The 72,089-nt window shown below is 39.7% G+C and overlaps 3 protein-coding genes across 5 annotated transcripts; all 3 read left to right on the top strand.

Moving 5' to 3' along the window:
• The first annotated feature begins 1,181 nt into the window (after positions 1-1,181).
• gnaq (guanine nucleotide binding protein (G protein), q polypeptide) lies at positions 1,182-12,989 on the top strand. The gene is made up of 7 exons (XM_079607568.1): positions 1,182-1,960; positions 3,590-3,774; positions 5,270-5,424; positions 7,648-7,776; positions 7,932-8,061; positions 10,471-10,624; positions 12,246-12,989. Exons 1-7 carry the CDS (start codon positions 1,825-1,827, stop codon positions 12,434-12,436), a joined length of 1,080 nt encoding a protein of 359 aa, XP_079463694.1. The 5' UTR covers positions 1,182-1,824; the 3' UTR covers positions 12,437-12,989.
• A 4,917-nt stretch (positions 12,990-17,906) lies between these two features.
• LOC306995722 (guanine nucleotide-binding protein subunit alpha-14-like) lies at positions 17,907-25,497 on the top strand. Of its 2 annotated transcripts, none has more exons than XM_079607567.1 (7): positions 17,907-18,125; positions 21,017-21,201; positions 21,505-21,659; positions 22,696-22,824; positions 22,901-23,030; positions 23,171-23,324; positions 24,201-25,497. In XM_079607567.1, the coding sequence occupies exons 1-7, from the start codon at positions 17,957-17,959 to the stop codon at positions 24,389-24,391; spliced, it is 1,113 nt and encodes a 370-aa protein (XP_079463693.1). In that variant the 5' UTR covers positions 17,907-17,956; the 3' UTR covers positions 24,392-25,497. The 2 variants fall into 2 exon arrangements, with proteins under 2 accessions (XP_079463693.1, XP_079463692.1); XM_079607566.1 differs by having other exon boundaries at positions 17,945-18,125; positions 21,023-21,201.
• Positions 25,498-41,249: 15,752 nt separating this feature from the next.
• On the top strand, positions 41,250-62,056 carry prune2 (prune homolog 2 with BCH domain). Of its 2 annotated transcripts, XM_079606820.1 has the most exons (12): positions 41,250-41,434; positions 42,277-42,378; positions 42,593-42,669; positions 43,409-43,609; positions 43,681-43,857; positions 45,245-45,347; positions 46,766-46,897; positions 47,028-47,114; positions 49,470-49,568; positions 50,043-50,081; positions 50,190-50,234; positions 60,178-62,056. In XM_079606820.1, the coding sequence occupies exons 3-12, from the start codon at positions 42,615-42,617 to the stop codon at positions 60,203-60,205; spliced, it is 966 nt and encodes a 321-aa protein (XP_079462946.1). In that variant the 5' UTR covers positions 41,250-41,434; positions 42,277-42,378; positions 42,593-42,614; the 3' UTR covers positions 60,206-62,056. The 2 variants fall into 2 exon arrangements, with proteins under 2 accessions (XP_079462946.1, XP_079462947.1); XM_079606821.1 differs by lacking the exon at positions 42,277-42,378 and having other exon boundaries at positions 41,295-41,434.
• The last annotated feature ends 10,033 nt before the right edge of the window (positions 62,057-72,089 follow it).

The following is a 72,089-nucleotide window of genomic DNA, read 5'->3' as shown; positions in this document are numbered from 1 at the left end:
TAAATTACTTTTGTTCAACAGATTATGTTTGTAATCATTTAGCTCCCTGTATGACAAATGTCTCATCTATTTTTTTGTTATTTTGGAATCATGAAAGGATTACTTACAAAGTATAGGTTCCTACATTCTAATATAATTTCATTAAACAATGTATTAAGATTAGTCCAGAGTTCCACATTTTCAGTTTCAAAAATTCCATATATTTCCAGACTCAAATATCCAAACCTTGTGGATTTTTTTCAGACCATATTTAACATAAATGGGTCATACATTTTCAGCATTATATTTGGTATATAGTGCAGTCATCTGTAAATACTTTTTTTAATGGGTTTTCTTGAAGTAATAAAATGCACTTACATGATGAGAAGAAACCTAATACAATTTATAACTTGCAATATTCACCTCTGATACATCAGCTTGATATTGTAATAGTTGTTTGATGTTGCACAATCACCACACAGCAAAGTAAGTCTGATTTAGATGATCATTTGCTCCTTTATCTGTTGCTGGTTCGAGTGGCATTCAAATAAACATTATTTTAGTGAAGTTCAAAAGAGATTTGCTTAAAGACAAACAGTTTTGTATAATGAAAATGTGTGCATTGAATCCATTCGGTCGTGTTTGACAATCACTAAATGATCACTAAACATTTGCCATGAAACATTCTGCTTGTAGGCTATACTACATTTATTTTATTTGAGAAATTCCTAATATTATATTTTAGAGTCTGGAAACAAATATTTTTCCATGCTCGGTTTTCTTCCCCCCCCCCCCCCATACTTTTCCAGACCTGGAAATTATTCAAATCAGATTACATTATTTTCTATACTTTTCCAAACTGCGTAGGAACCCTGAACAGGGAGTGGATGATGCTGATAAGCCTTAATGAACATTACAGGCTATTAGCAGACAAGTCCGAATCATTTTAGCGATTCGGTTGGTTCGGACGGTTCATTTTATTGAGTCGATTTCAAACATTGATTCATTTGAGTCAAACCAGAAAGTCCCTCTGATCATTTTACTCGTTACTTTTGTAGCAAAATAAATGTTAAGGTAGGCTAAATATTGCCGTTTGTGCTTGTTCATTTACATATTTAAAAAACACAAACTATCACCCGCTGGTCGGTTTACTAACAAAGTTCTACTTTTTCCACAAATGCGTGCTAATCGGTTCGTTCGAAACAATAAGAGGAGTCTGTTCAAAATAATGATTCATTCACGAATCATACATCCCTATTGCATATGGAAGAGTCGGGAGTCAAAATCGAGCCTATTCAAACTGGGCTTTAAATCAACAGGCGTGACGGATTCAATGGACTAAATTTCACAATCGCTTCAAACGCGCGGATCCTGCCCGTGTTACGAAAGTGTAGTAGCGTTCACAACGTTTGGAGACGGCATTCCAGGGAATTGTCGGCCATATTCAGCGATACCACGCCCGGTGTGGAGACTTTTACACGGGAGCAACACCATTCATGCAAATAATCCCCACCACAAGTTCATGGACAGCTTTTAACAGAGTCTAAAGAGGAACTATCACTGTATTGAAGAAAGACATTCAATACCGAACACCACATATAAAAACAACGTGCAATGGAGTTATTAAATCCAAAGGATCTGTTGCTTTTGTGAATGATATAGCTCAAACCGCTTCAGGATTTCAGTAACTGACACATTTTGAATGTGGTTTGGATTCTCTCCTCAACGCACTACAGAGGGACTCTTTCTCTTGCCTCGTCTGAACGATTTGCATTTGTGTTGGGGCTGATGTTCTTTCAATGGAATTGCTGAAAAGCTCGTAATTGTGAATTTTTGGGGAGAATCATGACGCTGGACTCCATCATGGCGTGCTGCCTCAGCGAGGAGGCGAAAGAAGCGCGGCGGATCAACGACGAGATCGAGCGACAGCTCCGCCGTGACAAGAAAGACGCTCGGCGCGAGCTCAAACTGCTCCTGCTGGGTACGGACCGGTGCTTTCGTGCGACTCTACCCAAACTTGCGTGCATGTGTCAAGGCGTAACAAATGCAAATAGTTTTATTTTTAAACTGGCATCTGAAAATAAAAAGCATTCATTCAAATACGTTTCTAACGTAACTTCAGTGTCTCCGACCACTCTACGTCTTTTTTTAGAGGAAGGTAAAGATATATTTAGAATCTTATAAGCTCGACAGGTGGGACAACTGTTGCAGGTGCGGTGGGATTTGATTGTATACACACTTGTGCTTTAGTGCTTGTAAACAAAATGTGAAATCAATACACCAACTAGGCTAATAGTTCTTTTGATTCGATTCCTTTTTATTCGCAAAACATTTACAATGGCTATTAACAATAGGCCTATTATCATCATTATTATAACAAAATTATTTTAAAGGTCCTTTAAGATTAATTTCTGAATTCCAATGGGAATAATCTTTTGAGAGGGAAGTGCTAAAATGAGAAAGTGATACAATTATTGATAATATTATTTTTTTTGTCCTTTTGTTCTCTATGCTGGAAAATTCAATTTAACAGCTTGTCTAAACTGGACATTACCTGGTCTTTAGTTGGTGTAAGTTTGCTTTCTTGGACCAGAAAGAGACCATCTACCAGTTATCATCTTAAAAGGATACAGATCTTTGTCATCATTTACTCACCCTCATGTTGTTCTAAACCTGTATGGTTCTTTCTTCTGTTGAACACAAAAGAAGATATTTGAAAGAATGTTGTAACCAAAGAGTTTGCGGCACCCATTGAATTCCATAATATTTTTTTACAGGTTTGGAAAAGCTTTTGGACAGTGAGTAATTAAGTAATAACAACAACAAAAATAAATAAATTGTGAACTATACCCTTTAAGTGGCCAAGCTGGTTTGGGACATGATTAATGGTCATCCAGCCAATGGCCAGCTAGAAACAAACTACCATGTTCCAAAACATAGCTACAATTTTTAACCTTATTGAAAACAGGCTTATTTACATACTTTAATTGATTATGTAACTATACAAACACATAATTCAGCACATGACTGCGCACATATACACATTCAAACCCACATGCCTATACGCGCCGTCACCGTTCTCACAGATTCACGTTTTTGAAGTTTACACAAAGTTAACGGTACCACTTTTAAAACCCATTTCAAAACCTTGCACTTCAAAGTTTGCGTTCTCAGGCCACCAAAACGCCGTTGTCTTGTAAATGAACAGCCAGAACGCATTAAGTTTTCAGTTGAAAACAGTTGTGTAAATGGCCCCTAAGTTAATAACTAATGATTTTTACAACGGAAATAAATAAATGTAAAACTTACTTAAGTAGACAATGACTTTCTTCTAGAGCTGCTGTACAGCCAAAACAATCTTTGTGGCATTCATTTCCTGTTGTCACTGAAAAGCTGCTTTGAAAAGATCTGAATTGTAAAAAGCTCTGATATAAATGAAGGTGACTTATCTTTACTTGACTTCATCAGGACACATTTGTCATGATGATTCAAGAAAATCTGTGTATCGCTTTCATTTATGGGAAAGAACCATTCAAACAAACCAGTTTGTTGAATGTACTGGATTTTTTCCACTGCTAACACTTTACTTTTCACATGTTACAACTTTCAGGAACTGGAGAGAGTGGGAAAAGCACCTTTATTAAACAGATGAGAATCATTCATGGCTCAGGCTATTCAGAAGAGGACAGGAGAAGCTTTACCAAGCTGGTCTACCAAAACATCTTCACATCTTTGCAGTCCATGATACGAGCAATGGAAACTCTCCAGATCCTTTACAAATACGAACAAAATAAGGTACAATAATTTGTCGTACCCATTCACTCTTTCTTTTGTGATGTGTCTGTGGATTTGTTATGCATTCGTTACCTTGGCATGGTCATAGGCCAAACTTTTAAAGGGTGGGCCAAGGCTTTCATATTGAAGGAATGTACATTATATAATGCTGTGAATGTTACAGATTGGCATTTTTTTCCATCTTCTATATGACCAGGGCTTAACATTAACACCTGCCAACCCGCCAAATGAGTGTGTATTTCAGCTAAACAGTCCTCATACTAGCCACTTTGGCGGGTTGAATTTTATATAATATACATTTTTCAGTCGTAGTCTTTAAAGAAGGCATCTGTAATAAATTAAGTGCAATCTAGTGTTGTCAAAAATATAGATTTTTCTAATACATATCGATACTGAAACTGTTCCGCAGGATACACAATACCAGCTGTGTGTTCTCGCTTTCTCATCTCTCCAACAGCGAGTTACACACAAACCCTTTACTCACTCATTTCATTTGCTCCGGATGAATATTGTTGGCGTTACAGGGCTTGAATTTCGCCATGGGATTGCTCGTATTGAGCATAATTTTAACTCATTCCCTTTATGCTCACACCCAAAGTGCGCGCACACAAGACAAGTATATTGGCTATATAAAACAGTATAATGGGTCCGTGAGTCAGGTCTTAAAGGGACAGCAGCCTAATATACCGGTCGTCAAATTATGAGATGATATTAAACATATATATATGGCCGTTTTTCCCTTTGGTATTAATGTCAAAATTGTGGCCAGTGAAAATGCTGAGTGGCTAGTAACTATGGAAAACCACTAGCCACAGTGACTGGTGAGCAAAAAAGTTAATGTCAAGCCCTGGATATGAAAATATTGTAGTGAATTGGGGAAAATGTTGCGATTTGGACTCAAATTGCATTGCCTGCATGAGAGTCATGGCTTAATGTGTCAGAGCAATTGTGCTGCTTGCCACTGCTCCAAATTCATACATTTATGTGTATAAAACTACACGCTGAAGTTCAAATTGATAAGGTGCCACTCGCATAACTTTGCCATGAAGTAGGTCAAACACTGAGTCAAATACCCTGAGAGAGATACAATCACTTTGGATAATCATGTTGCCCAGGCTTAACACAATTACCCCTCCAAGCTATGAAATTAATTATACCATTTTACTGCCTTGCAGAAATGTGCCGTCTTGCTTTTTTCCATTTGTAGATCCCCCCAAAGGCAAACCCATTTTCCATTGTGCGTAGATGAAATATTATGGAACACAGCCTCAATCAAGTTCAATCTTATTGGGTCAGGTGAAGTGAGAACTTTAGACAAATTGTACTTTAACAAATTTGAGTCTCAAGTAAAACGGGTCAATAAAGTCGTAACCAGGTTACGTATAAGTGGGCTAGGACATGACGTTTAGTGTTGCGCCCCATTGGCTGAAGCATCAGCTTCTTATCACTGGTTTAAATGCATTGCTTTGTTTTGAAATGCTTTTTATTGTCACAGGCCAATGCAAACATTGTCAGAGAAGTAGATGTAGAGAAGGTCTTCATGTTGGTCAACCCCTATGTAGATGCCATCAAGAGTTTATGGTATGACCCAGGAATTCAGGAGTGCTATGACCGGAGGAGAGAATACCAGCTCTCGGATTCCACAAAATAGTGAGTAGTTTTTTTACCTTCCATAGGAAAGAAGAATCACAAAGAGACCTCTCTAATGTCTCCGTTTTTTCTCCTACACACCAATGAGATTAAATGGGGGAACAAATGGGGCTTTAAATGAAATCTTCTGCTTCTCTGAGTATTCTTGTTAGGAAAAGGGCACAATATTCTAATGAGTGCTCAAATTTGCCTAGACACCAAAGTCTGCACTCAAAGCTCTCATCCAAACATTTCTCATCAAATTCTCCCAAGACCGAATGTTCTGAGCTCTTTACTGTTACTGTCAACATTTGTTACCAAATTGATACTTAAAGGTATAGAGCTGGTAAGTCCCGCCCCCTCCGTAAAACCCCGCTGGACCTCAAAGTTGAAAAACCGTCAATGCAAGTGAATGGGAGAAAATAATTATTTTCTGGTCCCGTTCGAATTGTGCCATGAATGTGAACATATGTTGTCTGTGAATTTTTTATATAATCTTTCGTGTGAAGAATGCTACAATTTAGCGGGTAGAAGTTTGATACGGGTAGACTTTGTGTGAGAGCACTTTGTGGACTACAACTCTTCGCTGCTTTCGACGCGTTTGAAACGTCAACACCACTAGCACAAGGCTCTAGCTCTAGCTCACGGACATGGCTGTGTCTTTGGTGCACTTCACCGCCTTCTTTCAGGGAGAGGACAAAATCGTTGAGGTTGGCGAAAACCACGGGTAAGTCAACTTTATGGGGTGACGTCACATAGGCGACATGTAGTCTTTCTCGTTATGTCTTTTCCACAACTGCTAGCCGACGAATCATACCATATACTGTCAAACTTGTAACATGAAAGATTATATAAAAAATTCACAGACTACATATGTTCACATTCATGGCACAATTCAAACGGGACCAGAAAATAATTATTTTCTCCCATTCCCTTGCATTGACGGTTTTTTAACTTTGAGGTCCAGCGGGGTTTTACGGAGGGGGCGGGACTTACCAGCTCTATAGCGGAGGATCTTTCCTAATTTTAGAAAAGACCCGCCCTCTCCAATTTTTTTAAAAATGCACATGCGCAACACTCTATTTGCTCCCGAGAGGGAACGCCTACTAGCAGTGATTTTAAATGGATTTCTCCAAATAGCATGACAAACTTTACCTGTCTAGTAGAATCTTCGCGACTGCGGCATCAGTGGGAAGTCCAACCTGTGCTTTTAGCTCACGCTAGCGTGTGAACGGCCTTACGTAAACATATCACCAGAATGATTGACACTTAGGTGGACCAATAGTATAGGCTACCCACCCGGAAAAAGAAAATCCTCCGCTATACCTTTAAAGTCCCCCTGTGGTGAAAATCAAGCTTTTAATGTTGTTTATATGTCTATGTGATGTTTTTAATATGCTTTAAGAAAAAACATGTACAAATTAAGTCAGCACCATTGCTGAGTTTTTTCTCCTTAAAACTGCAGTGAACTAAAGAGAGTCTCAAAAAACGCGGTTTGAAATCCCTGGTGTTTCTGACGTCACAATCACAAACTACCTTGTAAATAATAAAGTCAACGTGTGGATCTCTGAGCTGGTGCGAGTGAGTGGAGGCGGGTCTAAGTTGCATATATTTATAGAACCCCGTAGACTAAATTAGACAAGTTACATTCAAGCTATTTTAAGGCATGTCGATTTCTTGAATTTTTTTCTAGGAAAAAACGTTTAAAAGTTTTAAGGGATAAAACTATTGACTACAGGGGGACTCTGAAATCTCTGAGAAATATTTATCATCTGAGCTGTAGTTTGACAAACAGTGAGTAAAGTGAGTTTTTGCAGATGTAACTAATATGCTAAACCAACATTTCTGACAGTAACTGTGGAATACCATCTAAATTGTTCTGCACGTTTTATATTCCAATCTACACAAACAGTTGTTTAAAAAAGAAAAAAAGTTTTATCACTGTAGTGAAAAAAGAAAATATTTTTTAAAAATGTATTATTTTAACATTTCATTTTTTTAAATGTTCTTACAAATAAATTGAATTTTTTGAAAATACGCTACTGAGAATGGGGAATGTGCTTAATTAGCTTAAATATTTTCACAGTGCAAACAATTTCATAAAAAAATGATGCAGAATCCTTTATCCAGAATATATACTTGTTGTTGTTTGAGGTAAAATGCAACTTGGACATATTCTGCGGTATATTGCGGTAGAAAACATAGATGCCTCAGAACTGTAAAATGTTCGCTGTTTGTCTACAGTTACCTAAATTCACTAGATCGCATCGCCAACCCTTCCTACGTTCCCACCCAGCAAGATGTGCTCAGGGTGAGAGTGCCCACAACAGGCATCATTGAATACCCCTTCGACCTACACAGTGTCATATTCAGGTAAGTCTTCTCTTTACAGTTAACTCTTCTAGTCAGGTGTTCATCTAGTACTGCACTGATATAAAAATACAGCCCAGTGCTCAGATGCGTGCATGTTCCCAAACTGCTCCTAAAGCGTGTGACCTTTTAACCTCATGACTCCTCCTTCTCATCAGGATGGTGGATGTAGGGGGGCAGCGGTCAGAAAGACGGAAGTGGATCCACTGCTTTGAGAACGTCACCTCCATCATGTTCCTGGTAGCACTCAGTGAATATGACCAAGTTCTGGTAGAGTCTGACAATGAGGTAAATGAAGTACCAGCAGAGGGAGTCAAAGCTATTTTGTGTGATGGATTTTTTTTTTCCAGCACAGATGTTTAAATGATAATATAAGGTTCAGTAACATAATCTAATGTCATCTTTTTTGCATCTTTAACTTTTATATTAAATAAATCCATAGTGTTTTTATACATTCATAGATGTCTTTTTTATTGGCAGTGGCAATAGATGCTATTTACAGTATGCTATTTTCATTTTGTGTAGAATTTACACAGTGTAAACAGCAGCTATCACTATTTGTACTTAGTGTAAATATAATCTATTGCTATTTAAACAGTGTAAACAGCAGCTATCGCTATTTGTACTTAAGTACATCTATCGCAAAGAAAATAAGTACAAATAGCGATAGCAATTGTTTAAATAGCAATAGATTCTATTTACACCTAAGTGAAAATAATAGCATTTCTTAGTAATCTTCTATTTAAAGCTGCAGTCCGTCGTTTTTCCTCTTTGTCGCCATCTCTGTTAGAAATCTGCAATTGCAGTTATTCGCGGAATTATTAACTGTGCGTGGGTAGTAAATCGGCATTAAACAGCGCGGATGAACACAATGTATTGAGGCTGCCGCGTCGCTGTGGATACTGTAACGTTACTGTCATCAGCAATCTCAGAGTATACTTTTTGAAAGTGTCAACATTATAATTTTCATCGGAAAATGTCATCTGAACAAGTAAGTAACATTCACTTTTGTTCTGACCAAATTCGGGGGGTGGGGGGAAGCATTGCAGTAGGCTATCATGCTGATTAAATCTAACGATTGCTTATATCACGTCAAAACGTGAAAAATATATATTTTTTAATTCTTTGGGTTTTACAACTGGTGAATCTCCAGTTGTCACTGGTGATTGTCGCTTTAAACTTTCGGGATCCGCCATACCAAGTGCTAAGCTAAACCTCCACCTCCATCATCCACACACGCTAGCCGGGGACTCCTTCTCTATGTGTACAGAAGTGACGTAATGACGCAAAGACATGCTCGAAATTCCCGCGGAAATCCACCAGTACCACTGGAATTAAAATCATTATTACAAGCTTACCGTTTTGAATCGAGGTAAGGCAAGCAGATCGTTTTGAACACTGGCTGGTTACGTTTTTTTTCAAAAATGTCTTTTTTGATATTTTTAAACCCAAAAAAGTGCCGGACTGCAGCTTTAAACTAAGTGAAAATAGTGATATATTTTCACTGTAAAAAATAGCAGTATTTTCGTTGCACTTGCAATAAGTGTAAATAGTAGTTAGAAGATATTTATACTTATAAATAGTGGAAGATATTATTTGCACCTCGGTGTTGCTGTTACATTAAACAGTATGCAATAATAACATACGTTTAATGATTGTATTTATTACAATTATTAAATGGATGCCGACTTATTGGGACAATAAAGCTAATCCTAACCGATTAACACTTTATTATTAAACACACTTTATTTACACTTTTTTTATATATTTTATCAATTTTTATTGAAATTAAATGCCTTTCTGATATGATATGTGATGGGAAATGGGAGTAAAGGGAATTTAGCAAAAGGTGAATTTGAACCTCTGGTCAATTTGCATCGAAACCCTCTGCCATGCACCTTACCCTACACTATTGTAATTTTTCAGTTAATCTCTCCACCACGAAACGCGATTTGATTTTAACCCTTTGACACATACGGTGTGATGAGAACGTTCAGTGAGTCACTGCTAAATTCAAACATGCTGCCACTGAGCCAGAGACGGACGTGTTCAGTGCTTTTCATATATCACAACTATTCAGTGTTTTAACCACGTAATGTTTGTTTTAGGTTTCTGATATTTAAATGAAGTACTATTAAAAAAATACATTTATTGTTTATCAAATACAGTGCCTAGAATAAGTGAACACACCTATGCTAAAGTTGACTAAAAAGGGATAAAAAAAATAATCTTTTGGAAATTGATCTCAATGCCTTAATTAAAAAAATGACGAAAACTCCAACCTTTAAGGACACCCATTTTCCTTGTGAATGAATCACAATTCCATAAGATCATCCCTTGAGCGATGATCTTATGGAAAGTACACCATGCCAATCTCTAGGTATGGTGAAGGGTATGTGATGATAACGTTTTAATCAAATTTGTACCTATACTGACCGTATGAAAACTGACTTTGGCTTTCTCCGAGCTCTGGTTGAATGATGTGATCATGTAACCAGTAGAGATTGAACTAGGTTTTTTTTTTTTTTACTTTACTTTACTTTAAATGGCATGGTGGCAAACTAGCAATGCTTATTCAAGCAAGTACTATGATTTTTTTTTTCTGAAAATTTCAGAAGCAGTGAATGTTGATTGCTGGACTAAAGTAGGACTAAAATAACCACTGAAATGGCCCTGTTATGTTATTTCTCCCCACAGAATCGAATGGAGGAAAGCAAAGCATTGTTTAGGACGATAATAACATACCCCTGGTTCCAGAATTCATCAGTTATTCTCTTTCTGAACAAGAAAGACATTTTGGAAGAGAAAATAATGTTTTCACATCTTGTAGATTACTTTCCTGAATATGATGGTAAGTCTAAAAATACTTTGTTTTGTTAAATCTATTTTCTGAGAAACTAACTAATGGTCAGTTTATTTACCCTTTGTAAGTTTATGATCCATTATGTAGCTTTTAATGAGTCTTTCTGTGGTGCTTGCTAAAGCATTGCTAATACTATTGCTCATATTTTACAGCCTTGTTCAGACTGTCAGTGCAAATGTTTGTGCATATCCAATTGGAAATACGATCATATTTAGCATGGGGGAACGGCAAAAAAAATCACAGGAAATCCAATTTTTACAAATCTGTTTCAAGTTGCATTCATATGTGGGTTGAAATCCTATTCAAATCTCATATCTGGAAATCCATTGCTCTACTCTTTTCTGCCTATACGTCACTTTCTCACGCCACATAAAACATAAAGACACGGCAAACGTTGTTGCAGAAAGGAGGTTGCGCTGTGTTGTTGTCAATGTGCAGGTCACGCAGAAAACTACCGTATAATATAATGGTCAATGGAGGCATCTCTGTGGTCCAGTAATGGGATGTCTTCACTTCTTTAACTGCGTGGCAGAGATGGCAGCATGGAATTAAGCCACTTCCATTTCTTTCGCTTCTTCATTAGTAGTCCAGCGCTGCAGCTACACATTGTCATATTGTAATACAACTTTGCAAACCCCCCCATGTTGTTTTTGGCATAGTCCTACCAACGCAACGTCATTGCCATGGAAGAGAGAGAGAGAGAGAGAGAGAGAGAGAGAGAGAGAGCAATGGGACACATTAATCAGAACAGGGCTGCATTTCCCAAAAGCATCGTAAGTTAATCATAGAACAATTGCCACCAATGGTCTCTATGAACAACTCGGGCTTATGATGCTTTTGGGAAACGCAGCCTTGAACAGTTACTATACACTAGTGATGGGAGAAACAAAGCCTTTCAAAGCTGCGAATCGATTGAATCAAATGCTTCGCAAAATGATTCACTGGTGACGCCTGCTGGTCAAAAATGTAAATACAACAACTCAGGCCAAACATTAATCATAACACAAATTTCAAATGTTATATTGAAAGTGAAATCTATCAAATGGAATGAACTGATCATTAAGATTAAATATCAAGTGTCTGTATAATATGTGTTGTTTTATATATTTGTAGGGCTTTTTTTGTTCGTTCCATGGATGACTCAGCTAAACAGGCCAATAAGAGACACTTAACTAGTATTATTCATTTTAATTAAACTAATGTCTCATTAAAATGTCTACACATAGTAGTAAAATTTATCAGAGATCAGGTAAAAACCGCAGACACTTTCATAATCCACAAGATCATTGCCCCCCTCCCCACCGGTTAACCATTGAAATTTCGAAACGTTTTGAAACCGCTATGACATGACAAAGGCACACTTACTGAAATCACATGACTTTGGCAGTTTGATTAATGCTCCGAAGCAAAAGATTCGTTAAGGTTTCGAAGCCTCATGAAGCAGTGTTTCAAAAGCGCCCATCACTACGAGAAACAATCCCAATCCAATCGGATACACAATTGATCAGATTAGGACGGATAGTGTGAACATAGTCCCAAGGTAGAGGTTATTTTAAGTAAAACCTTACTGATTTTCAGTATGACCAAGTTAACCAAGATCTGTTTTCAGGAGCCCAGAGAGATGCTCAAGCCGCACGGGAATTCATCCTGAAGATGTTTGTCGACCTGAATCCAGACTGCGAAAAAATCATTTATTCCCATTTCACCTGCGCCACTGACACGGAAAACATCAGATTCGTGTTTGCTGCTGTCAAGGACACCATCTTGCAGCTCACACTGAAGGAATACAATCTAGTCTGAACAACGGCCAGTTACGGTTTTGTCATTTTTCTGGCCTGGTTAAAGGACTCATCAGTCTGCCGCTAGAGCCTGCTGTGAGCCAATAAATTCTGCTTTAATTGTGTGAGCAGTCGCTTGTCCCGTTGCTGCTCCTTGAAATTGGACATACAAGTTATTTCTATCTAAGAACCGTAAAACAAGCTGCTCACGACTTTGTCATTATTTATTTGCACCTCGCAGCTACTTCACGGGATTCAACTTGAATGTTGTTATTCCATTTTAATGAAAAATTGTATGTTATTGAACTTTTTATTACAGATGTAATGATCTCCTCTTGTTTAAGGTTTATTCTGTAGCAGGTTCTTTTTAAGTTGTACCCGTTGAGCAATTTGCTATAAATGTTATGTAGATTTCTCCGTCTTGGACATATTAAGTATTATGTGAGGCAACTGGTCATTAGAAGGCAATGAAAAGTACTTTGGTTTTGTAACACGGTAGTTTCTTTTTAAGAGTTAAGCAAGCTTAGTAGATAAGGGTCTTTTCTACCTTTCACGGCACATTTATTTAAACAAAACAGCAACAGCTAGATTACATTAACATTTACATTAAAAGTGCCAAAATTCCTCTAATGTGGTAGTTTTATGTATTGCCAAACTAATAATCATAACACAGGCAATAAGTTGCCAGTATCATTTATTTTTATACCACACCGGCTCTTTGTATTTTCTCATTGTGCTTTTCAGAAAAGATGATGACATACTGTACATGATCTTATCCATTAAGTTCATCAGTGTTCCACAACAAAGCTTGAACGATGTGCTAAGAGAGACGATTCCTGTGCAATCATCCTTATATCTTAAACCACAAATGTGCCATTCAGATTTTCTGTAGCACTTCCATACTTACATGATAAATTACCCAACAAGTGTTGTCGGTGAGCCAATGATGCTCTTACTGGTATTGTATTGACTTTACAGTGTGGTTATTGTGGTGTAGTCAAGCTTTGGTCAATATGTGCAGTTGTTTTTAAAGACAATACGGATTTGTAAAGACTATCATGTGATTAGATGCTTGTCAAACAAATGAATGTTTTGTGTTCAATCAAGAGTAAAGGACCAAATTGCTGTTGTGATCTGAAACTCTTTTTTTTTTTTTGAAGTGAAGCTGACAATTGTGTGGTTTGCATAATATGAACAATGCTGAATTTGGGTTTATCACTGGACAATTTTCTGCTTCTATACTTTTTTTTTTTGCAATAAAAGGCTGCTATTTTAGAGAGAACTGTATAATGTTTTGCTGAAAATGTATCAAAAAGTATAAAACCCCATACACACTTAAGCCACTTAAAATTGCCTGGATGTCATTGCATTAAACAAAATATGAAACCAAGTGGCATTTATTTTAAAGAACATTAGCAGAACCACACTTCCAGCATTTCACAAAAAGCATGAAAACGTATCTGTGTGGAAAGTGAAAGTCAAGCTCTTTATTCCATATCTATCTGTCAGTTCAAGAAGTTAATAAATGCTCCTGATGATTTGGAGTGTTAAAAACAGGTTACAGAATAGGCTTGCTGAAACGAGACATGGCTGTTCTCTGCTCAGATTAATGCATGCTTCTGATGGAAATTTCAGGAGACATTGGACTGAATCAAGTACATATAAGTTTAACAGTTTAATAAGTTCTGGACTAGACTGGATCTACTACATAGGCTATTAAATAGCATGTTTTTGTCCATACACTGTAAAAGAAATGTTGGTTTAACTTAAAAAAGCAAGTTAGTTGCCTTAAAATTTTGAGTTCGTTGTAATTAAAAATTTGAGTTAATACAATGAAGAAGAATGGTTTAATAAACAGAAACTCAAAATAGTATGTTATCTTCACACATTAGTTATCGAAGTTGAATAACTTCATGAAAATATTTTTTTACAGTGTACTTCATTCCATCCCAAAACGTTACATAAATGTGCTATGACACAAGACACCTCTTAATTATACAGCCTGTTCTCACAGCAGAAGTTTACATTTCACAAAGAATGTATTATTTTCTTTACAAATGCATCTTCTGCTGCTTAAAAACCAGTAAGATGATCTGAACTGAAGAACATGTAGTGCAGGAGTTAGACAATAAGGCACCCCCTTTGACAAAACTTTCAAGACAACACTTTAACAGCCACAAATATTTCTTACTATAGCCATGAAATTGCATTTTGCATAATTTCTTTTATTAAAATAGATTTTTGTCTTTATGACAATAAAGTTTTTTTCTGCGTATTTGTGACAAACAGCACAGGTTATTGGCTCACTCTTGTAGCATCTTATGAGCCTGCCTGTTTCTATCAGAAAACGTGATGACGTGATTTTGTTTCTCATATTTTCATTTGGGTGATGTAATGAGTGGAATATTCCACATGCATGGTGTTTGGACATAAATGTGTGCTGGCAGTGTGTGTACACAACCACCTAATAGTGATACAAATCCACTCACTTCTTTTTTAAAAATCCCCATAAATCATAAGTGTCTCCCATCGACCTGTTTTCAGCCATGGGGCTGGTGTGACGTCACAACAGCCACAGGCCCCGCCCACAAATGTTGACTGACACTGCCATTTTAACGTAGAACCGTCCTGATCGAGTTCACAGTGAGTTGTACACATCCGCCATTGCTGCACTGACGAGAATGTCTCCCAAGTGTTGTAGGTGTTGTGTGGCTGGATGTATTAATCCACATAGCCCTCTCTATTTACTCCCGAAATCAGTTGCAGAGGTTTGACTGTGCAAGCTGGAAGACCTGCCAAGACAGCATTACAATAGTTCATTCTGGATAGAACAAGCGCTTGGCCTGAACCTCCTAATGTTGTATAAGGCAAATCTGCAGGACTGGGCAGTTTTATCAATGTGGTCTGTGAAGCTTAACTGATCAACAATCACAACTCCAAGGTTCCTGACTGACCTTGATTGAGTTATTGATGACGAACCTATCTGAATGGAGAAGTTGTGGTGTAGTGTTGGGTTGGCCGGGACCACAAACAGCTCTGTCTTCGCAAGGTTTAGTTGAAGGTGGTGGTCATTCATCCAGCAAGAAATGTCTGTCCGGCAGTCTGAAATGCGAGCAGCTACCATCGAACATAACAAATCCTAGTTATGAGATGTAGATGTAGAAGAGAAGCAGTCCAAGCACTGACAAAGGCACCCCAGTAGCTAGATGTTGCGACTTAGACACCTCACCCCTCCACAACACGCTAACGGACCCACCTGAGAGATAAGACTTGAATCATTGGAGTGCAGTCACTGAGATTCCCTTTGTCTTTAGGATTGACAGGAGGATCTGCTAGTTAACTGTGTCAAACGCAGCAGACAGAACCAGCAGGATAAGAACTGAGGATTTGGCTCTTGCCAGTTTCAGAGCTTCAATACCCGAGAGCAGGGCAGTCTCAGTTGAGTGTCCGCTTTTGAAACCAGACTGGTTGTTATCCAGGAGGTTGTTCTGTGTAAGAAAGGCAGAGGTCTGCTTGAAAACAACTCGTTCAAGTGTTTTCGCGATGAATGGAAGAAGGGATACCGGTCTTTAATTTTCCAGATGTGCTGGATTCAGAGTGTGTTTCTTAAAGTGGGGTTACCTGAGCCATCTTAGCTGTGGGAAAGGTACCAGTGTGAAGAGATGTGTTGATGATGTGAGTGAGTGCGGGTACAACTGAGGAAGAAATGGCTTGAAGTAGATGAGTGGGAATAGGATCAAGCGGACAGGTAGTAAGGTGATTGGAAAGGATGAGCACAACACGCTAGTGACTCGCTAGCCTGTTAACGTGCCTGTCATCTTTATTTATTTATTCTCTCGCACGCTCGCGCCATCCGTGCCTGCCGTCTTTATTTATTTATTTTGTCTTGCGCCTTTTACCAATCCATCAAATAACTGTGGTAAGTATAGGATCAGTCAACAAACACGGTGAGTAGACTTCTCCTATTATCATCACTTGCACTTCGTGTCACATATAGTGCATTCTCTGTCAGCAATATAGGATTTACATGCGATATATGCAGGGAGACAGTCATGATGGAGAAGATTTCAGAACAAGAGACACACATCCAAACTTTAATTGAGAATAGTAAGAGTGCAAGGGCTTTAGATACTGCTTTGGATGGTTCCAGCTGAAGTAGAGCCCGTGCAGCAGAGCAATATGTTGCACGGAACGTGAAAATAGAGACACCAGCCACCATAGTCACATGTTTGTCGGGAACCAGAGCGCCTGACATCAAAGCTAATTTTAAAGTGCTGGCTAATGCTAATCGTAAATTTTCTAAGATTATTATTCACATCGGCACTAAGGATGTTCGACTTCGCCAGTCAGAGATCACTAAAATTAACGTTAAAGAGGTGTACAAAACAGAAGTGTCCTTGCTGGCTGAGTGGTGCTCAATTAACAACTTGTCCCTCAACATCTCCAAAACCAAGGAGATGGTTGTCGGTTTTAGGAGCAAAAATAGTAAGTCGCTCCAGCCCCTGGCCATCAAGGACAAAACACATCTTTCACATGTGGGTTTTGCGCTCTGACTCTGCGAATGAAGCCCGTCGTACTCCCTGTCATAGCAGCGGCCCCATCAGTACATAAACTGTGACAGTCCTTCCATTTCAACCTTAAATGATCCGTTTATCACTGTAAAGCCGCTTTGAAACAATCTCCATTGTTTAAAGCACTATATAAATGAAGATGACTTGACTTGACTTGACCTTTATGGAGGGAACGAAATGTGGTGTCCCTATACTGCCAAAACGCTGAAGTGCATGCTGAAATAGTCGGGACACTGTCTTGGCCCCTCAGCACAAATCTGAATGAGTGATGCACGCCCTTATGTCCGGGGGAGTAGCATGCAAATTCCACTCGCCAATTCTCATCAGCCTTTACTCAAAGTATCAGAGGTGTTTGGGGCTCCCAAGTGCAACCCCCTAGTGTCAGTCATCAACATCACGTCTCGTTCCCTCCATCAGGGAGCAAAGATAACAATAGAAACCCAGACGTTCTATGAAATCAAAATTAATAATGTTTTTGGCTAATTCCACGTTCACTCAGCTTCCATTTTAAGGTTATATGAGCATTGATACATAATAGTGCTATAGAACATTCTTAGTTTGTTTAACTTGTGTAAATGATTATATCAAATTACTTCTACCTTAGCAAGTTGTATAACACCAAACCTAAACTCTTGCTGTTTAATATTTTAAGTTGGTCAAACTAAATTTTTTTTTTTTTTTTTTTTGGAGTTTGTCTGACAAAATGGAAGTTGGATTTACTTATTTTTGTTTACAGTGAAGAAAGACATACTTTTTGTTTGTTTAAATAACTATTTAGCGAGCAGAGAGCAACTGACATTCGTGCAGAGGAAAAAGGAAACAAATGCCTTACGTGACACTACCCACCCCATCCATTGAATGAGGAAGAAACTTCACCTGTAAATTACAGTGCATCAAGCCTCTCCTGAGGTAGGCGTGTTTATAGAGTTTCTTGAAGACAGTTCTTGTAACACTGCTGAGTGAGTAGATTGATGAATGCATTAACTGCAAAGTACTGGAGGAGGTTCAAGCTGTCCAGGATGGGGGACTGCTGCATGTCAGGTGAAGACAGAGAAAGTGCCAGGATTCACCTTGAAATTGAGAGACAGCTTAAAATGGACAAAAAGGATGCAGGCCGACAACTGAAACTTTTGCTTTTAGGTATGTAGCCTACTTTCTTGGATTTTTTGTTTGTTTGTTATGTATGTAGATTTCTTTTTATTGACACCCAAAAATTTGTACTGGTCAATATTAATAATTTGAGTTGTTCAGCATCCTAATTGAATAACCTTTAAACAGTAATTTATTTAGTAAATGTTTACACAATTAAACAATGTCAGATGATTGTCATGAATTGCGTGGAAGCAAAGGCGGTAGTCGGATCTAAATGCAGCAGTAGACTTTAATCAACACAGACTTAAGGTAAACTCAGAACAGATCGAGATACTCGTGGAACGTACATACATTCAATAACTGACCAGGAACAAAAGAGCACACAGGATTGAAATACACAGAGGGGATCAGGGAACGAGACACAGCATGGGGCAAATGAGAACAACGAGCGGAACCATACAAACTAACAGGACAACACACCGAAACAAGGGACCTAATAATTAACATGACTAGGGATAACAGAATACAATTAACAAGGCAGAGAAACAAGGTACAATCTGAATGCAAAAACCAAAGACAGTGAAACCACACACCAGAAACATGACATAATAAACAACACAGTTAACAACTTTTATACAATATTTTTTACAGCTTACAAAATTCACTCTTCAGATGTTTAGATGACATATTTCCTCTAACTGGTAGTGGGTCACATGCAAATACATGCAAAAAGATGTAAATGGAAAGTCATTCATACACATCTCATACAGTATAGCATTATTTTTTTCTATTCTTAGTGAATCTGAAATGCAAGTAAGCATGTCAGGATAACAGGAACATTCTGTGAATTCCTCACGAATATAGTGATAGTGATAGTGGATCAGCTCCAGCATGTCAACAATTTTTACATGTTTTTAGAGTATACGCATTTATTCATGTGATTCAGATTCTTTTATGGTTTCCTTGGTGTGTACTTATTTTACGTTATATTTGAGTTTCATTCTGTTTCTGATCAGTTAAGTTGATACTAGTTTAATAAAAGAACAGATGAATGAGTTTATCCAGTGTTTCCTTGTTATAATTGTGATAGTAATCTGCACCCTTTCAGCAAAATTCCCATCTGTCGGACCTGTTTGACATGTAATAGATCAGTGTGTAGCGCTGTGATGTTGGCATGACTTATTTGTGGGTGGCATCATATGTGGTTTTGTGTTATCAAACTCAACAGATTGATTTGGTTTTCCGTACTATTTAGTAGTCAAGTAAAATATGCTTTTGACGGCCTCAAACAGAGACACAAAAATAAAACAATCATCGATAATCAACCACAATACTCACAATCACCCAGCAAATATACTGCAAGTCTTTTAAATGGTTTAAGTTGATGTATTGCAGTCTATAGATTATTATATTGAAAAGTTGTGTCTAAATAGTTTAACTATGGTTTCATATTAATACAAATCATATACAAATCCTTCACACCTACTCTCAGACCATTTTGATGACACAATCACAATGTTTATCCTAAGGCAAATATGCAAACTAGTAAATCCATACTAGAAGTCTTTGTCTGGTCTTTATGTGTTTCTAAAAATGAGCATGAGTGAATAGTTCCTTTTGTGTGAGAGAATTGTTGGTAAACTTGGCTGTCTGCAAAATAACAGTTATAACAGTAATATTATCAATGGATTGATCACTTAGCCTCCTCTCCCCCCAACACACACAAATATGTCATTTATTTAACATCATGTGTCCAACTAATATGACTTTCTTTCTTCTATTCAACAAAAAAGGGAGATATTTTGAAGATTGGCCAAGCTGATTTTTCACCACACACCAAATTTTAATAAGTAGAAGACAACTTTAGACAATTATTAGTGAACAATGAAGAAATATTTCCAGGGTGTTTATCTGCCTACGACCTGAGATGCTGGGAAAGGCATGTGATTTGGAAAATGGATGAATGGATTATGATCTGTAACACAAAATTCCAAACTGCTTTGGAATATTTGATTGCTTTGCCTGACCTTTGGAATATTCTGTAATAAATAAAAGGGACTCATTTTATGTTTTGTTTTGAGCTTTGTTACTTTTTTGTTTTGTTTTGTTCTGTTTGCTTTATTGTTTTGTTTTGATGTAGCCTTTTTTTTGCGCACCGTATGGTTTGTGTAAGCGAGTAGTGTGCGCTGGTCAAAATGTCTACTTTTGTGTTCCACGGAAGAAAGAAAATAAAACTGGTTTCAAATTATATGTGGGAGAAGAAAATATGAGTATGATAACTATTAGCCCTGCAGTCTTATCCTCAACATACAACACCATCAGGTTCCTCAAGAACAGGAATATTTTCTACATGAATTACATAAAAAAAAAAAAAAAAAACATCAGAGCAAAGTGGACAGTTTTTGTAGTCAAATTCAAAACTGAGATGAAAAAAGGGAGCAGCAATAAAGTGAAGTGACGTTAATGCCAAGAATGGTAACCCATACTCAGAGTTTGTCTTCTGCATTTAACCCATCCAAGTTAGTGCACACACATTAGGAGCAGTGAGTAGTGAACACACGTTTAGCCATTCACTGCAGCAATACTGCAGTAGTCCACTAGAGGTCTTTGAAGCTATGCCATTTATATTTAAGTGAATAATCTGTCATCATTTTCTCACCATAATATTGTTTGTTACACATACAGTGTTTTCTCATGGAACACAAATAGAGACACTTGGTCCAAAAGCTATTCTTTTCCATAAAATGAAACTGGATGGTGACCAGATAAAGCTGAAGAAGGTTATGACAGGATGACAGAACGGTGGTACTGTTACAGCTTTCTCTCACAAGAAACTTTTCAAGTAGCTACACAGTAACCATCTAATGCAAAGAGAACTATGCATTTTAATGCATAAAAAACTATGTCTCAAAGATAATACTTTCCATGTTCCCCCACAGGCACAGGGGAGAGCGGGAAGAGCACTTTCATCAAGCAGATGAGAATTATACATGGCAGGGGCTACAATGAGGAACACAGGAGCGCCTATGCCAAGCTGGTGTTCCAAAATATCATTGTTTCCATCCACAACATGCTTCAAGCTATGGAGAACCTGAACATCCCCTTTGCTGATGGAAAAAACACAGTATGCACCAGGAATTCTAAGACAAATCATATGTTTTATTCGACATACTGTACACTCTAAAAAATGCTGGGTTGTTTCAACCCAATTTTCGGTCAAATATGGACAAACCCAGCCGTTGGGTAAAAATTTTAAATGACATTTTTAACCCAATGTTTGGGTTTGTCCATATTTGACCCAAAATTCGGTTGAAACAACCCAGCGTTTTTTAGAGTGTATATATCATATCTAACTAAACATGTATTGTCTCACCCCTCAAAAAAAAAAAAAAAAGAGAGAAGACTGAAATCTATCTGTGTGTTGTAGACATATGCTGCAATGCTTAAAAATGTGATCCCCGAAACAGTACTATCACTGGAGGCTAAATTTGCTGAAGCCATCAAGAGTATGTGGAAAGACCAAGGCCTGCAGAAATGCTTTGAACGCAGGAGAGAGTTCCAGCTGTCAGACTCTACCAAATAGTAAGTGAAGTGAATATTTCATTTCTGACACCAACAAAAAGAACCATTGTATTATATGGGCTACCATATTGTAGATGTGCACCATGGTAATGCAGTGTTTATTTGGATATACAATAGAACAACCACCTTTTTGGACATTATTCATAGTATTCTTTGGAGTAGAACAACCAAATTTGTGGGCATTTTGCATAGTATTCTTTTGGAATACCATGGTAATACTATGGAATATGAATATATTGAGCTGCTATGATGAATACTGAGGTGCTTCATAGCCGATTTGAACTTGTTTTACAATGAATTAACTTTACAGTTATTGAACTGAATCCCAGATTGCAAAATCCGGCACACACTTGACACTTTCATCTGGCCCACATACCGCGTGGAATGATGGCACTTGGGCGGTCCCGCTCCTGTTTGCCAGATTTGGGCCACAATTAAGCCATAGCAATGCCGCATGTCAGCCATAAACAAAACAAATGAAGCAGAACTGTCCCACATCTGGCGAGCTAAATAATGACATTTTGTTTATTATTGTAAAGCTGCATTGAAACAATTACTATTGTATTAAACTCTATTAAAATAAAGGTGACTTGACTTGGTAGTATACATAAAAAAACCCCCTGATATTTACCACCTGATACTATCACTGTGTTGTAGATTGTTTTGTAAGAGCTATGCTTACAATTTAGAAGTAAACTGCTCTTTGCTATTTTTAATACCTGTATAGTTCAGACTGTACAGCAAGACACTAGCAACGCCAAGGGTTGATTCCCAGGGAATTCATGAACTGATCAAATGTATGCGTTGAATGAGTGCATTTTTTTAGTAGACAATCAAACATACTACAGATCTATGGAAACAGAAAATGATTATGGCATATACTTGGTAATTTAAGGACAAATGTTTTGTATCGCTTTATCAAGCAAATCTGAAATATTATTAATTATGTGTTTGGTGAGCTTTGGTGTTCATTGGGTTCAGGACAACTTATTTTAAAGGTATTTTAATGTTTTTTTTTTCTTTCTCTTTACTATAGTTACCTCGATGACATTGACAGAATATCTGCAGCTTTTTACTTGCCGACTCTGCAGGATATTCTACGTGTCCGAGTTCCAACCACAGGCATCATTGAGTACATCTTTGACCTTCAGACTGTCATATTCAGGTAACTCTTCATTTATTGGTGGTGTGAAGATGACTAACCCATTTTGTAAATTATAAAATCGCTGCTGTTGCTGCAGAATGGTTGACGTCGGTGGCCAAAAGTCAGAAAGACGGAAGTGGATCCATTGTTTTGAAAACGTTACGTCCATCATCTACCTGGTGGCTCTGAGCGAGTACGACCAGGTCTTATATGAGTGTGCGAATGAGGTTAGCCCACTTCCTTGCATTCTCGAATAACTCTTATGGTTTATTAAGAGTTGCCGTCATTACATCATAGGTGAATAATTTGACAGATAAACTGGATTCATGGTGGTTTATTTTGTTCATTTGATGCTCTACCACCACAGAACCGCATGGAGGAGAGTAAGGCACTTTTTAAGACAATCATCTCTTACACCTGGTTCCAGGAGTCATCTATCATCCTCTTCCTCAATAAGACAGATATCCTGGAAGAGAAGATCTCAAAGTCAGACCTTGTAACATATTTTCCACAGTATAAAGGTTGGAGTGCCAACAACATGGCTTAAATTCCTATTCTTAACAAGCATTTTTGTCTTATTTTTCAGTTAAAATATCTAAAAATCATTGAAACAAGGTACATTTACTTGAGAAGCAACACTGCATAAGACTTGTTTTCATAGAATAACTTGTCTTTTCAAACTGGCAGATTTTTCACTTGTTTTAGGTATAAACATGGTAAAAACAATTTAAGTGATTAGAAAAAAAATCTGCCAGTACACTGGAACAAAATGTTTCTTGAATATTGCAGTATTTATTTTAAACGATTGTTATTATTTTTTAACTCATGTGCCCTCGTAATCTTTAGTAACAATAATTCCCCCTGCCCCTTACAACGCCATCTCTTCTATCCTCTTATGATGGTTTCACTGGCGTGAGCACAGGACCAAAACCTCCCGTTCAGCAACCTGTCACTTACGTGAGATCCCAGCAATTAGCAAACGACAACAATCCAATGATCTAATCAATTCCTGATGGACAAAAGCAAGTCCCTTCCAAAAAGATTTATAGTTCAATAAGCCGTTTTACTTGGATATAGATATATGTGAAGAAAAACTATCGCAACTTCCGTTTCATACTGACTTTAAAGACACAATCTCTGACAAGTCTTATTTTATGCAGTGTTTACTAAATAAAAATAAATTAAGATGTAATTTATTGTGGTAAATATTCTAGAGTGCAGTGTGGGGAAGCTATTTTAAACGCAATGAAATTATGATATATATAAAAAGAAAAGCTATTACTCTGGTTTGAACTACTATCATACTACTGAAAATGATTTTGTTAGTTAGTCCCCAACACTGCTGCAGTGCCACTGAACTCCACTGACATAATGAAATCTGTGTTACTACTCAACAGGCCCTAAAAAGGATGCAGATGCCGCAATGAAGTTCATCTTGAGTATGTATGAGGAACAGAACAGGGACACAAATAAGCGCATCTATCCACATTTCACATGTGCAACCGACACTGAAAATATCCGCTTTGTTTTTAGCGCTGTGAAGGAAACCATTCTACACAACATCCTGTCCACATTTAACTTGGGTTAGGTGATAAAAGTGCTTTTATATTTGGCTAGATTGAATGTTTTTACCTCTGAGTCAGTGAAAATGTGAATGTGATCTGTGTGTGAGTGCTGAGATCATGGCAAAGCGCATTCTGTGAATTATTCTCGCATTGGCGGAAATTATAGTCTACTCAAAACAATTTATATTTAATTTAGTGTTTTGCTGAATAAAGAAAGTCATAAGGGTGAGTAAATGTTAATAGATTTTTAATTTATTTAGGGGTGAATTGTCTATAGTGTTGTTCTTAGGGAACAGTATTTACCCTCTGGATTTCCGGGGACATTTTTTTTTTTCCATGCATTTTTCTAATTATATTAAAACCCATATTATGCTTGATTGGCCCATGCAGAATAAATGTGAAAATTAATTCAATGTTATTAAAACAGAAAAAGCAATTAAATTAATTATTTTTCAGTAATTCAGTGATTTCTGACCCTGCCAACTTGCCATCAACCTATCCAAAAACTTCCTATCCAAAAGTCTACTCCAGAGACAAACCCTAAATGTGTGGTATCAGGTAAATTAGTGCTATATTTTCACTAACACTTCATGTGGCCGTCTCAGTGAGTATCTGCCATTCCACACAAAATTTAAATGAAATATGAACTAAGACATGTGGCATAAAAGACAGACTTTGAATCCATGCAAATCATGTGTAGGCAATGTCTTTGCTATTCAAATAGTCTCTCCAACACTGACATGGATACCAGAATGATACCTCAGTACATCTGATCACAGATTATTTGGGTGGTCCTCCTTAGTTTACAAGAGGAAAAACATAACATTATCTAAAGAAATCATGTGTAATGATTTCTGTTCTTTCTTAAATTTAAAGAAATAGCTTACCCACCCCTCAACAGCAATAATAATGTATTAATTTGTATGGAATTACTTTAAGTATCATGTTTGTAAATATTTACTGTATAGTCACAATTTCTAATTTCTTTAGTTAGAAGCTAAATGAATGTGTGTAAAACTGTAGTATGACATTAAAATGTATTTACTTTTTTTATTTTATTTTTTACAACAGATGCAATGCAGTTGTATTTTAAAATAAAATTGATTGCATAACAAATGCATTTTCCATCAAGCAGTAACTATTTATTTTTGCATTTAGGTGCTAAAACATGATATCACACTTTTTTTTCCAGAAGGGTGCAACTGAAAATCGTTTGAAATGAATCTGAAATACAATTTTACTATTTAAAATTTTATTGCATGAATACATAACAAAATATTAAGATAAAAGTTCAGATCATTGTTTGATTCATACATGTAGTGTAACATGTTGGCATTCAGGCCAGAGTCCTGCACGGGTCCTGTTTGATAAACCCGAACCCGCCCCGCAACTGCAGTTATTAACAGAACACACAACCCGATATCTGACAAACACTAATTTTAGTCCGTACCCGACCCGACCCGTTTGACATAAAAAAAACGTGACCCGAACCGGACCCTCATCTCCTACATGAGGTGACTTTAGACAAAAAATATTTTCTCATAGCTATAGCCTAACACAAGCAATAAAACCAACATTGTATTAAACAACACAAGTAAAAAAGTAACAAATGTTGTAGTAGGCCTATTTAACTGTAAGCTAGTTCATATTTTAGCAGATTCACTCTGCATTTAAACGCGGTTGTCTCTCATCTGAAACTCAGCAGTGTTTACCTGGTCCTCTTTACAAGAAGCTAAGGGCAGCAGGACGAAAAATAGGCTAAAACTTTTATTCAAATTGTGAATAGCTATATTAAATTTATCCCTTTACTATAATCACTATAGCTTTCAATCAGGTGCATAGGTAAATATTATGCAACCTGCTGCATCAAATATTAGCGGGTCGCCCGTTGGATACCCGCGGGTACCTGCCCGCGCGCAGGACGCGAGCAGGCTGAGAATTAGATTCACATGCAGTTGGATGAAAATTAAAATCTCAAGTGTGGTCCTCGAGGTGGTGATTACCTTGATGGACTAATCTCACTGAGAGAATCAGATTCATATGCAGATAGAGATTTATTAAAATAATCCACAAGGTTGAAAACACAGGGAGCGGGAGAAATACAAGACCTATTACATTTAACGACTGGCAAACACAAGTAAAACACAAGGGCTATTTATACACAAGACAAGGTATTGAGAGGGCGTGGTTAATTGTGATAGGAACACCTGAGGGTAACTATGGTAACCAACAAGCAGCAACAGGGAAACATGAAGTGAACAATACAACAAAGGATACACAGACCTTCAAAATAAGAGTCCAATACAGACACAGGGAACACAGGCAGGGATCGTGACATAGCCCCCCTCCTAAGGAGCAGCTTACAGACGTTCCTAATATTATCTGAGAAGTCCTGCAAGGAGGCAGAGCGGAGGTGGACCAGAGAGCGGGATGGAGGACAAGGTCCATGGAATGAAAGCAAAACTAAACGCCAAGGCAGAGCAAGAATCCAAGGCGGCGTAAGCAAAGCAGGTGGCTGCAGGGCGGAGCAGACTGTGCAGGCGGCCAGGACAGAGCAGGCTGTGCTGAATCGGGCTCTGGACAGGACTCGTGGACTGGAGCCATCACTGGACTCTGGTCAGGGGCTTGGAGCCGATGTGTGTGCAGCCCACACAAACACACAATATAACGTGGCCCATATTGCTTTCATCTTGGCTGAAGACTCGGGCATGGCGGCCATGTTGTGAAAAGACTGATGAGGAAGTTGCTACAAACACTGGGCTTGCGACCCTAAATGTATGGCATGCTCGAATCCATGGTTTGTCAAGATCCGTGGCCACCGTAGCTTGCTGCCTACTGCCCTCCTCCCCCCCCCCCCCCCCCCCCCCCCCCAAAAAAGAAAAGAACAGGCATAATCCCAAAATTCCACAAATGACCCTCAAAGACCGTAATGGACAAGTTTATCTTAAAGGGGTTTGTTCAGTCCATAACAGGAAAACATCTGTAAGTGCACAGTCTGCCAGGTTGGATAAATATGCAATGTTCCTAAATAAAAATCTCAAGTGTGGTCCTCGAGGGGGTCATTACCTTGACACAGACGGACGGCTTTGATTGCTCCGGTCTGCCTTGATCGATTGCTCCTGTCTGCCTTGCTTCTGGTTTGTGTCTGTAAGCTCCATAGACATGTATAAAGGCTAGATGGCTCAAGGCGGAGTCAGCTGTGTCGTCAACTTGGCGGCCATCTTAGGTCAGGAGACTGCGCTGCTGCTCCCTGCTGCTGTGGACGGAAGGTGAGTGACAAATGCTCGTAACTTGCTGAATTCTTGACGGATTTACAAACGGTTTGGTTTATTACAAACCTTATTAACGTGGCTATGATTTGTGCTGATGCCGATGTTTAAATTGTAGCTTCACGTTTTGAATGTATGCAGTATGCAGTTAAATAGCCGCATCCCTGACGTTTATGACACACCAAGCCGTTTGAAAATCGGTTGAAAATTGAGCAAGATATAGTTATTTCAGCACTACATGCACAATAGACTTTAATGTTATAACTGGACGAGCGGACCTGTCCTAAAATGGCCGCCGTGTGACGTCGTTGGGTCCCATTGGCTCTCAGCGCCGGTAAGCCATCTAGCCTTTATACATGTCTATGGTAAGCTCCATATAGCTTTCTGTTTTGAATCTCTATTTACTATCATTCCTTGTTTTTGTTTTGTTTTTTTTGCTAAATTTAACTTACTCATCAACATATATTAGATATAGTCTAACATTGCCTATCACATTAATCTGACATCGCAAGCTTTTAAATAAATCATTATCGCTAGCACAACACGCTATTATCTTGCTAGCCTGTTATCCTTATTAAAGTTACAAATGTTCTTTTGTCAAGAGCAGTGAGTGTTTTTCTCTGTTCCCTTTGTTCTTTTATTAACTTTACTGACGGAAAGCTTTTTTTGGCTACTGTGTCTTTAAGAGCAGCCGCCACTGACAGAGACGCGGATCTCACACGCGCCTCATTCTCTCACAAATCTTCTTTATGTTCATTCAAAACTATTTAACTCATTTAAGAGTGCTCAGTCTGCTCTTATGTGGATACTCGACAAAACGGACATTTTTGCAGAATTGCGTGTGTTAGTTCGGTCAACTTCAAGCCGAAAGAGAACTCTATTCTGGCGCTCAATTTGTCTTTGCGTGAATGGTTTAAAAGCATTTGCAAGAATAAAAGCGCATCATATAATGTAACTCCAGCCAAAGGATGACAGAAAAAACGGATGCTGCGTTAATTACGTGAAATATTTACCACGGAGTCTTCTCCTCCCATTTCTACCAGTGATCGCTTTATTCAATTTCCAACGTCGATCTGCGCACGTCAACAGCGCTACTGAGTTGTAAGTTGCCAGGTTGAGCTCACTAATGGGTTGAAATGTGTATGATGTTTTGATTGCGCGAGTAGGATGAGTTTCATACAAGATCTGGCAACTGGGCAATCTTGGAATAATATATTGATGTGAAGTGATTATTCATATTAACGACGTTTGGAAATACAAATTACGGGAGTTTCACGGGAGAAAGGACAAAACGGGAGGGGAGGGGAGGGGGGGGGGGGGGAGGGGAGATGGGTGTGAAATACGGGAGACTCCCGGTGAAAACGGGAGTGTTGACAGGTATTGTCTTCCCCGTCACATGTATAGTATAGCATTCTATGTCAGCAATGAGGGATTTAAATGTGATAAATGCAGGGAGATAGTCCAACGCTATCTCACGACCAATTCGTACGAATTTGTACGAGTGATTAAAAGGTGGCTAATTCGTACGAATTTGTACGACTTCACTCGTACGAATTTGTACGATTTGACTAAACCCACGTGACGGTGGGTTTAGGGGCGGGGTCAGGGGTAGGTCATTCGTATGAATTCACACGATTTTGGCAAATCGTAAAATATGTACGATTTAGCAAAAAACGTACAAATTCGTACGAGTGAGGTCGTATGAATTGGTACGAATTAGCCACCTCGTAAAATTCGTACGAATTGCCGTGAGATCGGGTTGGATAGTCAGGCTGACGGAGAAGATTTCAGAACTAGAGACACGCATCCAAACTTTAATTGAGGATTGAGGATAGACTGCTTTGGATGCGACTAGCTTAGTGAACTCTGTACATTGTTCGGTTCCGGCTGAGCCCGTACAGCAGGGCAACTGGGTGACCGTGAGACGCTGTAGTCGCGGGACAAAACACCGCTCTTCCGTTCCGATTACCATAAGAAATAGATTATCCCGAATCAGTGAAACACCCACTGTGAATCCTGTTGAATGTGTCCTAGTTATTGGTGATTCTATTACATGGAAGGTGAAAATAGAGACACTAGCCACCATAGTCAAATGTTTGCCAGGAGCCAGAGCGCCTGACATCAAAGCAAATTTAAAAGTGCTGGCTAATGCTAAATGTAAATTCTCTAAGATTATTATTCACGTCGGCGCTAATGATGTTCGACTTCGCCAGCCAGAGATCACTAAAATTAACGTTAAAGAGGTGTGTAAACTCGCACATACAATGTCAGGCACTGTAATTTGCTCTGGCTCCCTTCCTGTTCGCTGGAGTGATGAGATACTTAGTAGACTGTCATCACTCAATGGCTGGCTATCTAAGTGGTGTCTGCAAAATAATATAGAATTCATAGACAATTGGAAAAGTTTTTGGGGCAGACCTGACCTGTTGAAAAGAGATGGTATTCATCCCTCCTGGGATGGTGCTGCTCTTCTCTCTAGTAATATGGCACATATTCTTAAAGCTCAAACTTGAATTGGGGCTCAGGTCAGGAAGCAGACAGACTGGCTAAACCAACCAACCTTCTGCTAGCTGTCTCACGTCACTAAGGCCAGAAAAATGGCTGCTCTGTCAAGTTTTCGTCATCTGTTAGGAACCTGAGTGCTCTTTGATACCAATCTTTCATTTGAAAGTCATGTGTCTAGTATCTGTAAAAACAAATGTTTCCATCTTATAAATATTTCTGTCAGGTCCATTAAGTCAAGAGCACACATGACAATAAAAATTATTTAGGACATTTTTATTGAATAAGTTGCAATTTTAAGTTAATAAATTCTGAATTCAAATTTTTGGCGGTATGGCTCTGTTCAGGGAGTCCTCTGACCTTTCATGAGCACCATGAAAAAGCAGAGAGTCAGAGGACAGCAGCAGCATTAGGGAACGCTCACACAGTTTAGGACTGGGAGAGCTAAACTATTTCACCCAAACAAACCACACCTGGCAATCCTCTTGTTAAAAACAAAGGATGGAATTACAGAATTAAAATGCTTAGAAATCTTTATGATTATGATTAAATTATGAATTAGTTGGCAATATGGTTCTGTTCAGATGAGTCTCCTGACCATTCATTAGCACCATAAATTTAGCAGAGAGTAGGGGACAGCAGCAGCATTAGGAGACGCTCACATGAATTAGGACTATAGGAGAGCTGCACTATTCCCCCCAAACAGACTATAACAGCGACCTCCTGTGATAAAAATAAAACGAGAGGATGAAATTAAGCAGCCGGTAAGCGCATCCAGGGGCAATTGCCATTAAAGCAGAAGAAGCACAAGTAAGGTTAAGCAGATGAGGCACAATTGTTTATTCAGCGAACCAATCAGGGACCTGAGCTCATGGCCTTCTGAGCATCAAGAATAGCCCGAACGTCAGGACAAAGGTACCGTTCATAAGCAGCAGAAGACCACCACCCCATGGCTTTAAGGGTTAAAACCGGAGCGGATACCGCCGCTGTAGTTGCTGCACCAATGCGTAGAGAATGAGCTGTATAACGGTCCGGAGGTAGTCCGCAGAATTGGCAGAGGAGGCGTAGGTGAGAAGCAAACCAGGCCCTAGACATTGGTTTCCCCGCCTGCGTGACAAACAGTGGCTCCCAAAACACCCATTCCGTGATTGAGATATGATTTGTTTAACCAAAGGTAAAGTAAAAGGAAAACGTTTATCATTACCTCGTGGTGATTGTCTTTTGAGGCCGTTCAGCAAAAGGCGAATTGATGGGTTTTCCAAAATACTGAAGGCAGATGGATCCAGGCAGCGCAGATGGAATTGGATGCGACCATACTTTTGATGGAAGAAAGCTGCAGTTTTCGATCCTCAAAGCAGTGGAATATAAAAGCACTAATATATCAAGGAGGGAAGATTGAACATCAGACAGTGCCATAAGCACCGGGTCACCTGCTGGAGATGCGCTTGGGCCCGGACGAACAAGGTCGCCGGCCACGTTTTTGTGCAACAGCCTTGCTGGCCGTCTCGGGATTTTTACGCTTCAGAGTGTGCTTTTTCCCACAGGACTGGGGAGGAGGCGCCGACAGCAAGTCGACCGCTGGAACAATCAGAGAGTCACAGAGGAGGACAAATAAATCCTCTCAAAGCGCCACTCGGAGGCTGAATATCATTTGTAAACAATGTTTCCAGTATCTTAGCCACTGGGCAATCGCCAATGCAGGGATGAGACGAGGATTTACTCGCCAACCGCCGAGAGCTTCGAAGGACGGCGGCGTTGTCATCCAGGCAGGCATCCTGCTCCTGGTCCGGTCGAATCGGCAATGCCCGGGTGTCCTAGGAGGAGTCGATTTGCCAGGAATCCTCCTCGACAGCGGTGGAAGTCATGGCCAACAGCAGGGTGAGTAGGACCAGACGTTTGGGGCTAAACAACAGCATGAGCGTTTGACGAGCGGACAGAAACAGACTGCAGAGAAGCGAGCAGCAAGCAGTTAGGAGCAAACTGAATCTGCTTTAAATAGGGGAGTTGAACAGCTGATGCGCTGATGCAGATCAGCTGATGCAGCTCAGCTGAGCAGATCAGCTGATGAGACCGTGTTGTTAGCGTTAGCAGCGTCTTAACTACTTGGCCTGCCAGAACCAACGCTGACGCTCAATATCTAAATTACGACATATGTTTTCAATGACAAATGCGGAACTATTAGTTCATGCATTCATGACATCAAGGCTAGATTATTGTAATGCTATAATGCGTGGTTGGCCTGCACGCTTAATAAACAAACTACAGCTGGTCCAAAACGCAGCAGCTAGAGTTCTTACCAGAACCAGGAAGTATGACCATATTAGTCTGTCAACACTGCATTGGCTCCCTATTAAACATTGTATGAATTAAAAAACATTGCTGATTACTTACAAAGCCTAAATGGTTTAGCTCCCCAGTACTTGAGCGAGCTCTTAACGCATTATAGTCCGTAACATCTATTGCGATACCAAAATTCCGGCCAGTTGAGAATACCTAGAATATCAAAATCAACTGCTGGCGGTAGATAATTTTCCTATTTAGCACCAAAACTGTGGAACAGTCTTCCTAACATTGTCCAGGAAGAAGACACACTCTGTCAGTTCAAATCTAGACTTAAACCACATCTATTTAAACTACTGTAGCATACACATAACACATTATCAACTTCTATAATTCAATGTTAGGCTAAATAAACTAGGTCAGCCGGAACCGGGAATACTCCCACAACACCTGATGTACTCGTTACATCATAAGAAGAATGGTGCATAACCGACGACAAAGACTTGACAGAGCCATCAATTGTTAGACAGTACTCTAGGTTAGTACGTGCAGAGGTTTTTGATCTAATCATTGATCCAATCATTAGAAACGTTGTTTTTATTCAGAATTAAGTAATAGAAAATTACTAGTCATCCAAATTTTTATATCAGCTATGCTTTCCGTTAATTTCGTACGTTTCTGCAGGTGCAACGAGATATAAAGCTGAGTATCATAAATATAACAGTGAAAACTAATCCCATGAATAAATAATGAACAATACTTAATGAACAATAGAATGAACAATACTTCTACAGCTTTTATTATTCGAATGTTAATCTCAACATTTACCAATACATTATTCAAATCAAAAGTTGCAAATGTTAACATCTGTTAATGGACTGTGAACTAACATGAATATTGTGTATTACCCAACAGTTATTAAATGCTGTAAAAATATATTGCTCATTGTTATAGTTTAGTTAATGCATTAACTAATGTTAACAAATAGGACCTTGTTGTAAAGTGTTACCAATCATACTAAGTGATGTTTTTTGAAAATATAAAAATGCAGAAAGTTTAGGGTTAAAAGTACTGTAGGTTTAGGAGTAGGGGATAAAATATACGATTTGTACAGTATAAAAATCATTATATCTATGTAAAGTCCCTACAAATGTGTGTGAGAGACTCCAGCAGAGATTTATAACTTTACACTTAGTTATGTCAGGTGTGGCACAGTTGCCGTAGCGATGAACATTGGACCAAACACTTTCTGAGTAAGAGGTCATAGAGCACCTCCCATTGCTTCCTTTAACACTTCTGAGAGACTTGCAACAGAAAGAGACTTGCAAAAGCTGGTGAGTAACAGAACACACAACACTCTTCTCTCAACACTGTGGGGATCTTAAATCACAGAACATGATAAATCATGGGATAGCAGGAATTTTTGGTAACACTTTATTTCGATAGTCCACTTTAGACATTCTACTAACTATAAGTAACTTTGCAGCTACATGTCAACTAACTCTCATTAGAGGATTAGTAGACTGTCTGCTTAATATTTGCTAACACTTTATTTTGTTGCAGACATTCTACTGACTATAAGTAACTTTGCAACTACACGTCAACGTATTCTACTAACCCAAACCCTAACCATAACCTAACAGTATACTGACAGTCTACAGTCTACTAATACTCTAATGAGAGTTAGTTGACATGTAGTTGAAAAGTTTCTTATTTAGTAGAATGTCTAAAGTGGACTATCGAAATAAAGTGTAACCGAATTGTTTTTTACCTTGTGGTTTAAGCTGTAAATTCTTATATGGACACTTTCACAGGGCAGATTCAAGACAGTGAATCTTTATGGGTGATCACGAGAATGATCAACTGAGAACACAAGGCTCTATTTACAGTATAAAGCATAGTGACCACAATAGTGTATATGATTTGGGTGTACAGAATGTTTATGACCTCCTTTTAGAGACTATATGTTGAATATTTTCTTTTACGATTAGTTACACTGTACTATTTAAGTGAAAAAAGTACATTAAAGTGGAAAACATGTAATGGGAAGCATAAAATATGCACTTTCCCTTTATATATTTTGTAAAACATTAACCATAAAGGCTTAGTTCACCCAAAAATCTCATATCGTTCCAAGCCCGTAAGACTTTTGTTAATCTTTGAACACAAATCTTTTTTTAATAAAATCTGAGAGCCTTCTGGCCCTCCATTGACAGCTTAAGAAACTACCACTTTCAAGCCCCAGAAAGGTATCAAAGGCATCATTAAACGAATCCATGTTACCCATGGTTTATACATTTTAGAAAGCGACACGAGTACTTTGTTTGGGCAAAAACCACAATTTAACACTTTATTAACAAAATATTAATTCACGAGAACACCACGACGCATCCATGTTGTCTTGACGCGAGAATAGACGTTGTTGCGTGAATGCACATTGGAGATTAATATTTGTAAATAAAGTGGTATTTGTTTTCTTTCTCGCAAACAAAGCACTTTCATGACGCTTCATAAAATTGAGGTTAAATCACTGGAGTCACATGGATTACTTTTATAATGTCTTTGGGGTTGGGTATCGATTCCGATTCTTATTGATTCCTAATTTCAATTTCAAAAACACACAACAACTACTAAGATATCATTCACATGTATTCTAAGTCCTATTGCAAAACATTGAATTGAAGCTGAATACCATGAACAAAAATCAACAGGCTAAAGAATACAAGGAACTTTAGCCTATGGTTTAAAATGACCGTAGCAAAAACAACTAGCCTAACTAATATCAATTTCAAACATAATTAAAGACAAGCACTGAACAAAGATTGAAATTTAAGATTTTCAGGTATTCGGGTACAGAAACTAATAATTTTTTTTACAAAAAATGTAAAATAACACTGCACTTTATAAATAAAATATACATTACAAATATAGTTACAACGTTATTCAGTCAAGAACAGCGAGTACATTTTCTTGTTGTCTTTTGTTGTTTGATTAATGTTATTATAGAGACAGCAGCAAGAATTGAAGTCTGCTGTCACTTTAAAATTTGCACAGATCCAATATACTGTTACACGTGTGTTGTCCTTGACAACTGTTTACTTTCACTTAAGACATTACCGACTATTTTTACTAAGATATTTTGACATTTTTGTGTGTATTTGTGTTTTTGTAATGCGGAATAGAACTCGTGCACTATACAGTATGAGAGGCGTATGGTTTGGATGTGTGTGCAGCACATAAAACAGTGTGTGGGTCTTTTTGCGCTTGAATGGTTTAAATTCAAATTAAAATACACAAATGAATCGATAAGAGGCTCTAAATTTAAGTGTCCGATTCCAGAATTGGAATGGAATTTTGATTCCCAACCAATAAATTGATAGCATTACCTTTCTGGGGCTTGAAAGTGGTAGGTGCGTATGTTAATGGAGTGAAAGAAAGCTCTCAGATTTCATCAAAAAGATCTTCGTTTGTGTTTCTGTGAGGGACTCGACATGGAGGCAAAATAAAATCCAAATGCTGGAAGTTTATTTAATCTCAGCAAACAAATCCAATACACTAGACAGAGATGTGGTCGATAAGTCAGGCAGGGTAATCAGAGACAAATAATCAGTCCAAACAGGCAAATAGGGCAAAAACGGTAATCCAAAAGGCAGTAATCCAATAAGGCAAGTGCAATGGTCACAACAAGAAGGCAAAGAATAAGCAATGAATAACACTCGGGTAGGCAGTTATATTACTACAGACTTTGAAATGACTTGGATTGACCCCTCAAGCCAGTGGTGCCACTCTTCCAGTGCAGCCTTCTTGGAGAGTAACTCTTTGTTGCCTACACCATAGTTCCTTTCTGCAGAGTTCAACTTCTGTGAGAAGAATACACATGGATACAGCTTGCCGGGATAACTATGACATTGGGAAAGGATTGCACCAATGCCACAGTCGGATGCATCAACTTCCACACTATAAAAGATAGATTAGGGTCGGAGTGTTTTAGTATGGGGGCTGTAGTGTCTCAAAGGCCTCCTGAGCAGTGTTACTCCAGATCAATTTAGAGAGTTTGTCCTTTAACAGAGAAGTTAAATGAGCAGAGATGAGGCTGCAATTGTGGATAAAGCGTCTATAAAAGTTCGCAAAGCCTAGAAAACGTTGCAACTCCTGAATTGTTTGGGGTCTTGCTCATTCTGCGACTGCTTGGATCTTTGAGTTGTCCATTTCAACACCTTGATGATGACTGATGATATAACCCAAAAATATGGTTTTGGTTGTGTGAAACTCACATTTATCTGCCTTTATGTAGAGCTGGTGCTCTTGTAGATGTGAGAGGACCATCTTGACGCCCTTGATATGCTGAGCTTTGTAATTGGAGTTAATGTGTATATCGTCAATGTAGGCGATTACACACTTGTTAAGGAGGTCTCTGAAAATTTTGTTGATGAAGGACTGGAACACTGCGGGTGAGTTAGCCAGGCCATAGGGCACAACCTGACATTCATAGTGCACCCTGGTGGTAATGAATGCGGTTTTCCACTCATCACCCTCTCTAATGCAAATTAGGTTATAGGCACTTCTCAGGTCCAGCTTGGTATAAATATGGGCTTCGCGAAGATGTTCAAAAGCAGATGGGACAAAATGTAGTCAAGTCACCTTTATTTATATAGTTGTTTTTACAATACAATTTGTTTCAAAGCAGCTTTGCAGAGATAACAGGAAAATAATGCAACAAAGTTTGTTACCAGAAGAAAATAGAGTCCCAGTCCAGCTTAAGTAAGTTCAGTGATGATTAATTTTAATGTAAAAAAAAAAAGAAGAAAAAAAATTATTAACGGGGGAAGTAGAAGGACAGATGAACCCGGATGCGAGTGCTTCTTCAATATATTTCTTCATTGACATGGTTTCAGGTCTGGATAATGGGTAGGATTTGCTCTTGGTTGGTGCCATGTTGGGCAATGATTCAGTTGCACAATCCCAAGGACAGTGAGGAGGTAGCTGAGCTGCACTGATTTTGCGGAAGACCTCAGAAAACTCTGAATATTCCTTGGGTATGGCGGTCTGTGTGTGGTTCTCAGGCCTTTCAATACTTGTGGCGAGACATGGCATGGTAATAGCGAAGTGCAGACAATTTGACGTACAATAATTTGACCATTGTTTGAGCTCACCCTGGTTCCAGGAAATGATGGGGCCATGGACAGCCACCCATGGATGGCCCAAGATGAGAGTATGCTTGGGGGAGTTGATGATACACAAGGTAGTTGTTTCTATGTGGAATAGTCCAATTCTGAGGGTTACTGGAATGGTTTGGTGAGTGATGCCTGTGCCGATGGGTGCATTATTTACAGCAGTAATATTGATTGCAGGGAGACCAGGTACTGTAGGTATCTGTAGTTCTTGCACGGGATATTAGTGGATCAAGTTAAGTGTAGCTCCTGAGTCAACTAGCGCTGAAATGTATTTTGCTTTATCATCAGAAGAGAATTCCATTAGAAGTGAAAAACTGTGTGAACAGGGAGAAGAAAGGTTATTAGTACTCACACTTGTCTTGGCGACTGGAAGTTTCCCCCATTTGTGAGGGCAAGCAGAGTTTTGATGATCCTTCCCTCCACAGTAGTAACACAGTCCTTCCCTTTTGCGATGTTCTCGTTCCTCAGTAGAAATCCAAGTGTATGCAGCCAATCTGCATTGCTTCTGGCATGTCAGGGCAGGTTAGGACTTATCCATGAGTGGATGTTGGTAACTTGGACTTAATTCTAAAACATGGTGAGTTCAATAGCAAGTTATCATTATCAATTCTTATAGCCAAATAAATGAAATCAGTGAGGTTAGATTCATCACCTTTACATGCCAGTTCTGCCTGCAGGTTGTGATTGTCGTGAGTGCTACATCATTCGATCCACTTTGAGTGGCTAGCGTCCTGAATTCTATAGCATAGTCAGCTGCTGAGCGTGAACCCTGGCGTAAATGAAGCAGTTGGACAGAAATATCCTTACCTCCCTCAGGATATTCGTGATACATTGTTGCATGTCCCTCTCCCAAACCGCTGATGCCCATTCTAAAGCTTTCCCAGTTAACAACGTCATCATGAATGCACACTTCTTTGAGTCTTGGTGGAATGACTCAAGTTGACTTGAAAAAGTAGATTCTGCATTGTCTTAAAAATCCTCTACATTTCTCAGGTGAGCAATAAAATTTGTCAGGAAGAGCAAATCTTACCGGGGAAGTTGAGGGAATGGAAGAGAGTGGATATACTGGGTCAAACCCTCATTGGCAGCACTCAGATAAGTCAGCTGGTACTGGTAGCCCTTTAGAATTTCACTCTGGTAAGCAAAAGCTGCCTGGAGCTGAGAAACCTCCGCTGGATCCATTGTGGCGAAGTATTCTGTGAGGGACTCGACATGGAGGCAAAATAGAATCCACATGCTAGAAGTGTATTTAATCTCAGCAAAAAAAAAAAATCCAATACACTAGACAGAGACATGGTCAATAAGGCAGGCAGGGTAAACATAGGGATGGCTGACGCAAAACTGACATTCCAAAGCTTTTCAAGATCCCGAAGCACGGATGTTTCGAAACACTGATCCGAAGCGTGATTCAAAACACCCATGTCACGTGACTACAGCTAAATGAAGCTTCGGGGTGTTTCACAAGTGTTTCAACAGGTGGCATGGTCCGCCGAATCAGCGTTTGATTGACAGGGTCGGGAACAGACCACACAATCGCACATCTGTTTAAAAGTGAAGTCAACGCATCTTGATCTCGTGGGTTTTTGTGAGAGGATTTTTTCAAAGGCTGGAAAATGATCTGTAAAAAAAGAAGTAGGTTAAGTCCTTCCACAGCAGAGAAATTAATATTTTTAAATACAAATCTATAACAAAGTGAGACATTGTGACTTGATTTCTTTTATTAATATACATTTTTCATGACCAAAATAACATTATGCACAGTGAGGAGCCTTCAGGTTACAAATTTCACATATAAAAAAATAAAAAATAAAATAAAAAAATGGCTCGTTGCACAACACATGCAAGTGACCACTAGGTGTCACCGTTGAGACGGATGTCGTATTATTTCGAAGCCTCGACACAATATGGCACATTTGCTTCAACTGTTTCATTGTTTCACAAAGCCTCGATCTGCCCACCACTAGGTAAACAGAGACAAGTCCAAGCAGGCAAACTGGGCAAAAAACTGTAATCCAAAAGGCAGTAATCCAATAAGGCATGCACAATGGTCATAACAAGAAGGCAAAGAATAAGCAATGAATAACGCTCAGTAAGGCAGTGATAGACTGGCAATACTTCACAAGGAAGCAGTGGAAATGCATGGCTACTTATACTGGTGTGAGGCAGGAAGTAACCAACAAAGTCCATGTTAGTATTCGGGAGAGGGCTCCCTCTGGCAGTTGGATGAATGGGTGCCAGCCTCATTCATTACAGTTCCAAAGATGGACTAAAGTCTTACGGGATTGGAACGACATTAGGGTGAGTAAATAATGACAGAATAAAATTTTTTGGGTGAACTAACCCTCTAACATACAATCTTATTCTGTTTGAATTATCCCCCACAGACCTAGATTTTTTATCAGCATACATTTACTACCAATACTACCACTATGTAAAAAAATATTTATAAGATAAATAATATATCATTATTTTCTTTCACATTACACTAATGAGAATACAATTTTCTCACATTATGCGAACGTGAATTTGGGGGGAAATGTGAAAATTATATAATGTCACATATGCTTAATTTTCTTTATGCAAAGTGTTAATGTCATTATGAATTTCGGGTGAAATATAAAACTGACATGTTCTTGGCAGGGTTTGTAGGATGCACAACAAAAAATATTAATGTTGACATTATTTGTCAGCTACCACTGTACTAGGTATTAAATAATTAAAAAATATTAATATTTTGTGAAACATCCCTTGTGAAAAAGAAGCATGCTTAATTTTACTGACTGTAGACTTGAAGTGTACTTCAAATCTTAAATGTATATTTTAAAATAATTTAATTAAATAAAAGGCCACTTAATTGTACTTAGTGAAATCAAAAGAGACAATTCTTATTTTTAATGGAATTTTGCAGTATTTATTATAAATAATTAATCTGTGCACAATATTTTTTAAATTAATGTTCCCTCATATTCTTTAATACAAAAAAAAAAACTTCTACCCTTTTGCAATGACATCTTTTTATTTATCTGATAAAGTGTTCACCAACATGAGGGTGGGCCAATAACCTCGACCCATCAATTCCGATTTGTCAGCATGAAACGAAAGTAGCGATAGCCTTTTCTTCCCTATTGAGCATTGTTTAAATGCCACAGCCCACCTGAGTATATTGTTGCTGACAATGTCTATCCCTTTATGACCATAGAGCAACAATCTTCCAATGGCTACTTCCAGCTGGAAAATACACCATGTCACAAAGCTCAAATAATCTCAAACTGGTTTATTGAATAGCCTATGACAATTAGTTCACTATACTCAAATGGCATCCACAGTAACAGATTTTAAGCCTTTGTGTTGTGGTGGAACGGGAGATTCACATCATAGATGTCAACAAATCTGCAGCAACTGTGCAATTCTGTCATGTCAATATGAACCAAAATCTCTGAGTGGATTCAGTTTATTTAATGAATATGATCCCACTCACATGTGACTCAACAGCTGCTCTAATGGGCTCTGTGAAAAACTCTCACAGACAGACTCATTAATGTCCATTTATCCTCAGACACACCTCTCTTTACTCATCTGCACAGACTCACTCACAATTCACTTGTACAGTTGTACAGCAGTGTACTGCTGTGCTGAGTCTCACTCATTTTTCTCTCAAGCTCAGGGCGGAGAGAACAGCCTCACACTCTTGTATGGTGCTTGAGAGGGTCACATGACCACAAAATGGTGGAGGCTCTCAGCAGTGGGTGAACAGAGCATCCCTGACACTGAGAGAGATACAGGCACACATCCATGATCTGAAACGCAGGGCAGGAGAGAAAACTGTGCCTCAGCCGTGGTGGTGAGTGCATTGTGGGTGATAATATCAGGCATTTTGTTATTTGAAACCTTGAGTGTTGGGATGGGAAGGGAAAGAGGGAGGGATGGGCATTTGTTTGTGATGCATCAATGTTTGGTAACGGAAGAGGCTTAGCATCAGCATCCTTTATGATGCAAGACATGCAGCTGCTTTTGTTTGTGCATGGATCATAAATGAATGTTTGTCATGTTTAATACAAACACGTTTTGTTGTAATAAGGTTTCAGCTTATAAGCACAGTTGACCTGCTTTTGCCATCATTCAAATTCATGGCTCTGCATGCACGGCTCATTTATTTGCCTATGCGTGTGTGTGTGTGTGTGTGTGTGTGTGTGTGTAAATGTAAATGTGTGTGGACACTGACGCAGAAGAATGATTCACAAAGAAGAGGGGAGAGAGAGCAGGGTAGAATGGGTTGTTGTTGATGATGATGATGATGATGATGATGATGACATAACGCCCGCCCACTTTTCCTGTTTCCTGCTGTGGAGGATGGAAAGATAGATGGATTAAGCCAAAGTCTTGATGGAAGGAGAGAGCAACAGACCTTTCCACTTTCACCCTCGTCCGCTCTCTTTCTCTCTCAACACACATTCTCTGTCTGAGAACTGGCAACCATCTGGCAGCTTATTGTAGACACTCCCGCGAGATAGGCTTTTCTTCTCACGTGGCTGTGTGTGTCCATGCATACATTTACACATGAATTCACACTGCTTCTAAATTCCAAATAGGAATGGTGAAAGGATGGTACGGAGAGTTTTTTAGAGCAGATAAGTTTATAAAGACTAGTTCTGTTAAGTGAGTTTTTGTTGTTGTGCATTGCAGCTGCAGCAAATGCAAGACTGCTATTACAACATATAGTGACAACATTTCCGGATTCACAGTATTGAGTCAACTACTTTGCTGGAGACTCATTTGAAACAGCATGTGAGTCCTTGTTTTGTAGCTCCAATTTTAAGTGTTACAACTGTAAAATTTGTACTTAAGTACAGGATAGTTTATTATTATTATTATTATTGAGTTGTTGCTGCTTGTTTTTTTTTTTACATTTAATGTATCTATTTATTATCATTCTTATATATCATTTCTTGCATTGATAAGTGATAATGATTTCTTGTTGTCATGTGTGTGTTTCTCATAGTTCCCTTTCAGGCGATGTGGGGATGGACCTGACTCATGAACGAAAGATGAGCTTTGAAGGTGCAGAGAGTAGACCAGGTAAGACTGCTAAATATACTGACACTTATAGAATCTGTCAGAAGACAATTTTTTTTTACATTTAAAAATACTGCTTCAGATTCACAGAACAGTGGATCGGTTATAAACAGAGGTGTAAAGTAACATTCTCTTCTTCTGTTCATCTTGTCAGACTTAACATGATTTCAATCATAACAACAATCTGAATAGTTTTAGCATGTTATTGAATTTGGCAATGTTAATGTATTTGGTCTTGGCGGACTAGATCTGCTATGCTGCTGCTGCTGTATATTATTGCTGCTGCAGAGCAAGTATGGACTTGCTACTGCCAATAGATACACAGACTCGCTGCTGTGTGCATGTAAGATAAGCTGCTGCTGCATAAATAGATGTATAGCTAAATGCCGTAGCAGATATAAGCAGGTGGAGCTGGGGGAGGTGTAGGGTTTCAGAGGAACTCTGCAAGACTATGCTAACAACAAACAATGAAGCAGACTATTTAAATGCAGAGCAAGAAATGTTATTGACTGCAGGATAAGTAAAGGTCAATCAGCTTGTGCCATGCGGTAATGATGTGTGGACCTATCAGAATGCGCCCTCTTTTTCATGACTGAAATAGATATTTATTCAAGTAGGACATGTTCTGAATCCTTGTAGGCCCTGGAACACTATTCAAATGACCCAATCTGAGTATACAGAACCATGTGTAATGCTGGATCGTTTTATAAATGTTAATTGATTGTCTGTTAATTTCCACTAGCTCCGCCCACCTCCCTGCCCCTACAGGGCCAAGGGGGTGTGGCCTCTCAGAGGAAAAAGCTGTCCGCTCCTCGTATTAGTCTATCATTGGACCAAAGTGAGGATGACCTGTTTGACACACCAGATGACCTCGACATCAATGTTGATGATCTGGACACACCTGATGAAGCAGATTATACTGACCATGAAATAGACTGGGAAGGTTAGACATAACACTTGTAAATAATTATTTATTATTAAAAAGAGATTACTAATACACAGTATTTTTTTCAGAGCCTCAAGCATCCCAGAGAGATTCAGTTAAAGAAACAACTGAGCCCATTCCCACATACAGTGCTGAAGAAGAGCGGCAGGATTCCAAACTCTGGAGAACTGTCATCATTGGAGAGCAAGAGCACCGCATCAACATGAAGAGCATTGAACCCTACCAAAAAGTCATATCCCATGGAGGTAGGTTAAAGGAATATTTCTAGGAACATTTAAAGGAGTAGTCTGGGTTAAATATAAAGCAAAGAGACAGTGATTAGCACGGAGAATAATTCAGACTTTTTTCTTTTTTTTGTTCAAAAACAAAGGAGAATACATATACAATATAGCCTTACAATGGAAGTCAATGGTGTATTACAAGTAAAAATGTGAAGCTCCTATTTTTCATCAGGGGGTGTCCAGTCCTGCTCCTGGAGGGCCACTGTCCTGCAGAGCAGCAAGTTGGAGCTAAACTGTGCAGGACAGCTGCCCTCCAGGACCGAGTTTGGGAACCCCGACTTACTTTGAAATGGAATACAATGTTTGATATTTGATATTTGAGCTGTAATGCCTAAACCTTCCAATTAAGGATTTAATTTGGTCAGAAATGATTGGAAAAGAGATTCTATCAAATCATGAGTAATGTTTGAAAGTTATGGTTAAGTGGTTATACTTTTAAGCATTTTAATTTATTTGTTGTCCTGTATGCTTACCCGATATATATAATGTAATCTACATAATTATAACAGCAGACAGACACTGGTGATATATCTTAAGGTGAATTAACACTTGTAAAAATTAAGTACAATTAGTATACTTTTAAAAAGAGTAGGCTATTATTAAACGAAAACAATATACTTTAAAATAATATACTTAAGTGCAAATTAAATGTAATGTTTTGCACGCTTAGTTAAGTTGGATACTAACCATCTAGAACCATCTAGTTAGATGCTATTGACAATTAAATATAATTAGTTAAACGTAACAGTGGTTTTTGACCCACTTAAGTAGGACTTCAGCATGTTTATTTCATAATTCTGTTGTCTTTGAAATATGGTAAAAGCATAAAATTGTCGAATGTATTGACAAGCATTTATTGTGTATTAATAGAAAAATAATTTCTAATAATAATTGTAATAGTATTAATAGAAAGATAATTTTGTATTGAAACTTATGTCATGTATTTAAATATATTTGTAATAACACATTTGCAATGATAACATTTGTAGTTTAATACATTTAAAATATATTAACAGTTACATCAATCAAATACTTCACATGTGCTTTAGAATTTGAGTCAACCTTTCAATATAAGTGTACTTCTTTAAAGCATAACAACAGACTTTTAAATGTGCACTTTTTAAAAGTGTACTTAAGTGTGTTAAGAAACATAGTCATGAAAGTGCACTCTCTTTAACTATGCTTTTATTCCATCAATATTATATCACCTGGAAGTAGAGTTTTTAATTATATTTGAAATATACTACTTAGTGCACATTATTGCCCACTTTTTCCACAAGGGTAACTTGTAATACGCCTTTAAATTGTGTTGAGCAATTCATATTGAAATATATGTATTATTTACCCACAGGCTACTATAGCAATGGTGCAAATGCCATCATTGTGTTTGCTGCATGCTTCCTCCCTGACAGTGACAGAGAGGACTATCACGAGATCATGGAAAACCTCTTTCTGTGAGTTCAGTCTAATATGAGCCAATCAGTCGCCCTGATGTCAAAATATCTTACAAGGCTTGTTAATCCTATAATATAATGGAGGGTATGCATTGACGTCACTTTCACTTTCACATCCATCCATCCATCCATCCATCCATCCATCCATCCATCCATCCATCCATCCATCCATCCATCAATCCATCTATTTGCTTTGTAAGGAAAACTGGGTTCCCTTGTAATATCGCTCTCTGAACATTGCGTCAATGACGCTATGGCGAAACGACTTTCTCCAAGAATACTGTGTATTAGCATTTACCATTTACATTTAACATTTAATCATTTAGCAGACACTTTTATCCTAAGTGAATTGCAAATGTCGAGAACAATAGGAACAATCAAACCAACAATAGAGCAACGATATGTAAGTGCTGTGACTAGTCCCAGTTAGTCTAGCACAGCCGTTTCTTGAAAATCACGCCTCGCTGAAACTTTTGAAGCGATCATTTAGATTGATAACCGTAAAATAAATCCCTTTTCTCATATGGCAAGGGATTGGTTTGTACTGGTAGATCTAAAAGATGCAGATTTCCATATCCAGATAGCACCTTGTCACAGGCACCTCGAGCTGCTTATCAGTTTACAGTCCTTCCTTTCGGCCTATCTTTTTGGCCCCACGCACATTCACAAAGTGCATGAATGCTGTTCTCTCCGCTCTGTGTCTGAGCTGAGTACGAAATCTGAATTATTTGAACGATTGGCCGCTCATGACTCTCTCGGAGAGTGCACGGAGCAACCGAAAAAGAATGCTCATCAAACACCTTCAGTGTTTTGGGCTGCCCTCTGTTTGTATGCATCTGCGCCCCTGATTCGCGTGCTTGAAAGCAAGATTCTAGGAGAACGGTTTTTCCCCATATCATCATCAATGACGCAATGTCTCGTTCCCTCATTTCATGGAACCGAGGTTACATCCAACTAACATCCCTCTTTGCAGAACACAATGCTCATCATAATGGATGTTTTTATATAAACGCTGACAAAAAAATACAGTTATGCAAAATGTAAAGGGTAAATATTTAATTGATGAGTTGTCAAAACAATGTAAAAGCTAGGGTATAATTTTTCAGAATTGCAGCGATCTATTTGCTTCTCTTTTCTGTAGCTTTTGGCAGTATGTAAAGAGATAGCTTTTCAGATTTTTAAAAAAAAAAATCTATATGTACAGTCAACCCCAAAGCTATTTCTTTAGAAGTCTTTTGTATGTTTTTCGAGGCATTCAAGCTGAACACAATGCTGCCACTTTTTTTTGCCACTCAGGGTGTAACTGCAGTGACTTACATGTGACGTCATGTGCATACCCTCCAAAGAATAATCCTAGAATATAATAATATTAAACATTTTTAGAACAAATCACTAAATTACTGTGAATTACTCTTCAGGTATGTTATCAGTACGCTAGAGCTCATGGTAGCAGAGGACTACATGATCATCTATCTGAATGGAGCCACTCCACACCGGAGGATGCCTGGCCTCAACTGGCTAAAGAGATGTTATCAGATGATTGACAGGAGGTATATATAATATGCCTTACGTATCAATATTCTGCCCATTTACAGTATGTTTAATATATTAAAATGTGCAATGCACAATATACAGTATATTAAAAATGATGACTTATTTTTGTTTTTCACACCTTTTCAGGCTTAGAAAGAACTTAAAATCTTTCATTATTGTTCACCCATCATGGTTCATTAGGACAATTCTAGCCATCACAAAACCATTTATCAGGTATGTTGACTGGCAATTTTTTGCTTTGTTTTAGTTTTTTAGTATTGGTCACACTCAACAGAATAAGTTTCTCATGATCTTAAAAACCTTATCATCTAAAGGTTAATGCTTAAATGCTTGAAAGTAGTTTTGTAGACAAATAAAAACTACCTTAAGATTTAAAAAGCAGATTAATAGCATGGATGGATTGAATTGATCAAAGATGATAGCAAAGACATTTACAATGTTAAAATATTTATTTCAAATAAATGCTTTTCTTTTGTACTTTCTATTCATCAAAGAATCCTGGAAAAAAATTTATAATGGTTTCCACAAAAATATTGAGCAAAATAACTGTTAAGGAATGTTTATTGCGCACCAATCAACACATTACAATGATTTCTGAAGGATCATGATTCATGTGACACTGGAGACTGGAGTAATGACTGCTAAAAAATTCAGCTTTGCTATCGTAGAAATAAATTATATTTTAAAATATATTAAAATAGAAAATAATTTTAAATCATAATATACAGTGCTGGTCAGAATTATTTGCCCCCTTGGTAAATATGATCAAAGATGGCTGTAAAAAATAAATCTGCATTGTTAATATATATATATATATATATATATATTTATTTTTTATTTTTTATCTAACCTTTCATTGAAGTAAAATAATTGAAAGTGGGGGGAAAATCACATTATGAAATAAATGTTCTTATCCAAAACAATTATTTGCCCCCTTTTATACTTTTTGCAACCTCCTTTCCCCAAGATAACAGCTCTGAGTTTTCTCCTGTTTTGCCTGATGAGTTTGGAGAACACCTGACAAGAGATCAGAGACCATTCTTCCATACAGAATCTCTCCAGATCCTTCAGATTCCCAGATCCATGTTGGCGCTTCTTTTTTTCAGTACAGCCCACTCATTTTCTATAGGGTTCAGGTCTGGGGACTGGGATGACCATTGTAGATGCTTGGTTTTGTGCTCAGTGACCCATTTTTGTTTTGATTTTGATGTTTATTTTTGGATCACTGTCCTGTTGGAATATCCATGGATCCATGGAAGAAACATGGCCCGTTAAGATTTCTACCACAGGCTGTCAGGTTTTGATTTTGTATCTGTTGGTATTTGATCGAATCCGTGATGCCATGTATCTGAACAAGATGTCCAGGACCTCTGGCAGAAAATTAGGCCCACAGCAGTAAAGATACAGCAGAGTATTTCATTTTACACATGGGGTACTTTTTTATCCCTGTGTGCACCAAACCCATCTTAAGTGTTTGCTGCTAAAAAGCTATATTTTTGTTTTGTTTAATCTGACCATAGAATCCGTCCTGTTTGAAGTTCCAGTAGTGTCAGTTACTTTTCAAATGTTCTATATGGACAGATGAAAAAAAAAGCAAACACTTAACATGGCATCATGGATTCGATCAAATACCAACGGATAAAAAATCAAAACCTGACAGTCTGTGCTAGAAATCTTGGGATAACAAAAAAAAACCAAAAAAAAAAACCCATACCTACGGTTAAATATACCGCTGGATCTTTAATGTTGTGAGCCTATTTTTTTGCTGGAGGATCTGGACTTCTTGTTCAGATACATGGTGTCATGGATTCTAGAAAATACCGACATATAAAAAAAGTAGACAACGATCCAAAACAAACATCAAAATCAACACAAAAATGTGTTACGGAGCACAAAATAAAGCTTCTGCCTTGACCGTCCCAGTTCCCTGACCTGATGAGTGGAGTGAACTGAAGAGAAGAAGCACCAACATGAATCTGGGAATCTGAAGGATCTGGAGAGATTCTGTATGGAGGAATGGTCTCTGATCTCTTATCGGGTGTTCTCCAAACTCATCAGGCATTATAGGAGAAAACTCAGAGCTGTTATCTTGGCAAAAGGAGATTGCAAGTATTGAATAAAATGGTGCCAATATTTGTGGCCAACATGTTTTGGAGAAAAACATTTATTTCATAATTTTATTTCCCCCCCACTTTCAATTCTTTTACTTAAACAAAAAATGTGATTTTTACAAATTTTTGAATGAAAGATCACAAGAATAAACAATGCAGATTTTTTTTTTTACAGCCATTTTTTATCATATTTACCAGGGGTGCCATTAATTCTGACCACAACTGTACATGGGTACGTCTTATTGTTACCGAACCAACCCATGCAGATGGGTTGTTTATGTCTGAACATAAAAAATCCTATTTGATCACTTGCAATTGAAAGTGTGGACAGTCTGCCTGAGAAGATCTGATTTGAGAAAAAAATCTGATTTGCCTGCAGTCTGAACATTGTCGTAGTGTACAAAATATTGGCTTTGGAGAAAGAAACAAACAAAATAAATTCATAAATGTTTTCCAGCTCAAAGTTCAGCAGTAAGATAAAGTATGTGAACAGCTTAGCTGAACTGGAGGAGCTCATCCCAATGGAGTACGTCCACATACCCGAGTGCATCATCAGGTGAGCAAGTATCAATGAGCGACATGTTTAACTGTTTTTCATTAAATGTATGCCAATTTAATTTTGGCACTGAACTATACAATGCGAGAAAGTAAACAGAGGGATCATCATGGCACTGATCAGCAGCACACATTGTGAGAGCGAGACAATCGCTGACAGATGTAGCTGCTGAAGAGGTGTTGAGTGTGTTTATGAGAATCTGCACAGGAGTTGTGATTCTATAATTTAAAACCTGTGAAGACACGTTTCTATGGGAACAGACATTTCAAATGCTGAGGTGAAGAGTAACATTATAAGATTTATCTATCCCTATAATCTAACAATCTAATAATGTAATAAATACTGTATGAAATTATTGACTATTTTTTTCCATTAAAAAATCTGAGCTTTTTTTATAGTTTTATATATTCTACATTTTATTTAAATTTAAAGAAAGTTAAAAATATGTTAATTTATTAATTTCTGCCTCTCTAGACTGGATGAGGAGTTACGGGAAGCATCGGAGAGCTCTACGTGAGTATTAGAGAATTTTTGAATTTTAGAGGTCTTTGACTATTTTCGTCAAAATATCATACAATGCACTAACTATATAACAAATATCTTTTTCATTTCTTTATGAAGAATCACCAGCTTTCTCCAAGGAAGTGAGATTCCACATGGATCTATGTAAGATTTCTAAATAATTTTAGTAAACAGTCATTTAGCATATTAAGTGGTTTTTAAAGTCAACATGAAATGGCAACAAATATTTTACATGTTCCTGGTCCGACTGTGAAAAAAAAAAAAAAAAAAAACCCATCGCAGGTTATGACTGTAACCATGGTTCCCTTTCGTAGTCACTTCGAGTTACGTCGAAATGACGACGAATGGGGTTCGCTTAGAAGCCTATCCTCTTCGAATATTAATAAAACGAGCCAATGGCAAGCAAATGCCATGGGTCTGCTGAATTTGCATAGCGTAACTCCGCCCCACAGTGTGGGTATATAAGGAAGTGAGCCGGCAACATGCAGATATGTTTTCGCTTTCGGAGCCAAGTTTATCCTTCACTCCACAAGCCATCCTGAGTATCATCTCTATTCCTCTTCGAGACGAGCTTCCCTCCAGGTGTTGGTGTGACAGCGAGTTCCAGCGAGTGCACATTCCCTGCGATCTGAGCAGTGATCTGCCAGTGTGTGTGTGTTCTCTCCCTGGTCGCTTCAGCATCTGCGGGGATTTCTCCTTCTCTCTAAAAGAGCAAAGCGCGTGGCACGTCTTTTTAAAGATGCATCGCCCGTGCCCTTCTGGTTGTGGTCACTGGCTGTCTGATTTAGATGGGCACAATCGCTGTTTTGCGTGTTTGGGCTTAGAGCACGCCAAAGCAGCGCTTGTGGATGACTCATGTTTTCATTGCGGAAACATGACCATCGCGACACTACGGTCGAGACTCAGTGATCTCGAAAGAGTGAGAGTCCCCTCATCCACACCCCGATCTACCCCCTCTAGTAATAGAGCTGGTACTTCGGCTGGTGGCCAGGGTGACCTGAGGGTGACGGTGTGGCAACAACAACCGACGATTCGTCCTCGGGCCACATCCCCCTCTCAAGTGCCGCAACCCGCGAGCCGACCAGATGATGCGCTCGATCAGTCCCGGCCAACGGTCGGCGGCGGACCGAGTGCGCCGTCTGGCGCTCCTAATGACGATGCTATGTCGATCACAGCATCACAAGGTGGGCAGGAGTCCTCGGGAGATGAGGGGTCGGCTGTGCTGCCGCCTCCGGGCGCGTCAGCATTGCCCGATCCTGATCCCGAGCTGACGGCCATGCTTTCCCGGGCAGCCGCGAGCATCGGGTTAGAGTGCAATCCGCCACCCTGCCCCGAGCGCTCGCGTCTGGACGATTGGTTTTTGGGCGCGGCCGCCGATTCACGTCGGCGTCCAACCCCAATGCCTTTCTTCCCGGATGTGCATGAGGAGGTCTCGAGGTCCTGGAAGACACCCTTGTCTTCCCGTGATCGCTCGGCGACCTCCTCCGCCTTTCCTCCTCTCGATCAGGCGGCTGTTTACGGGTACTCTGGGGTGCCTATGGTTGAACGCTCTGTTGCGATGCAACTGTGTCCACAGAGTGCTTCTTCCCGTGGTGATCCTAAGCACCCCTCCAAGGCCTGTAGGTTTTCGTCGACCCTGGTGGCGAAGACCTATAGAGCTGCGGGGCAGGCAGCCGCCTCATTGCATGCCATGGCCACTCTGCAGGTCTACCAGGCCCAGATGCTCAGGGACATGCACGAGGGGAGGACTGACCCAGGGCTCTTCAATGAGCTGCGTGCCGCCACTGACCTCGCTCTCCGGGCGACGAAAGTGACCGCACGCTCCCTGGGCCAGGTGATGTCCACTAGTGTGGTCCAGGAGAGACACCTCTGGCTCAACCTGGCCGATATGAGGGACGCTGAGCGGACTCGTCTGCTTGACGCCCCCATATCCCAGGCTGGCCTCTTCGGCGGAGCGGTTGAAGATTTTGCCCAACAGTTTTCAACCGCCCAGAAGCAGACTGAGGCTATTCGTCATATTCTGCCCCGACGGCCCGCTGCTGCCTCCACCCAGCCGTCGGTTCAGACGCCTCAGCCTGCTCGCCGCCGAGGGCGCCCTCCCGCGGCTCCCGCCCCTCCCGCACGGCCCCAGCAGCAGCCTTCACCCGGGCCGCGTCGTGGAGGACGCCGCAGGCAGGCGCCCCAGCCCTCTCCAGCCCCGCGCCCCGCTAAACGCCAGGCCAAGCGGCGCTCCTGAGACGGGCTGCTCAGAGATGGCCATCAGTTCTTCTCAGGAGATGGTAGCAGGACCACTCCTTCCCCCGGTGGAGGGCCGGGGGAGAATCCTTTGTTCTCCACTCCCCGCTGCTCACCCACGGGTGGGCAGCACCCTAATGTGGTTAAAGAAAGAACTGATATCCCCATCTCTGAGCCCCCAGAAGGGAATGACAGTGCGCGCCGCCCACGGGCCCCGCCGCTCTCATCCCCTTCTGTCGCCAGACCCCTGCCAGAGCACGCCCCCGTGGAACGCTGGTCCTTCCCTGGCTCCCTCTGGCAGGACGCGGCTAATGACCGTGCCCCCACACCGGGCCGCTATGCCACCCACGTCCGGGCCGGTCATTCCGCTTCGCTGCACCCCCGCGGGGACGTCTGTCGTCCGCATGACCCCGCTGGCACAGTCCTTGGGAGCCTGGTTAGAGCTTCCCAACCTGTCCCGCTGGCTCGCGCGGACCATCAGGCTCGGCTATGCGATTCAGTTCGCGCGGTCTCCTCCCCGCTTCAGGGGAGTCCGCTTCACTATGGTCGGTGGCAATGCCCCTGTCATGAGAGCGGAGGTCGCCACCCTGCTGGCGAAGGGTGCGATCGAGACTGTCCCTCCAGCCGCAATGAGGTCCGGCTTCTACAGCCCCTACTTCATTGTCCCCAAGAAAACCGGTGGGTTACGACCAATCCTGGATCTGCGCGTCTTGAACCGTTCCCTTCACAGGCTTCCGTTCAAGATGCTCACGGCCAAGCGCATTTTCGAATGTGTGCAGCCACAGGATTGGTTTGCAGCGATCGACCTGAAGGACGCCTACTTTCATGTCTCCATTCTTCCTCGACACAGGCCGTTTCTACGGTTTGCTTTCGAGGGGCAGGCATACCAGTACGCGGTCCTCCCATTCGGGCTGGCCCTGTCTCCTCGCGTCTTCACGAAGGTCGTCGAGGCAGCCCTTGTGCCGCTACGGCAACACGGGGTTCGCATCCTGAATTATCTCGACGACTGGCTAATCCTAGCTCACTCTCGGGACCAGGTTTGCGAACACAGGGACCTAGTGCTCCGGCACCTAGTCCGTCTGGGCCTTCGGGTCAACTGGGAGAAGAGCAAACTTTGCCCCGTGCAGAGGATCTCTTTTCTCGGTATGGAAATCGACTCGGTCGCCATGTGCGCGCAGCTTACGAGCGAGCGCGCGCAGTCACTGCTGACTTGCCTGAGACAAATCCAGAGCAAGAGTGCGGTTCCACTGAAACTTTTTCAGAGGCTCCTGGGGCATATGGCATCTGCAGCCGCGGTAACGCCGCTCGGATTGCTTCATATGAGACCGCTTCAGCACTGGCTTCACGATCGAGTCCCGAGGTGGGCATGGCACCAGGGCAAGCTCCGAGTACCAGTTACTCCGACCTGCCGTCAGACCTTCTCCCCGTGGACGAACCTCAGCTTTCTACGGGCCGGAGTGCCCTTAGAACGAGTTTCCAGGCATGTTGTTGTGTCAACGGATGCCTCCTCCACGGGCTGGGGTGCCATGTGCAATGGACATGCTGCCGCGGGCTCCTGGACAGGACCCCACCGCCTATGGCATGTCAATTGCCTCGAGTTGCTGGCAGTACGTCTCGCTCTGCACCGCTTCCGGGCGCTGCTCAAGAACCAGCACGTACTAGTCCGATCAGACAATACCGCGACAGTAGCGTACATCAACCGACAAGGTGGTCTACGCTCCCGCCGTATGTCGCAACTCGCCCGCCACCTCCTCTTATGGAGTCAGAAGCATCTGAGGTCGCTTCGAGCCATTTATATTCCGGGAGACCTGAACTGTGCAGCCGACGAGCTCTCACGGCTTCAGCCTCTTCCTGGAGAATGGAGACTCCATCCCCAGGCGGTCCAGCTGATTTGGGATCAGTTCGGGGACGCACAGGTAGACCTGTTTGCCTCCCACGACTCGTCCCACTGCGCCCAGTTTTACTCCCTGACCGAGGGCACGCTCGGCACGGACGCTCTGGCGCACAGCTGGCCCCGGGGCCTCCGCAAATATGCGTTTCCCCCAGTGAGCCTTCTTGCACAGACCCTGTGCAAGATCAGGGAGGACGAGGAGCAGGTCATATTGGTTGCGCCGCACTGGCCCACCCGAACCTGGTTCTCCGAACTTGTACTCCTCGCGACAGCACCTCCCTGGCCAATTCCTCTGAGGAAGGACCTCCTTTCTCAGGGACGGGGCACCCTTTGGCACCCTCGTCCCGATCTCTGGAACCTCCACGTGTGGCTCCTGGACGGGACGAGGCAGGTTTGAGTACCCTACCACCAGCGGTGGTGGCTACCATCACTTCCGCTAGAGCGTCGTCCACTAGACATGCCTACGCGTTGAAGTGGAACCTCTTCGTCTCTTGGTGCTCTTCTCACTCAGAAGACCCCAGATCATGCCCGATCAGTGTCGTGCTTTCCTTCCTGCAGGATGGGTTGGAGCGAAGGCTGTCTCCCTCCACCCTGAAAGTATATGTTGCCGCTATCGCCGCACATCACGACGCAGTTGATGGTAAGTCCGTGGGAAAGCACGACCTGGTCATCAGGTTCCTGAGAGGAGCGAGGAGACTACAGCCTCCTCGCCCTCCTCTCGTTCCCTCTTGGGACCTCTCAGTGGTACTAACTGCCCTGCAGAGTGCTCCCTTTGAGCCTCTGCAATCAGTGGAGCTTAAGTTCCTGTCAATTAAGACAGCGCTCCTGGTTGCTCTGGCCTCCATCAAGAGGGTAGGGGACCTGCACGCATTTTCTGTAGACGAAGCGTGCCTGGAATTCGGGCCGGCCTTTTCTCACGTGATCCTGAGACCCCGGCCTGGATATGTGCCCAAGGTTCCCACCACTCCCTTCCGGGACCAGGTGGTGAACCTGCAAGCGCTGCCCCTGGAGGAGGCAGACCCAGCCTTGGCATTGCTCTGTCCAGTACGCGCCCTCCGTGCTTACGTAGACAGAACGCAATGTTTCAGGACCTCAGACCAGCTCTTTGTCTGTTATGGTGGGAAGCTGAAGGGAAGGGCTCTCTCCAAGCAAAGGTTGTCTCACTGGATAGTGGACGCCATTGCTTTGGCTTACCAGCAGCAAGGTCGACCGTGCCCCCTTGGTGTGACGGCCCACTCCACCCGGAGTGTGGCCTCCTCTTGGGCTCTAGCGCATGGCGCCTCGCTAACAGACATCTGCAGAGCTGCAGGCTGGGCGACACCCAACACATTCGCCAGATTCTACAATCTCCGAGTGGAGCCAGTGTCCTCCCGAGTACTCGCTTCAACCAGCCGGTGCTAGGACCCGCTCAGGTGTCTTCGCTTGCTCGCCATTCCACTCCACGGACTGGATACGTGCGATATTCTCCTCAGGTGAGCCTGATAAGCCCTGAGTTCCTCCAGCGCTGTTGACGTCAACGCCAGAGTTATGCCTCCGGCAGCTTTCGCGTTGGCTAGGTGCCACCATGTGCATGGTTCCCCCGCTGGGCGACCCCCACGTGTGTATTTCCACTGTAAGCCTCCTTCGAGCATGTGTCTTTCCCTTGGCAAGCCAGTCTGCCACCCCTGGGGTTGAAATACTCCACCCTACAGGGCTGGACACCCCAGTGTTATCCGTATGCACCCCCCTCCGGGTCATATGTGTTTTCTTAAGTCCCCCCCCTTCGGGCGGGCACTGATTGCATATTTCCACTGTGATATGCTTCCCAGTGTACCTTGGTATTCCTGTGTTAAGTAGGAGTCCTTCGTCCGTGCTAGTCTCACGACAGGGAGCTCAGACTTACGCAGGGCACTGGAAGACAGCCGAGGTGGCGTGATTGGACTGGGAACCCCATTCGTCGTCATTTCGACGTAACTCGAAGTGACTACGAAAGGGAACGTCTCGGTTACGGATGTAACCCTCGTTCCCTGAGTAGGGAACGGAGACGTTACGTCTTCCTGCCACTTCCGCTGTACCGCTGGAACAGCCTGAGTTCAGCTTGGCTCCTTCAGCGAAGAAACATATCTGCATGTTGCCGGCTCACTTCCTTATATACCCACACTGTGGGGCGGAGTTACGCTATGCAAATTCAGCAGACCCATGGCATTTGCTTGCCATTGGCTCGTTTTATTAATATTCGAAGAGGATAGGCTTCTAAGCGAACCCCATTCGTCGTCATTTCGACGTAACGTCTCCGTTCCCTACTCAGGGAACGAGGGTTACATCCGTAACCGAGACGTTTCTTGTAAAGGGGAACGAGACTCACCGTTTGGATTGACGCTATGAGTAACGCCCTCAGCGTGACCGTTTTCTGAAGCACGTGTGCAAACACAACAATTTAATTGCCCGACGACAGTCAATGACATCACTTTAGTCTACAGAGAGACGTATTTAGCCGGAGTCAGAAGCGTCAATCATTCAAGGCGTTTCTGATGCCTCATAGCTGTCAAGTTGTAATATTCCCTCGGTCAACACTCAAGCTCTTATGCTCCGACAAGGAAAGTCCCAGCCTCTACAGCCTTCCTCCCTTCCTTGTGGGCCAGGCTTAGCCACATGCGGCTCAAGAGCAGAGCTCTAGATTTAGCTAAGTCAATTTATCTTGCGTTACACCACTTCTAGGGAATACTGGCCCAGGGAGAACATTTTAAAATGCGACATTGGCCTACCACTACCTCAGGGAGAGCACATATGGGGGTCACACCTAGAATAATTATTCATCAGCCTCATAACATATAGGGGAGCCACAGGGGAGCTTCAGCTCTACCATCACCGCACAGTTGGGGGAAAGTGCTCACACCCTGCCTGGACTCATCTAGGATCCCAAGACTCCTGGCACTTGCAAAGATGCCCGATAACAAGACGGGATGCTAGAAGGCAATTTAACTCTACTTGTTAGGTTCTTTTAACAATATAGATTGTTTCAAAGCGGCTTTACAGTGATAAACGGGTAATTTTTTAGGTAACAGAGATTGTTTTGGCTTTATAGCGGTTGTTCTCAGTGATTCTGACCTGTGTACCAAATCGCTTTCTTTCAAATATTTCCCTGAGATCTTGTCTCTTCCTCATAGCATCTCCCCTCCTCTGTGCTTTACTCCTCGAAGGAGTAGGACTCCTCCCTCTGGCTCTGCCTCCAGTCCTTAGACTGTGATAGACCAGAACCCCCAGAGGTCCTACGCAAAGATTTAGATTGTGCCGGGATGTACCTCCTGAAAACTACCGACCCAATCTAGTTGTGGCGCGGAGCATTACCTCCAGAAACTCCTCATATGCTGGGTTGATAGGCTGAGAGGGCTCACTAAAAGCGATATATTCACCTTCTTCAACCACATCCACCTCATCCTGGCTGGATTGTGCCAGCAACATGCTGTCTGCTGATTCCGAAGACTCAATAGAAAGCACATCCTGATAGAGAAGATCGCTCGAGCCAGTGACCGAGGAACATGAGAGGGACATACCATTCTCGAATTCCTCGGCCAGCTTGAGCTTCCTCATTGTGAATCTCTCACAATAAGCGTCATTCAGCTTCCCCGAGATCTTAACGCACGTCCCCCTCACCTAAACACACAACGCACAAGTTGTGGTTGTCTTCAGGTTTAAAAAACTTGAGACACAGAGGCACACACTTCCTGAAATGCTTGTTCAAGTGCTTTTCCTTGAAGCATTTCTTTACACTCGCTAACACAAACAAACGGATTCTGAAGACAGAAAAGCTGATTACATTGCGGGTGCCCTCTTATACTCTTTTTTTTTTTTAAGAATTGTTTTTATTATGCAAATACAAAGAAAAACAGAGAGGCAGGGCAACAAACAACCTGGTCAACCTGGTTTTCCATACAACTCCATCTAAGTATTAAACAATATCCTCTGTGCAATTGGGGGAAAAAAAAAAAACATATATATATATATAACAAAATACATACTCCCCTTCACTTTATACATACAGTACTCTTTTCCCTTCCATTCTCTTTCTCTTCCCCTCCTCTCTCCTTCCTTTTCATTTTCTTTTTCCTTTCCTTTTCTCCTTCCTTTCCTCCCCCTCTCCACTTTTTACACACAAGACAAGGGACAGTAGACAAGGCAAACAAGACAAACTACTTGAACACATTCCGGACAAGTTACAACACACAAGACAAGTCACACTAACAATAGTAATAATGATATGATGATATCTCATTCACACACACACGCCCACACACACACACACACACAATTACACTGCTGGTGCTCCTTAGGATGCCCTCTTATACTCAAGGGCGCTCAGGAAGTGAATTCATTGACTGTCGTTGGCCAATAAATGTTTTGTGTTGGCAAACGTACTTCAGACACCGATCACACTGATAGTATATCCCCATAGATAAGTGTTGAGTTCTACTTTGTAAGGGAACTCACATTTTCTGCTGACATCACCATTATGCAGGCCATTGGCTCACGTTAATAACTAAATTGCTATGCAGCCATTATTTTAAGCCTTGACAATAATTAACATAATAATTGAATGTGGTTTAGCATTAATGCAGTGAAGATTATGGCAATATATCAAAACAAATAATGTTATAAAACATATAAAACAAAATGTTGACAGCACAGGTGGTTATGTGTTATGTGAGAGCCTCTGTAATGCAGAGCAAACTCCCATTCAATTCTTGACAATTTTCCCCAATACAATAATTTCTTAAAGGCACATACCTGTGTAAGTTTCACCAGTTTGAGGCATGGTACAAACATGTTACTCACAGTAAATCAAGAAAACAAGATTCAAACAATAAGACTAACCGTGTTAAGCTATATAACAATGATTCGTTTTCTGTCGATAGAGGTATCCAAACAGCTCCCCTGTCTAATAAAACACAATACAGTATATTAAAGTGTCTGTGGTGTTTTTGTGGTTTTTACGTAAATCAAGGATATCACGGATATGACGTCATTGACAAGCCACGCAATGATGCGGGCCATTACACACTGGTTCAAATAGCTGATTTCCCTGGATTTAAACATTGATTTAAATATTAAGTACAATAGTCAACAAAATATATAACATTGTTTTTATGGATTTTTTTTAAATCCAAAAATCTTACATATTGTGCCTTTTGAAGGGTTAGTTCTCCCAAAATTTAAAATTGTTATGTTTTACTCACCTTCATGTCGTTCCAAACCTTTAAGACATTCGTTCATCTGAAGTCAAATGAAGATATTTTTAAGGAAACTTTCTCTCATTGGCAGTCTATGCAACTACCACTTTGACGCATCAAAAAGTTTATAAAGAGATTGTAAAACTAATACATATGAATTGAGCGGTTTAGTCCGAGACACAATCACTTTATATGATGAACAGATTTCATTTAGGATTTTATCCATTTATAAACGTTTATCAAAGCACACATCAGGTGTGGTAAATGGAAGCTCAAGCATGCTTGCTTGACATGCAAGAACTAATGACATTCATTCTAGTGTTACGCAGCACGTTTGAGCTTTCGCAAGAACCAATGAGGTTTGTTCTCGCTTGTTCGGTTGAACTTCTGAAAATTTGAACTAAACCTCTCTATTCATGTGGATTGGGTTTACGATCTCTTTATGAACTTTTTGAAGCGTCAAAAGTGATAGTTGTGTAGTAGACTGTCAATGGAGGTACAAAAAATCTTCAGATTTCATGAAAAATATCTTCAGTTCTGTTCTGAAGATGAACAAAAGTCGTACGGGTTTGGAACGAGGTAGATGACAGAATTAATAATTTTTAGGTGAAATATAACCCTACATTCATCTCAATTTATTTATTTTTTTACTTGGAAATGTCATATTACAGATGTAAAATGTTATATGAATATATGATTTTTTTTAAATGATGATATAATAATAATGATATAACTGTTTTTATATCTGTTGCAGAGCTCAACCCAATGTGAGCAGTTCATAAGAGTCGTTGGCTGTGGGTGCAAGAACAATATGTCTGTAAAGGTTTTGAGTATTTCAAATTGTAATGATTGCACGCTAATATGGATGCAATAATCACTTATAATAAGAGAAAGGGATATTTTTGTTAGCTCGTAGTGCTGGGATGATTAAAGCAGCACCACATATTCTTAAAAACAAATCACCTCATATATAATAATTCTTCTCACATTTTTGAATTTGCACCACAGAACAATAGCTTAAACCAGCTCAATGCTTGAACCATTCTTTGTCTCCTATCGTCTTGCAAAAGTTTCTCTTGTTACTTGAATTATGCATGAGAGGCATTTTAGCAATAATATCATCTTGTACTTTTCCCCTTTAGGCTCATAATTTTCACAGTCAGTTATTTTTCTAATTGGAGCATGTATAAAAGGCAAAATAGGCAAAGAATCATGTCACTTCAGTTGCTGTGTTTCAATATAAATGCATGCAAGGTTATTCTAAACACAAAGACAACGCGTAGCTAGCTTCATGTTAGCACCAATGCTAACTCTCTATCCTCTCATACTAAATTGATGACTTAGGGACATAGAAGATTTATTTTCATGGTCAGAAACAGTACCAGTCAGGTTTGAATTTAAACTTAGCCTCATTTATGTATCAGTTCAACATCAGCAAAGATAAACCATTTGTAGTTCTTAAATGTGAAGTGTATTATGTTAAAATGCTTTCTCTATTACAATAAAGGGTTAGTTCACCCAAAAATTTAAACTTGTCATCAATTACTCACCCACATGTCGTTCCAAATCCAGATATTTTAAATGGAATCTGAGAGATTTCTGTTTCTCCATTGACAGCTACCACTTTGAAGCTGCAAAAAGTTCATAAAGAGATTGTAAAACTAATCCATGTGAATCAAGCAGTTTGGTCCAAATTTTCTAAAGAGACACAACCACTTTATGTGATGAACAAATTTAATTTAGGCTTTTATTCACATATAAACAGAAGCTCAACCGTACACTAGACACACAGGATCTGGTTCTCACGTCAAGCATGCTTGAGCTTCCGTTTACCATATCTGATTTCATATCTTAGATGAATGTTTATATGTGAATAAAAGCCAACATTAACACTGTTCATCATATAAAGTGATCGTATCTCTTCAGAAAATTTGGACTAAACCACTCAATTTATATGGATTTGTTTTAAGACCTCTAGGAACTTTTTGAAGCATCAAAGTGATTGTTGCGTGAACTGTCTATGGAGGGACAGAAATATCTCAATTTCATTTATAAGATCTTCATTTGAAATTTAAAGATGAACAAAAAGTCTTACAGGTTTGGAATGACATGAGAGTAATTAATTGATGACAATTTGTTTTTATTTTTTGGGGTTAACTAACACTTTAAAGCCCTTCAGAGGTTGACTCTGTGAACAATGTAGCATAAAGACTTTTGTGGCTCTTTCAAAAAATTGTTTCATAATCGTTTTTGCTGTCAAACATGTATGGCTCAACCAATAACGTGAATTTCTTTGAACAATAGTGGATATTGCCACAAGAGTGGCCTCTGAACGTTTGCGAAACCCGGTGTTTGCTAATATAAACATGATAGAGTGCAACAGCGCTCACTTTTTCAGTGGCCTTGGGTCCGTAAGTATTTTTCCCAATCATTTTTTCCTATAGGGATTTCAAAAAGTTATTAGCCACAAACCAAACTAATCAACTAGGTGAATCATAACATTGCAAACTTTAATTTGAAGCAAAAAAGTATTTGAAATTTCAACAAAAATACACAGATACAAGACTGTGTGTCTTTTATGGCTTTAATGAGAGAGAACTACATTCTCAGAAAGCAATGTGAATGAAACGATCAAATAAAAAATGTGTGTATATATATATATAATAAAATATATATATATATATATATATATAATAAAAATAAAATAAATAAATACATATATATATATATAAATATATGTATACATACATTATATATATATATACAAGTGTGTGTGTGTGTGTGTACACACACATACACAGTAGGTCGGTCTTTAACATTTTAAATCAAGTTATTTTTTTACTATTCGGTTTGGTGCCACTAGGGGCACCGTAATGACTCACTTCACCTTTAAGAATCATAAGCCATGTAGTAATTTATTGGTAAACCAGTCCTAGATGTTTCAGAACTTTGATGTCTTATTGAGTGTTTGCCATGTATAAGGTAAAAATAGTTGCCACAATCAAAGGTCTGTCAAATCCTAAGAGCATGCTGTTTCAGAGGTTTTCACTTTCATTGTGACTGCTCTGTCTACTTTCGAACACCTCTTGTGTCAGTGTGTAAGAGTGTGCATAGGTTTGTATTTTGGTGTGTGATTGTTTGTGAATGTGTTTATATGCTGTTAGGTACCAAGTTCTTCCTGCTAACAGGTTTGGAAACTAAAATAAAGGGACTTAAAAAGATTGCTGTAAAGCACAGTATTCAAATGAAGTGTGCGTGCGTGCGTGTGTGTGTATTTGAGAGACATTATATGTGTGATTGTATCACTGCATGTGTCCCTGGTTGTTGATACAGTATGTGATCCTTTTAGACTGAAATTCTATCTAAGAATATGAATATGAACTTTGATCCAGAGGCCTTCTCCAGCAGAGCATATTGAGATTGAGATGTATGTCACATTGCAGAGTTATATCAATAAATTGAATCAATATCTGAACAGTTGTGTGGTACTATTTTATTAACTATTTTGATACCTATGAGATTTCTTTCTGAAATTTTAAATGAACAAACTCTGTATGTTACCACACACACACACACACACCCACACACACACACACACACACACACACACACGCACGCACGCACGCACGCACGCACGCACGCACGCACGCACGCACACACACACACACACACACACACACACACAAAAATCTAGCATCAGTATGAATGTCAATTAATAACAAATCAAATCTGATCTGTTTCTCTCACAAGTCTATCTAATGACTTGAAGATTTGGAGTTGCAGAAAGCGCATGAGTCATGGACTATTTTTAATTTCGTTATAGCCATGTTTGCCACACACTTCTTTTTTATGGAAAAGAACATTGCTCTTGGAACATTTAATGTTCACAGTTAACCTAACCCTAATTTAATTTTAATCTCGGCAACCATCCAACCATTACCTTACAACATTGACACTTAATGTATCTGTTGAAATCTGGATGATAAAGTGACTTGAAATTTGACTTGAATAAAATGAAACCTGAAAGAAACCAATTTTAATTTTCAGATGCCCACACCCTAAGAAAACTTAAAATAGAGTTAATATAAAGATTTTTTAATAGGTGTTTTACGTAACCATATTATGTGTTTTAGGGTTAAAGGAAATGTGTGTAAACTTATAATTGTCACGTTGTTTTGCAGTACATATCCTCCAACGCTATCTCACGACCAATTCGTACAAATTCGTAAGAGTGAGTACGAGGTGGCTACTTAGTACGAATTGTCTAAACCTCGGTGATGGGTAGGTTTAGGGGCGGGATCAGGGGTAGGTCATTCGTACGAATTGGGCAACTCGTATGTACGATTTAGCAAAACATTTTACGACTGAGAAACAAATTTGTACGACTGAGTTTGTATGAATTCATACGAACTAGCCACCTCATTGCCGTGAGATCGGGTTAGATCCTCCTCCTCTCCCATTGGTATCGCTCCCTCAAGAAGCTTTTTTTAAGATCTGGTTCATCTCGTAAACTACGATGACGATGGTGTTAAAATTAGTTTTCGTTGACTTTTAATTTGTTTCTCAGTATTTCCTGATTTCCTTGTGTTGTGGCAAAAAACAATTACTTAAACAAAAATTGCATCACGGCAAAAGAGACGTCAAGATCCAAATTGTATTTAAAAAGAAAAGTAAATGAAATGAAGTAAAAGTAAATAAAAGAAAAGTGATGATGTCACTGATCATTACATGGTAACTTGCATACTACGTACGGCTGAAATGTGTCATGTTGCGCCGCATTATCGACCAGGCAGAACAATCCTTCCAACTACTATAGATAGATTCTTGAATAGCTTACCTGATCTATCTCAGCTTCTCAGTGAACCCAAACAAACAGATGAGCTAGAGGAAATGACTAGCAGTATGAGCACCATTTTCTCTAGTACATTAGAAATTGTTGCACCAATTAGATTTAAAAAGGTTAGAGAGAAAACTAAAGCACCATGGTACAACAGTGCTACGCATGTTATCAAGAGAGAAACTCGTAACTTAGAGCGCAAATGGAAACAAACAAATTTAGAGGTCTTTAGAATTGCGTGGAAAGACAGTATGTCACGTTATAAAAAGGCTCTAAAAGCAGCCAGGGCTGAGCATCTCCGCAAACTAATAGAAAATAACCAAAACAATCCAAGGTTTTTTATTTAGCACCGTGGCTAGATTAACAAATAAACATACATCACCTGACCAAAATATTCCGTTACATTTTAATAGTAATGATTTCATGAATTTCTTCACTGAGAAAATAGAAAGCATCAGAAACACAATTGTAAATGTACAATCTTTGACAGCGTCTTATGATTCAGCCTCAATTATCGCCCCTCAACAACAACTACAGCGCTTTACAACTATAGGACAGGAAGAGCTAAATAAACTTATCACTGCATCTAAAACAACAACATGTTTATTAGACTTAATACCCACTAAACTACTGAAAGAAGTGTTACCTGTAGTGGAAGAGCCTCTTCTCAATATTATTAACTCGTCTCTATCTTTAGGACATGTTCCAAAAACATTCAAGCTGGCAGTTATAAAACCTCTTATTAAGAAACCACAATTAGATCCAAATAACCTAGCAAATTACAGACCCATTTAAAATATTCCATTTATGTCTAAAATACTAGAAAAAGTTGTGTCCGCTCAACTGTGCTCTTTCTTGCAAGAAAACGATATCTATGAAAAGTTTCAGTCTGGATTCAGGCCACATCATAGCACAGAAACTGCGCTGGTTAAAATTACAAATGATTTACTTTTAGCTTCTGACTAAGGCTGTATCTCAATACTAGTTTTACTCGATCTTAGTGCTGCGTTTGACACTATAGATCATAAAATACTCTTAGATCGTCCCTTAGTTCAGGGACAGGCATTAAGCTGGTTTACTGTAGATCGTACCTATCAGACCGTTACCATTTTGTCCATTTAAATGGGGAAAAATCAAAGATAACGTCAGTAAATTATGGAGTGCCGCAGGGATCTGTATTAGGAACTGCTATTCTCTGCTATTCTCAATTTATATGCTGCCACTTGGTAATATTATAAGAAAACATGGAATAAGTTTCCACTGTTATGCTGATGACACTCAATTATATATTTCATCAAGACCAGATGATAACACTAAATTATCTAAAATGACAGAGTGTGTTAAAGATATAAAATATTGGATGACGTGTAATTTTCTTCTATTAAATTCAGATAAAACGGAGGTATTACTGATTGGTCCAAAAAACTGCCCACAAAACCTCTTACAATACAACCTTAATCTAGATGGACGTCCTGTTACTTTATCCTCTACAGTAAAAGACCTGGGTGTTATACTAGACCGCAACTTGTCTTTTGAAAATCATATTTCAAATGTCACAAGAACAGCCTTTTTCCACCTTAGAAACATTGCTAAGCTACGTAATATGCTATCAGTTTCTGATGCAGAAAAGTTAGTTCATGCATTCATGACCTCGAGACTAGATTACTGTAATGCTTTATTAGCTGGTTGTCCTGCATCCTCCGTAAACAAGCTACAGTTAGTCCAAAATGCAGCTGCTAGAGTTCTTACTAGGTCAAGAAAATATGATCATATAACACCAATTTTATCATCTCTACACTGGTTACCTATTAAGTTCCGTATCAATTACAAAGTATTGTTACTGACCTATAAAGCCCTAAATGGTTTAGCTCCTGTGTATTTAAGAGATCTTCTATCGCCATATAATCCATCGCGCTCTTTAAGATCGCTAAATTCGAGGCTTCTGGTCGTACCTAGGATATCTAAGTCCACTAAAGGAGGGAGGGCGTTTTCACATCTAGCTCCTAAACTCTGGAATAGCCTTCCTGAAATTGTCCGAGGTTCAGACTCGCTCTCCCAGTTTAAAACTAGACTAAAGACGCATCTCTTTAGCCAAGCATTCACATGATGCATCTCATACCTTTTATACTACAGTTAAATCAGATCAAATGCATTCATATTATGAACAGCAGCTACGCTAATTATTTCCCATCTGCCTTTTTTGTTGTTATCTCGGGACGCCTGTCCCGAGATAACTCAAATAGAGTTCGTCAGCTCCAGTTATGTATCCAGCCTCTCATGGAGACTTCAGATGCCCCAACGCCTGTGAAGAGATGACTCGACGCCTGTGAAGAGACGACCCAACGCCTGTGAAGAGACGACTCGACGCCTGTGATGAGACGACTCGACGCCTGTGATGAGACGACTCGACGCCTGTGATGAGACGACTCGACGCCTGTGAAGAGACGACCCAACGCCGGCGATATGTTATGCCCTAAATTTTATGATTAACTAACTGTATTTTTGTATGTATATTTTTGAAATGCATTTTCTGTAAAGCTGCTTTGAAACAATATGTATTGCGAAAAGCGCTATACAAATAAACTTAAATTGAATTGAATTGAAAAGTAATTTATTCATGCAAGAAATGGTTCCCTGACCCCAGCCATTGCAGCCAGGCTGCAGGCCAGAGTCAGAGACAGACAGACACTGGCACTCCTGTCCTTCTCCTCAAGAGAGATTGCCCTGCTACTTTATAATGCAAGGGAATCTATCAACCCCCATCGTTTTACACAAGGAACAGCTTCCCCCAGCATGGACACTTAAGATACATATCATTCTCGGGCTCACACCTCTCTCCAGCTTAATCAACGTTACATCAGGAAACTCAGAATACAGACAGAGAACAACATAAAACATCTGTTAAATCATTAGGAGCAGAATAAGAAATAAAAGATTAAAATCGCCATTACAAATTCTCCCTTTTTATCATTCTCTGATAACCAAATAAACGCGACAATTTTAAGTCATTTCATCAAACTTATATCTTTCATTTCTGATTTTCCGTATAACTGATCACTTGAACCTTGTTGAAGTATCAAGCAAGTAAATATTAACTGAAGCAGGGCTAAATGGGCAAGCTCTGTCACCGCATTCCCGAATTCGGACCCGCGTTCACTCCAGTATAAACAAGAAATTGTATAGATTGTCATAGTATGAAAACCATATCAATTCAACACCCCTGGTTGATTTGAATAAACATTCAAAATAATAAAAATTATAACAAAACCCCTCATTTCAAATCCTGTTTTTGTACGTCATCTCGTAACACGGATGATTGCTGCTTTTAACCCTTTTTACATTTCATCTTCCTCAGAAAGAAAAACAAAACAAAACAAAACAAAACAAAACAAAACTCAATTAATACATTTCACTGTAACTTCCGCTATACTCGAATCGTCTGCATAATTTTGTTCATCCTTCTAACCAATGTAATTTTTGCTTATTACACATCAATTAATAGATTTTCTACATTTTCATCAATCAAATCAATACCTAGTTTGATTCAATTAAATAAAATCATCAACATCATCACAAAAACAGATTCTTCTGCTAAACCATTAGTTGGTCGAATCATCTTTCTCCAGATGCGTTGACGTTCCGTCTTCACCATTTTTGACGTTTTGCACGCAGTTGCAATGGTCTTTTCCCTCGTAGGTAAGGGAGGCTGTTACTAGCACAAGGTTTTGATCCCTCACTTTATTCTTCGCGTTGGCATGTGTGGTTGCTGATGTTGGTTGGTGTAGTTTAAGGTAAGATGCTTTGACACAGGTGTCACAATCTCCAACCTTGTTTTAGGACTGAACCATTTCCTGGCTGCTCTCACCTGTGAATGGAAACCTTAAAGTGTTTTTGTTAGTGACTGCTTGTCTAGTCGGTCGTCCCTCTTGATTCGACCTGTGGAATCATCAACCTGAAACATTATCACCAGATAATTTCTTGCACTCAAGAGTCCTTTTCCCCTGAAACACACTCAACCCACTTTGCTCATGTTAACAAAACAACATTTATACATTTGGAACAGAATCAGTTCTGTTTGATGCAATCCATCCTGACATCCTTCAAAAGTTATTCGCTGCGCATGTGTGGCACCTTTCTTTCTGCCACAAAAATAACCCAGGCCAGGATATTTTGTCAAATTCATCCATAGCCATATTTTGTTAGGGCGAAGGATGACTTCTTGCAGGGTTTTACTCAATTAAACCCAGTGTTCTCTTTATTTATTTATTGTTCCACCTGTGCGATCTTTCAGCAAATCCCAAACCATCCCCCATTTGTATGCACTATTTTACTTGTGCATCAAATTAACATAATTGTGTTTGGATTCACTGAACTAAACACTGTCCTGCAGACATCTTTCACTGCCTCTGGAACACAAATATCATTTAAAGCCACAGTATTTATCAAAACTGAATACAATTGTCATTCTATTTCCCCTCCTCGGGCTTTACTGTCCTTGCATCTGTAAGATCAAAGGTATTTATTTAGGTCTCTGGTGACCCTGTCCCTTCCCGCCCTAGAGGTTTCCTGGGCCCAAAATTGTTAATTGTTATCCCAGCAGCTACTGCATTTGTCCTGCTGAGTTTAAGCCTTTCACAAACATTCATACATACCCTGAAGAGAAACAAATACTTACTACAATGTCTAAAAAAAAGTTAATATCTAAACAAAAGGTAGAAAATATTAATTTTCTACCACACCACATTCCCGTCTTCCTATTAATGTGTTTGAAATGCAAATGGCCCTCAGTCATCTACAAACATTTCAATCGGGTCAGGTCTTTCTTTTGTCAGTCGAACAACATTCTTGCCCTTTGTTCACACAAATGTTAAAGGCTCTCTCGATAATTTGATATTGATCCAGCCAATTTTTTTACTGTATTGTTGCCGTCAAATCTATAACTTATTTTATTTCAATCCATGATGGATTCCGATCTACAACTCCACAATTCCAACTTCCATCAGAACTTAAATTGATCTAGAAATTCATTCAAATCTACTGTATATCATAAATGACCAAATCGATTCAGAATTATCAACTTCTCTCAAATTTGTCATCCGCCTTCACCCATCTGTAATGATAAAGCACCAATGACACATCTATGCACACTATTCAGACTATTCAGACTATGAATAGCTTCCACTACCTAATACCTAAACTCACACTCATCAAGACATAAACTGCAGTCACCGTTAAACACACACACCGGACTATGAACCGTTCATATTTCGTATTCATATATTTTCTCTAAAAAGATTTACATTTTAATTGATATTTTAAAAGTTACATTTCCTGTAGCTTTTATCAATAACATTTTAATGGCCTCTTAACCATTTTCAAAACATGTCTTTATAAAAATTTTATTTATAAAAGCCAGCTGTGTGGTTCCAATTCATCATCATTCATCTGTTTTAGCTTTTCCCTTGCTGGCCGAATACAGAAAGACAAAATGTCAATCCTTCCCCTCGTAGTCTCTCTCTTTCTCTTTTCAACAGCCTTCTAAGACTATAATTTGGACAAAATGTAACAATAAATTCATCACTAACTTATTTTATGTATTAGTTCCTTCGTTACTCAGACTTTTCCTTGAATCTACAAAATATGTTTCCATCTTTAGCCACCACCATGTACTAATGGCCCTTTGTCATGTCCAATGACCTTCATTAGTCTAAATTCCTTGCCCTTAAGGCAACTAACATCTTAAAATTTTGTTACTGTCTTCACAGCAGAAAATTTAATTCACCTCATGGTCTGAAAACATTCTTTGTGTTTGGAGTCCCTGTAATCAATGGTTTTCGATTGCCCGCTGTCGCTTCCACGCTATAGGTGACAGCTGTGACTCTGTCATACTATTTGCATATTACTGAGATTAGAAGCAATTGTCTCTATGATAAATAAGCTCTTTTAAGTGAAGGAGCATTTGGATATATATACTGGAGTGGAAGTTGGATCGGAGCAGACTTATAATTTCTTATAGACCCCCCTAGATGCTCTTGGCCCATAAGAAGCATCACAACCACTCCCTTTTCATATACACCTCCCTAGCCTGGTGGGCAGGTGCTCAGTGGCCGGTGCAGTCCTGCCTTAGGTCGTCCCCCTACTGGCCACCGGAGAATCTTACCCGTCTTTGGAATCTACACCTCATTGCACACTGATTATAGCTCTACTACACTTAAGCAGAATTATCATAGTTTGTTTGTTAAGAAAAATCTTTTTTTTTGGAGGGGGGGGGGGGGGGGGGGGGGGGGTGTTTGAAAAGAGGCAATCCAGAACCATCCCATCTAACGGGAACGTCCAATATTGATCAAAGAATTATCTTCAGTCTAACGTTTAAACAACAGTATTTAATAAATTACTGTTTAATCAATTATTACTGTTACTTCTGTAGCCGGAGCCATCGGCCCTGTCTCATGGTGGCAACTAAAATCAGACAAAGAAGTCACTTTTCCTAAAATAAACAAGTCAAAACAGTATTTTTTTAAAAGACTTCTTTAAAGTCTTTCAGTTTTACTTCTAAAACATTTACAAATTGTCCTCTAAATTTATAAATTCTTTCTTTTCATTTCTGTGTCTAGTTTTTTTCAACTGAAACACTATGCTTCACTATACATAGCTCATTATCATTTACAACACAGGCTCAGATAACAGCTTTTAGCCTATGGAGTTAGAATCATGACAAAACCTCACACACACACAAAACGTGTTTTACTCACACCCAACTATTCACAAACAAACTCAGTGTGGTTTGCAAATACAAAACATCACTCACAAACTAATGCATTTTGTTCTGCAAATAAAAAAACGTACCTTCAAACAAACACAGTATGTTTTACATATACAAAGAAACGTATTTCTTCAATGACAAAAATATCCTCCAAGTACAAACTAAAATCTTTCAAGTACAAAAACAAATCCTTCGAGTAAAAAAAAAAAACCTTCAACTACAAAACAAAATCCTTCAAGTACAAAACAAAATTCTAGAAGTACGAAAAACTGTCACGTGACTTTTGTCACTAATTTTCCGCCTTGCTGATCCACACACAAATGCCTTCAGATCCACACACGCTAGTAAACGGTCATGTAATTCGCAGTGCACAACAGCAGGTGGCGTTGTTACCGACTTGCTTGACGCTGCCACGGACATGGAAAGAGAAGAGAAGAAGAAACGCTAACGTGGTGGCGGACGTTTTTTGAACACGATGAGCGGCCAACAGGTGAGTTTACAGTCGTTGCTGGTGAAAAATCAAATGTTAGTATATATTTAGTTAGTAAATATCAAACTCCAGACATGTCTGTCGTGGGTAGGGTGAATGGCCGTAGCTAGCTATGAGGTCACCGAGGTCCGGACCGCGGTCATTTTTATTTATATTAAAAAATAAAATGTCAAGCTCTGAATGATTAATTAGCCGTTTAAAACCACTTCATATGAGTGTTTGCAATTCATGTCGCTGCGAGAAGGTAACGTTAGAACAGTGAACGTGCTTGAGAGCGTGTTGTGAGGGCGCGGGTGCAGCCTCCACCTACGTCTTTTGGACTCGTTTTCCCATTTATTGTGACACTTTTGTGGGTTTCATTTACTAACTAAATATATACTAACATTTGATTTTTCAACTGTAAATTCACCTGTTGGCCGCTCATCGTGTTCAAACAGGGTGTCCGCGGGGTCTTAAAAAGTATTAAAAGTTGATAAATCCATTTTGGGAAATAGTCTACCTTAAAAGGTATTAGGCTAAAAAGTCTTAATCCCGATTTTATGAGGTATTCAATTTTGTTCAAGCTTTGTCCAAAGA

The sequence above is a fragment of the Phoxinus phoxinus genome, assembly GCF_949152265.1.
Source record: "Phoxinus phoxinus genome assembly, chromosome: 3".
In the NCBI taxonomy this organism is placed as follows: Eukaryota; Metazoa; Chordata; class Actinopteri; order Cypriniformes; family Leuciscidae; genus Phoxinus; species Phoxinus phoxinus.
This window is presented reverse-complemented; position numbering and strand designations above follow the sequence as displayed.

Excerpts from the sequence above, each read along its gene's own strand:
- gnaq (XM_079607568.1), top strand. The coding sequence starts at position 1,825 with ATGACGCTGGACTCCATCATGGCGTGCTGCCTCAGCGAGGAGGCGAAA. Across the intron at positions 7,777-7,931 it reads CTACACAGTGTCATATTCAG|GATGGTGGATGTAGGGGGGC; the intron begins GTAAGTCTTCTC and ends CCTTCTCATCAG. Across the intron at positions 10,625-12,245 it reads TTACTTTCCTGAATATGATG|GAGCCCAGAGAGATGCTCAA; the intron begins GTAAGTCTAAAA and ends ATCTGTTTTCAG.
- LOC306995722 (XM_079607567.1), top strand. The coding sequence starts at position 17,957 with ATGAATGCATTAACTGCAAAGTACTGGAGGAGGTTCAAGCTGTCCAGG. Across the intron at positions 18,126-21,016 it reads ACTGAAACTTTTGCTTTTAG|GCACAGGGGAGAGCGGGAAG; the intron begins GTATGTAGCCTA and ends GTTCCCCCACAG. Across the intron at positions 22,825-22,900 it reads CTTCAGACTGTCATATTCAG|AATGGTTGACGTCGGTGGCC; the intron begins GTAACTCTTCAT and ends CTGTTGCTGCAG.
- prune2 (XM_079606820.1), top strand. The coding sequence starts at position 42,615 with ATGGACCTGACTCATGAACGAAAGATGAGCTTTGAAGGTGCAGAGAGT. Across the intron at positions 43,610-43,680 it reads CCATGAAATAGACTGGGAAG|AGCCTCAAGCATCCCAGAGA; the intron begins GTTAGACATAAC and ends TATTTTTTTCAG. Across the intron at positions 43,858-45,244 it reads AAAAGTCATATCCCATGGAG|GCTACTATAGCAATGGTGCA; the intron begins GTAGGTTAAAGG and ends ATTTACCCACAG.